Below are 72,089 nucleotides of genomic sequence, written 5' to 3'. Positions count from 1 at the left end.
ACTTAAACTTCAGAAGAAAAAGGTATCCACTGAAGTTTAATTCTGAATTTGTTTAACATATAAGTAAATTTCAAAAACATGTGTACTTTGTCAATTTATTTTACACAACTATTATTTAAAATATATATCATCCTCTGCGGAAAAAAACTATAACATTTACTAGTAGTGTAAAACATTATACCTTGTACTTCATTATTATTCAAAATAATTAAATAACTTTTAGTTAACCTAAATCAGTTTTAAACATACCAATCTTAAAAACCATTGTATATAATACAATTACATTACCTTTGTCCCACCACTTAGATTTCAGCTTAAAGTTAACTTACAAAAAGCTCTTTTAATAACAAATTTTTCGAAATTTTCTCTTAATTTGTTTATCAAATTAAAACTCAGTTATACATCTTCAATAGTCATTTTATGAATACTGTATATTTAAATAGTTTTTTTAATTTTTATAATAAAATTTTTCAGAATTAGGCGACTAGTTAGGGCGATTTTTTATCCAAATGCTAAATATATTTTTTTTGTAAATTTAGCAGACCAATTAGAAATGTCTTAATCATGATAAATATTATGAAACATCTATATAATATTATCTAATTTGCTTTGTACTAAAACAGGAAGCGGAAAAAGAGGAGAGGTTGAGGAAGAAAAAAGTGGAGGAGGAAGCGAGGAAGCAGAAGAAATTGGAGGAGGCAGAAAAGAGGAGGAGAAAGAAGGAAGAGGAAGACCTGAAGAGAAAACAGCTGAAAGAGAAGATTGAAAATGAGAAGAGGTTGAAACAAGAGTAAGTTTTTATTTCATAGATCAAAAAAAAATTATTAATAGTGAAAATATATAACATGGTTCATACGCATCAAGTTAAATCAGTTTTTATGGCTAAATGTCAGTTTTTATGAGTTTAAATTAATTTTTGAGTAACCAAATAAAATTTAGAATATCTTTGTTTAATAAAGAAAATTAATAATTTGTTAGTTTTTTAATAACGAATTAATCTTTGTAACTTTAATTTTACTAGTTATTGGCAAAATGTCAGGATCTTCTAGTACAAATACTAGAAGATTTCAGAATATCTAAAAGAAATTTGAGAATCAGTTTGTTTTATTTCGAATAAATTAATAAATTGTGAATTTATTTTTTCATTAGCATTTGGTTTTGTAGTCTTGCACTCTGTGAGCTAGCACTCTGAAAGTAGAATATTAAATTTGTTTATTACAGTTACATAGTTCAAGTTGTAGACTACAAAAAAGTACAAGTTGTATGAACCATGTTTAAACGGTGTAGATTTTTGCTGTTCCTTTTAGAAAGCTGCGGTATAATAAAAGTATTGTCGAAGTAATTTTTTAGCCGAAAGGATTTTGCACCATCCTGGATTTCTTTCATTTTCATGTACAATTGCAATATTACAAAAAATACTGGTATTACTAGTTCGTTGAAAAATTTGAACATAAAAAAATCTCTCTGGGTTTTCCTTTTTTTTAATTATTGCTAGACCAGTTTTTATTATCTGTAAAACTTTAAGATTTAAATAATTGAGTGACTAAATATAAAATTAAGGCTTTTAAAACATCAGCCTATTATAATAGATTACTTGAATACTTCCTTTTTTTAAAAGTATTTACACATTTTTCTGCTAAAGTAAAACAAAGTTTTTAATGAGGTTTATCAAAAAAAAAAGTTATAATTGATAAATGTGAGTTGTTTCAACTTAATAAAGTTCGCATGGTATCATAATTTTAGTTTAGAAATCATAATATTACTTGAAAGCATCCTAGATTTTAATATCTTTGTTTAATATCATATTATTCAATTATGAGTTTTTTTTAAAGATTTTTGTAATAGTGAAAAAAATTAAATTATACTTAAATGCTACTATAATATAATTTTAGTTGTTAAGTCTCTAGTTTTAAAGGTTTCTAAAGTTAAATTTAGTTTGTTTTAAATAAAAAATGTTTCTAAAATAACTTTATACTAACATTAAACTTTTTTTTTTTTTTTGTTTCTTGTAGCAATACAACCAACAGGGAGAGGGAGAAGGCGCGGAAGCTGGCGTTGGAGAAGAAGGAAAAAGAGAAGGAGGAGAAAGAGAAGCTGCGGAGGGAACAGGAGGAAGAGAAGCAGAGATTGCTGGAGGAGAAACAGCGAGCTATTGAGGCAGAGGTATATATAAAATAATAAAATTAGATTGCTGGAGGAAAAACTACGAGCAATTGAGGCAGAGGTTGAAGAATAACTCCTTGTCAATTTTATTTTAATAATTTATTAACAATGTAAAATCTGAAACGAAAACAAGTATAGATATAAACACTAAAAATGAGCTATAGTCTAATTGTTCTACATCCCCTCCAGCTCATTTAAGATAATAACAAGTTTAAGGCAATGACATAGCTCGTCAAGAGGGGATTTAAACAAGTAACAAAAATAGTTTACTAAGATGAAACTACATTTTATGCATTAACAAAGCTCAATTGACTTAAATAAAAAATCTTTAAACAAGGGATTTATTTGAAGAAAAACAAAACTGCAATAAAACGCACTAAATAAATCCAAAACAATACAAATTCATGCTATTCCACGCTGAATCCTTCCTGGCTCAGCAATCATCACTATCAGCATCAATTGAACACTCAGCACAAACTTTTGTATAAACAGGAACAAACAGACTTCACTTACGGTGATTTCTACTTTGGAGTATTCCACTCTCAAGCTTCCCTGGCGCATTGAAGTCTTTCAACTTACGCAAAGCAAGTGGAACCTTATTTTTTTAAGGAGCTATAGGAGCAGGAATGTACTCTTGATCAACCTCTTCATGATTCGCTTCAACCTCACTGGTTTTACCAGTATTGGCACTGTTGGAATCTTCTGTAACCTTTACCGAAGAATCAGGACGTTGATGATGATGTGTGCTTGGTAGATTACCGCTCAAACCATGGGAAGATTTTGCTTCAATGCTTGTTGAGCTGGGTTGTACATCCTTAAAAAATTTCTGTTCCTCTGAGTAAGTCTCCGTGAACCATCAACTCTGACTGCATACTGATCATGTGGAAGCACCTCCATTACCACTCCCTTCTGTCCCATTTACGTGGATGAGTGCCATTCTGGTTCTGTAGAAGACACCTACTGCCAACATAGAGAGGTCGCAAATCCCTGGCTCTCTGGTAAAGTACTTCGGAATTCTTAACAAATCTTGTACGGAGCGCTTCTTCTTTAAGCTTCCATGCTTTTCTCCACATGGGTCGCACATTAGGATTGGAGAATTTGTCAAGTTCGTTCAAAAATTAGAAACTATTTAGCAGCTGACGTCCACATATGATCTCGGCTGGAGACACTTGACAATCGCTATCAGGAGTATTTCTCAGATGGAGCATCGCACTTAAAAAGTTGTCATTGTCCAGACTTCCTGAAGCGTCAACATTTGATCTTAGCAATTTTTTTGCCTGTTTGACGGCTACTTCCGCTCTACCGTTTGATCTTGGATAATAAGCTGAAGATATTCGATGCGTAACATCCCAGGTTTTAAGGAATTCCTTTGTTGCACTGGACGTAAATTCCGGTCCACCATCACTTGATATATCCTCGGGTACTCCAAACCTGGAAAACAAATCTCGGAGGCACTTAATCAACCCACGCGAACCTGCCTGAGAGGTTCCGCTGGGTGTGGAAAATATTTCTGACCAACCCGACAACCTGTCACCAACTACCAAAAAATTGTTTCCGGCAAACTGGAAGAAATCCGCTAATATTTTTTCAAAAGGGTTTATAGGAGGATCAGATGCTTCTTGTGGCAATGATGGTTGAGAAGGTGAATTGCGGTTGCAGCTTTGACAATTGGCACGAATTGATTCAATGTCTTGTGTATTAACAGGCCAGAAGACAATTTGTTGGGCACGATTATGCATTGATGTGACTCCTTGGTGCGCCGAATGTAACTTGTTGAGGACCCGATATTGTAAACTGGCGGGGATTACTACTCTGTCCTTGTAAAGTATAACTCCACCACTTAAGTACAATGCATCATCGTATCTAAAATACGCTGACAAAGATTAATTATGTTTCAAGCTTCAACCTTCTTCAATACACCTGGATACTCTTGAAAGTACTTTGTCATTTAATGTCTCTTCTACAATTTCCTCCCAAGTGATTGCCATTGAATGGCATACTTCATTACTCAATGAAGCAATTAGAAGTGATTCGTCAGTCAAATCACTATCATGTGAATTCACTTCATTAATTAAGCTTGGATAACGCGATGCAGCATCTGCCGCTAGATTAATTTACCTGGCATGTAACGCACTTGAAAAAGCCATGGCAATGTACGTTGTTTGAGCCTAAAAATGCGTGTGTTGTGAATTTCGTTGAAGGTGCGATCACCAACAATCTTTACCAGTGGTTTATGATCAGTAACAACCACAAGTTCTTTGCAGCCCTTAGTGAAATACTTTGTCTGTTCTAATGACCAAGCAATAGCAAGCGACTCCCCTTCTATGGCAGCATAATTATTTTCTGCCCCATTCAGAAACCTTGAACCTGCAAGCGTCAATTTACAGCCGGTGGTGCAGCAATCTAGTAACCGGCTATTGCATTTGCAGTGTTTCTGCATAAGGAAGTAGCCCAATCCTTGCTTTGACCAGTCTAGTCTAAGACAAGTCAGTTTCCTAAGATCAAAAATTTGAACACCGCTCTTTATTGCGTCAATGATTATCTCTTTTGATTCATTAAATGATTAGTTTAATTTTTCTGTCCACATGAACTTTCATTTTGGACTGAGAAAATCTCTAAACGATGCCATGACTTTACGAAGTTTGGCATAATTTGCGACTTGATTTATCAGACCAAACCAGCTACGTATATTTGTGGCAGACTTTGGGGTTAAATTGCGAATGGAATCCAGATATTTAGGCAAAGGTTCTATACGTTCATCAAAAATTCTAAATCCAGCAAAATCAACGGACTTCTGACAAAACTGGAACTTCTTGGGATTTAGAATGATTTAGCATCGATAACTTTTGATAGAAAATCTATTGTTCGCCACCAGTGACACTCTAATTCTGAATCAAAAAATATGGTGTCATCAACACATCTCTCCTTTCTTTCAAAATCAGATAAAATAGCTGCAAATCATCGATTGTAACCATCACCAGATGATACAAAGCCTTGAGGTGCTCTAGTATATCGGAACCTGCCAAACGGAGTTATAAATGTAGTGAGGTGTTTATCACTTTCTCTCAGTGGAACTCCATGATACCCGTTCCATGCATCTGTTACAGTCTATAACGTTTCCTTTGGAATTCTGCGCGCTAGTTTAAACGGAGTATCTGTAGCGCATGTCTCCCTCTTGCAATACTTGTTAAGTGGTGAGAGATCTACTATCCTCCTAGGTGACCCATACTGTTTCCTGGTGACCACCATGCGGTGACACCAGCTTACAGGTTCACCAAATGGGACACATTCCAAGACACCCAACCTCACATCTCGAATGAGATCTGCTTCAACCTGTTTCTGCCAATGAATTGGCACGTGAGCTGGTGTATGACAATCACGTGGTTTAGCATCATTCTCCAAATGTATCTCAAGTGGAGGCCCACTTATTTGCTGAAGTAATTTATGTGGACATACAAACGTTGAAGCTGCGTAAGCCTTTGTAAGAGCCAATCACGCATTTTGCTCACGTTTGTATTTGTTGCCTCAAACGGAAGTTTGTTTGGTTGGTCTGGCACTCTACTCCTTGGCGGGCAATCACAGGTCACATCTTTATGCGAGTCCAGTCTATTCGGATCATTTTCATTCGAACTTACAGCAACTTCAGAATGTTGATGAGGCAGTTGAGATCCAATGGTAGGAAAATCCTTATTAATAATCAGGAGGTCAACCATGGTTTCATACGAGAGAAAGAATCCAGTCACTGAATCGCTTACATAAATAATTCCATCACATCTGATAACCTCCTTCTTTGGAGACATTCCGCTAAAAGTCGCATTGAAAACCCCTAGAATGTTAATAGGAATTTTATTGGCAGCCCGAATTGTGATGGATACAGGCATTAAATTCTTCTTACAAAAACCAGCCTCCTGAAAGTTTTTCCATCCCCAAAGGTTCGACTGTGCTCCAGTATCAGCTAAAGCACTCACCCATGCAAACTTGTTTGTCCCATGTCTAGCAATCTTGACTGATGCACGAGGATGATCAGCCGTTGCCTTGGCTTTACGCAAGGACTTCTTGCTGAATATGGTGTTATTCAACATGATTCTTTTACTTGCGTGTAGTGACATTATTTGGGTATCTTGTTGCATAAAATCAGAATGATCAGCTTGGATTTGAACAGCGTTAACCTTTTTTGATTGACTACGCCAACAAAATAGACAATATCTGAAAGGCTTTTTATTTCGGTTACCTTTTTCGTTGAAAGGATAGAAAAGCTTTTTACAGTTCTGGCAAGGAACATGTTGGGACTTATCTTCTATGTTGACACGTCCCTTCTTCTGACGTTGAAAGGAGGAGACTGCGGATATTGTCCGCGAATTCTCAGTTGCATGGCGTCCAATTTCTTTACTTTCAATAAAGGAAATTATATCAAATGAAGACCTGGATAAGATATCTTCAGTACTGAGAACTTCTCTTCTTATGTCATCGTCCCCAAGGCCAGCGAGCATCACGTCTTTTATTGCATCTTCTGTGTTGCTCGTCACATTGCTTTTCCCACAGCCACACTCACTGATTGTAATGCAATTGCAGGTTTCTGCTTTGCTTCGTACACGTGTGGCAAACGTTCTAAACTGTTCATCATGGTCCTGATGTAGGTTCAAAAGTTCTGCTCTCTTTACACCAATAGCAACTTTTATGACTGCAATCAACTCCATCAGTTTAGCAACGTAACTTTCTGATTTGGCCATTAGTCGAGGATCACTTGCTGACATAAGATCGCCAAGCTTGTCCTGCGCACACTGAAAAAGCTGTATGCTTGCATTTTGGTTGCTTATATTTGAACCAATCTTGAATGCCTCCCACCTCCGAATGAAAGCAAGCTATGTCTCTTGGCTGATCCCCCGGTCAACCCTTGGTCGAATCAATTGAGGTGCAATTGGCATTACTCCATTATTGGATAACCCAAATTCTTGCTGATGCTCCACTTTGTGGAGGTTGAGAAGGCTACTCACTACATCACCGGATAGATCTGGCGTCTGGAACTCGCATCCACGGATTGGGAACTTTACTACAACCATTTTATTTTTCTCAAATTGTTAATAAGATTTTACATGAAGAATAACTCCTTGTCAATTTAGTTTAATAATTTATTAACATTGTAAAATCTGAAACAGAAACAAGTAAAAATATAAACACTAAAAATGAGCAACAATTAATCTAAAAATAGACCCTAAAATGTGTAATTTTGAAAATTGAGGAAAAAAATTTAAAACCTAAAGAAAATTTGCTAAAAACATTTGGCTACCCTGTTATTTTGAACTTAAATTATACTTTTTTGAATACTTTTTTTATTTAAGGAAACAAACTTCTTTGTAGGCTAATGTTAATATTTTATAAATTAAATAAATGTAATATTGACCTTTTTATTTTTGTTTTGTTAAGCATTATTGTTATAGGAATTTTACTTTTTGTTTTATCTTTGATGCTGCATTAATATAATTTAGATTTTCTGGTTCACACAATTTATTTACTAACATTGATAAATTTATTATTTATCTCTAGTTTATTGATAAATTTATTATTTATTTAAAGGAAAAGAAAAAGCAAAAGGCTGCAAACCACTTCAAGAAATTCTTCACACCCAAAACGAAAGTGCAGACTAAGGTTTTTAAAACAAGTTTATTTTCTGCGTTAAATAATCATACTTAAATAACTTCATTAAATTTTTTTTTGATCTTTATTGTTTACTTTAAAAAAAATTACCACATCTAGTTAAATAAAATACTAACATTTCTGAGTTTCCCCTTGTTTTTTATTGTTTCTTTTACACTACCTACAACCTAATGTTTTTTTAGTAATTAGCTTAAGAAGAATGCCGTTAAGTTTTACATTGTAGTTAATCTTGTATAAACTTATTTCTTGAAATCTCAGTTTTAAAAAAATGCTATAGAGGTATTATTTATGCAGAAATTTGATGAAACACAGTTCATGATAAAGTAAATTGTATAAACTTGCTTTATTTTAAGATCATTTTAAAATATAATACCTTTTCAATATTAAAACTTCTTAATAATTTCCAGTCAAGGATAGCAAAGTTTGGTGCTTTTGATGCGTACTTTTTGAAAGACGGCTGTAGAATAGCTCCCGTCAACAGAAGAGTGCTGGAAGATGACGAGAAGAAAGCGTTTGATGAGTCTTATAAGATGCAGGTAATAAGTTAAAAGAATCACTACTGATCGAAACAGTATGTCTTGATTATTTTTTTCTAAACTTTAAAGTGAGCAGCTCATAATTTTTAATACTAAATTTTGTTCAGGTGAATGGATTTGAAAGTCTTAAAATTTTTACTGATCATTCGAAAAAAAGAACAAAAAAACAACCGAATGAGTCGAAAGAACGTAAATTGTAAGTTTATTGAAGTATTTATTTTTATTTGCAATTTGTTTAACATTTGTATTTGAATACTTAAATGGTGGTCACTAGAATATAAACAAACGTTTAATTCTTTATTTCAGATCGCAAACTGAAGGAAAGAAATTGAAACTTTTCATGTTCCATACAAATTACCGTCCTCCATACCATGGTACCTGGAGAAAAAACAGTTCTATTATTTCTCCTAAAAACCCATTTAAGAAGGATGAGGTATGAACAATATAATTACTTAATATTTGATAGTTGGAAGATTCCAAGTTTATTATGTATTACTTCTCATTGTAACCAGACTTTTTTTTAAAGATTTGTTGAATTACGAGTACTTTTATTTTTAACTATCACAATTGAGCATCTCTCACTTTATTGATAAAGAAATTTATATAACTTGAATTATTTTTAGATTATGAAAATATGATTCAAGTATTATAATTGAAACCAGCATTTTAATAATCAATATTTTTTAATACTTGATTGTCAATAATAACAAATAATAAAACAATAATTAAGATCATTAAATTATCATTCAAACTTTGTTATATTATATTCATTATAAAACCAGCATTTTTTTAGGACTTGTTGGATTATGAGTACGATTCAGACGACGATTGGGAGGAACCCGTAGAAGGTGAAGACATCGCAAATTCCGACGGTGTTAGTCTTAAAAATTTTTGTGTTAATAAATTGTATAATAAAATAAATTTTAAACGTTTGTCACTTTTGAAGTTGGTTTTATTATTTGTATATTAAAAGTTTTTAAGTAAGATCAAACCCTAAAACACATCAAAGAGTTGCTAATTCATGATCAAAATATTAATCAAGTTGTTCATAATTAATAGTACTGATTGAAAGTGTTGTAAGGTTAAAATTGGTGTTAGTTTTTATTTATTTAAAAAAACTATAAATAAAATAAGTGGAAACCTTAAAACACAATAAATGTTTATATATTTGTTTCATGATGATCAAAATACTAATTCCTCATTATTTTATCATGGTCAAAATGTTAATGAAGATGTTCCTCATTATTTTTTATTTTATGATGGTGTTACTCCTGATTCAGGAGGAAGAGGATGAGGAGAAAGGTAGTGATGAGGAAGAGGAGGACGGATTTTTTGTTCCTCACGGATATTTGTCCGACGATGAAGGCATCAGAGAGGAAGACGACGATGATGAGGTAATAATGTGTAAATATTGTTGTTATTTATGGTTATTTCAAGTTGATCCAATCTAAAGTGTAATCTCTGTTTTGATGAGGTTCATTTGAATTAACTACAAAAATTGTATATAGTTTGTTGTTAAATACACCTTGCTTTTAAAGTAATCTTATGCTTGATTTTTATTTAGTCAGGGGTCGGCAGGCTAACGGTCCTCGCGGGCAAAATGTTAAACTTCAAAATTTTTGCGGGCCACAGTTTTAGTTGTAGTTAGTTTTTTTTTACTTAATTTTAGTTTTAGTCACTTTTAGCTACACATATAAGGCCTATTTAGATTTTATATCACTTTTATAGGCTAAAATTTATACGTATAGTTTCATTATCTTTAGACTTTTTAAACAACTTTTTATCATAACTTAACTTTGTAAGGTTACTACTTAACTCTGTAAAAATAATAGTAAGCCTAAATAGGCTCTGATTTTTGTGTTTGAAAACAAAAAAATTAAAGAACAATGACAAACTCAGTGATGCAGCAAATAATTATATTAAAATAAAGTTTTCATTTCTTTTTCTTTCCTGTTCTAAACATTTGAAAATCTTGATGGTCAGAGAGGCCACTGGTTTTTAAGAAACTTCTTTTACGTAGTCTGATTAATTTGCAGGTATTTTGAAACACAAGTTAGTTTTTGTTTTTTAAAGATAAAATTTTAGAGAATAAAGTTGTAAAAAGTTACTGAAAAGATACTGTTAAGCCTTTTCTAAAGTTTTTGATATAGAAAATAGACATCTAAATAATATAGTTTTTGTGTTTAACAGTTATTTTTCTTATTTAATCTGGATTTTGTTAATTAAATGTAAGAACTATTCAAGAATCCAGGATTTCAGGTTAAAATCTTTGCTGAGCGTGTAGCAACCTTTGTCATTATTAATTTTGATCAACCACTAATACGAATACTAAAATGGTTTTTATAAAGTAGTGCTACTCAATGAGCAGATAGTTTAGTATTATAAATACAAGTAAAAAAATATATTTGAAGCATCAGTAAAAGTTATTATGTTTTGATCGAAAGTTTTTTTTTAACATTTGCCTTATAAAAAACAAAAGTTTACAAAGCAAATTTGCTTAACTCGGGTTGCCAAAGGCTTTTGATAAATTTCTTCCAGGTTTTCAAAAGTAGAAGATTTTGGTCTTCTTTTAGTATAACATTATGTTTAAGTTGGAAACTGTCTTAATTAGTACAAATATATTGAAAATGTATTGTAAATCTATTTTAGATATGTTTTTTAATACAGTTTTTAGTTGTAACGATAAACATTTATATATATGACATATTTTTTGTGTCAAATTGAAATTTCATGACTTTACATGTTAAAATTGTATAAATTTCAGGTTTTCTTTGAAATTTTTCAAGTTTCAGTTTTTTAGCCTAAGTTGTCAAATTCTAGGTTTTTCAAGGATTTAAGGTTTTTTGGCACCCTGCTAACAATAATCTTAAACAATAACTCTATACTTATGGTTTCTTTCTGTTTTATTATTACACCCTTTTTTAGGCTTGACAGTAACACAAAACTATTTAGGAATAAAATGTTTTTCAATTACAGTAGACTACCGCTTAAGTACGCGCTTTTTTTTGGTACGCACCCTGCCTTAAGTACGCACTTATCCAGAAAGAGAAAAAAAAATTCTGCGTTAGCCTGAGACTTTTATAACTTTTAAACTAGGGTGAGTAATCCTGAGTAGTCTTAAGTGGCCTGAGATTGTGACAGTCCTGTTATTAAATAGTAATAAACTAAATACTTATGTAGTGGTTGCAGAAAAGTAAAAAGAATAATGATATTTGAGCTGTAATGCTATAAAATAAATAAATCTAGATGACAAAGTTAAAAAAAACCTTTAAGTACAACATAGTTCAGTCATAATTTAATTTAAACGTACACACATTGATGTTATAAAAATGTTTGGTAAACACAATGTAGTTTGGTACTTTCCCTCTAACAAAACAAAATGTGAAAAAGGTTTGTCATTCTTTTTTATATTATTGACTGACATTGACTTTCTATATTAAATGTATGTAACATTTATGTAGAAACTTTTTATAGAAAAACAAATCATTTTAAAATCTATTAAAAAATTTTGCAGATAAGAATTATGTATTAATTGTTATTTAAAATAAAAAGACTCGTTTATTTGGCCCAATTATTTGGTGGCTAGTTGTAAGAAAGAAAACAAACAACTAAATTTCATATTAAACTATGTCGTCAAAAAGTTTGCACTACCCGTGCTAAGTACGCACTTTTTGGTCGGGTTCAATTTGCGTACTTAAGCGGTAGTCTACTTAAGTCATCGGACCAACTACACAGGAAAAGTTATTTTTTTACAAAAAAAAACTACAGAAAAAGTTGATAAGTTATAAAAAATAGATATTTAGTTATATCTATAAAAGAAACTAAAAGTAACATATTTTTTGGAATTTAAAAAATTTTTTCTATGTTTTTTATCTTAAATATTTTTTTCTATTTAGAAGTCATGACATATGCCATTGAATTTAACATTCTAAATCATGTTTTAATTTGAAAAGAAATATAATTTTTTTAAACGAAATTGTATTCCGAATAAAGGACTGTTTTACCTTATGTCTTATTCTTTTTTTTGTTTGAAATATTAATGTGCGCCCTTATTTATGATATATAGCGATAAATCATCTATATTAAACTTAACCTAAATTAAGTAAAAGTTAAAAGTCCTAAATTGAGCATCTATGCACATTTATGTGCATAGCAATTAATTTAATTTGCACAAAAAGTTTATTTAGATAAAATTAAAATGTTTGAAAACCAATAATTCAAATTTAAATAAAATGTTTTACCTTATGTTTTATTGATATGATGTTTTAAATGTTTCTGTGCACACTTAAATTTAATGTACATTAGTAAAACATCTCTTATAGTACTTTATTATAAAAGTAAACATTTAAAAATACATTATGATAGTATGATATTTTACTTAATTACTGTGCATTTCTGTCGTACACAATGGAATTGCATTTAATTAGTTATTTTAGTATCACAAAATTAGCTTACTGAACTCAAGTACTTTTAAATTCTTGTTTTGGATTAGTTATTGCTATTGTAAAAAGGAAGTTATTTTCTAAAAGAAGAAAAAAACTGCTAGAGTACCAATATGTCTTTTTACAGTTTTAAGTCTAAGCAGTAATGTTGTTTTAATGTCCAGGAATACTTTTGATTGGCGGGCCACAATCCATTCAAAAACTAACGCAAATTTATCCTTTGCGGGCCGCAATCTGCCGGCCCCTGAGTTAGATAGTAATATTTTTTTACTGTAACTGCTCTTTGGTATTTGGTATGCATATATTTTCATTGAAGTCTTGTTAATTAATTTTTTTTAAGAAATGTTTTTCAAATAGTATGTATGCTTAGTTATTTTAATCTATTAATAAATAGTTTTTATAATCCTTTTTAACTTTTAGAACGTGAACGATCAAGAAATATCTGATCAAAAAATGAAGGCGAAGCAGCTTGAGTTTGAGAGGAGGTTCAAGCAGAAGATAAAAGTTCTGACGCCGATTTCTATTGGCTGCGTGTACGACGACAGCAGCCCGCAATTGGTTGAACAACATCAGAAATTCCTCTCCAAACTCTCTGTTAGTTGTTTGAAAGATGTTTTAGTAAATTTATTAATGTATATTTAACGTAGTTTTAGTTAAGTGATTGCCTAGCTTTGCAGTTTTTAAAAGTAATGTCTGTTCACAAAGTAAATTTAAGGGTTAACTTGAAAAAATTGTTACTGTTTGAGAGTAATTTTTTTGAAACATGGTTATAAGTTGAAAAGCTAATTCAACTTCTCAAAAAAATTAAAGTTCAGTAAAGTTTTTTATTAATATTTTTTATGCTTTGTAATAAAGTTATCCAAGATGTAGTTTTTTTTATAAATATAAATAAAAAGTGATTGTATAGTTTCTATTCAAGTATTTTTTTTTTCAAGCACAACCTATGTAAATTTTCAGTGGGCATTTTTTGATGATTCGATAGTGACACCGTACAATCTGGAAAATGAGAAACCCGCCCCGAAACCGAAGGAAGAAAAGAAAGAGAAGCCGCCTAAAGTGATAGTTTCCAAAGATGTGCCTGAAGAAGGTATGTTACTGTTTGCTTAAATATCACAGTATGTAGTGTGCAGTTTACTTAAATTATAAATATAACTTTGTCGCATTGAAAATTTTGAATAACAATTTATTATTATTTATATATGTACAACATAACTCATTTTTCATGAAACTTTTTAATGAATATATATATATATATAAACATAACTATATTTCAAATTACCTACACTTACATTGTTACAGTACCCATGTTATTTTCAAAGTGATGTTATTTTTCTATTTTATCAAGCAACTATTTACTGTTAACTTAACAGCAATGCCGGACCTTGTGAGGTTGTGCCACTGCAATCCGCACGCAATGAGCAGGATCGCCACCGAATTTCAACATTACTGGGATCTAAAAATTAAAAATGAGCTTCCATCGGGTGCGGGTCCCGTCGACGAAGGAGGTTTATTATTACGTAAAAGTTTATAACATATTTTTATATAAAGATCACATTTATTTTTATTGATTGGTTTTTAACCATTGAAACTTTAAGAAATCTTGCATTCAGTTATGATAAACAGTTTTTACAAAGCAATATTTTAGAAAATTAGATATTAAAAAGTTTTACATGAAGGTTAATTAATATAGATATATATGATTTTTCTAGCTCTAACACTGCTTCTAACTACTTTTTTGATGGTTTTTGTATAATTCGCGTATAAAATCTTAAAAGATTGAAATACTACAGCTGTATATTTTTGTTTATAAAATAAGTAAATTTAAAACAGACCTAAACGACTGAAAGTTTTAATGAAAACAATTAAAATGTGTAAGCTCATGTATTTTTCTTACTAATTGTTCTATAATAGTTTCAGCGTTGCCACACACTTAAGCTAGTATGAATTTTTCGAGATTTTTGAAATCTCAGTTTGGTTATTTCAAAAACTCTAATTTTTGATTAAAGTAGAATGATATCGAGTCGAATTAGTTTTCGATTAATTAGCTGATTAAATGACAACTTGTACTTTACTGCTCAACTTAAATTTGTTGCTTTCAAACTTTTAATAAAATTTTCGTCTTACTGCTTGCTATAATAGCACGCTGTTTTTTTTCTGCCTTGAAGAACGGTAATCTTAAAGTTATTAACAAATCTAGTTGCTGTTAAGTATTTTTTATTAAAGTTTTTAAATGTTACAAAAATTTAAGGTATCAGTTTATTTAAATACTTTACACCAGTGGTCGTCAAGTTAAACAAACTTTGTGCATCCCGATGTACAGTTTTCTCATAAATGTCTACTGCATAATTTACCAAACTATTATTCATTATGCCCCCTTTATAAAAATTAAAAAGTTGTGGCCTATTATTTAAAACTACCATAAAAAGCACCTAAAACTTTTTTTTTTGCTCTTCATCTGCAACTCCAAAATATCTAGTGTAAGTTTCAATTTTTAGGATTATTTTTCACGCACACCAAAACAGATTTCGTGCACACTAAAGTAGTTTTCGTGAACACTAAAATAATTTTCCTGGCTACTAAAAGTTTTGTGCACACTAAAGTAGTTTTCGTGAACACTAGTGTGTATCAGTGCACTTTTGACGACCACTGCTCAACACAACTTTAGCTGTCAATGAAATTTAAACAATAAAAGCTTTAAACAACTTTGATACAACAATAATTGTCTTTAATTTTTTAAATATATATTTTATCCAGTCGAGTTGCACGTACCGAGCGAGCCAGAGGTCAACAAGTCGTCGGACAAGGCGACCGGAGTGATCGTGCAGAACACCGAGAACAAGAACTTCACAATATCCAAGGCGAAGATCAGGGAAAAAATCAGGAACATAGCAGTGAGTGGAAGCGGTCACAATTTGAATAAGCGATGCTGGTGAGATTTATATATTTTTGATATAGATAGTTTTATGGTTGTTGTATTGTATGAAGGATACTTGAAATATAAGTTTTAGATGTAAAACTATTAATTTCTCATCAATTATAGTGGTATTATTTTGAGTAGAGGATGTTAATAAGTGTTTAATTATTAGCTACAAACAGGTTCGCTAAAAAACCTGGAATCCTTTAAATAAGGGTTTGAAAATTTAGGTAAATTGTTTTTTAGAAAAACCTGGAACTTTGAACAAAAATCACTAAAAAGTCTGCTACTTTAAACAATTTTTACGTGTAAGTCATAAAATTTTGCATAGATAAAAAAAACTTATTAAAAACAATATTTTTTGTATTAGAATTTATATATTTAAAGCATACTTAAAATAGCATTAAAATAAATTTTAAATATTTTTATACTATTTTAAACAGTGTTTTACCTTAAGCTTAGTTTTATATTTAAAATGGACAAACAAAATTGTTCTTTCAAAAATCTGGAAGAAATTTTGAAGATCTATTTTTGAAAAATTTTGAAAAAGCGTTGGCAACCCTGTACAAAAAAAAAACACATTCATTTTAATTTGAATAAGCACAAAAAGAATTGTTATTGTTTGAGTTATATTCAAGTAACTTGAAGAGTACTGCTTCTAATTCTATAATTGATTTAAATTTTAAAAGTTTTTTGTACTTAAAGTTCCCTGTAAATGGTTAAAATGTTTTTCTGATGTTTATTGATTACATGATGGAAAATTAGCTTAATCTATATGCTAAGGCTTGAAAACCAATACTCACTAAAGTTTTTTTTTTTGTTTTCAAAAATAATTTATCAAACTTTTTTATCATATATTTTGTTATGTAAAATGTTGTATTAAAAAAAGCATGAACTGAATAATAAAGCTTTCCAGAATTTTTTTTTATTTAATAAAAATCAAAACTATACGACTTTAAATTTATCAAAATTACAGTGTAAAGTTCCTTAAAATTAAATTAATAATATTAAAATATTTAAAATTTAAAACATATTTAGATTTCTGAATAGATTTTTGCTTGTATTTTGGTTTGATGATTTAAAAAGTTTGACTAGTTAAAAGTAGTGAAAGTTAAGACTGCAAGCTTAAAAATACAATTTTTATGTACAAGTTGATACAATAACACACACATTTTGTAATGAGTCTTTTAGAATAGTAATACTCTACTTTACTGCTTGAAATATTTAATATTCTTATTTTCAGGTTTGCCACGGACGAGGCGTTGAAGAAGTACGGGGGTGAGAAGATACCGATACCTTACAGGTGGGGGTGGGTGACCTACGTACCCAACATACCTGTTGAAGTTATTCCTCCTACTAAACCTGAAACTAATAACAAGTTGGTTGATTTTTATTAAAAATTTATCTTTGTTTAGTTAATAATATTTCAGATTTTTTCTCTCTAAAAGTATAAATATGTGACACTTTTATTTAAAATAAGCCTTTAGACTACAACTCTTAAAAGTGCTAGTTTTTATAAAATTGCATCTATCAGTAATATATTGCTATTTCATTGTTGTTTAATGTTGAATTTTAAATGTTTGAATGTTGAATCTTATAAAATAAGCCAATAAGAATACATGTATAAAATCTGATGAAATTTTATTTGTGTTCATTGAAGCGTAAAATCAGCTAAAACACTTTTAGTTCAGTTTTAAGTTTTTGTGTAGTGAGATCATCCGACTGAGAGTAAAGACTTTTTTGTAAGAATTGTGTATTATTATATTAGTGTGTTTTATTGTGCAAATAAAAAGAGCTATTATTTAAACAAACTTAACTGTTTTAAGTCTTTTTGAGTTAGATTTAAATGTATTATAGTTTAACATTAGTTTAAGTTTTTGAAGTGTTTTCCACTTAAACTTAATTTATTAGTAAGTTTTAATTCTTTCCAAGTGATTTAATGAAAGTAATTTATGTTTTTGAAATATTTATTTTTAATATTTTGTAGTACTATTTTATAATAGATACATTTCTAAACTATGGTGCAGGGTTGCCACACGGTCAGGAAATCAGGAAAAACTAAAAAAAATGACAAAAGTCAGGATAAACAGGAGGTTATTTTAAAAAAGTCAGAAATAGTCAGGAAATTTGACTAAATTAAAAAAAGATCAGATTTTGTCAGATTAATTTACATAATTCCTTATTTTCCAAAGCCTTCAAAAAGTAAAAAATTGATTAAAGATCCTTTAAAGTCAGACTAAAATTGCAAGATTTTCCTAGAAATTTACAAAATTATTTTATCAATTAAATATTTATAATCGAGTTCATAAAATAAGAACATATCTTAATTTATAAGATTAAGACTTATATCTTCAAGATAAGATTGAGAATATAAGATCTTAGCTCAATATGTCAATCTGAGAAAAAAAAGTTTTCCAGCGTAACTTGATTCGAGCTGCTGTTATATGTAATACCTACAGTGTAGGTCCTACAGCGGCCGAAATTTTATCTAAAGGACTGCTGCTACTGTGTCTTGTTATATGGTATGTCCCTCACCCAATTTATTGTTAATACATATTAGTTACTTTTCTAATACGGTTTTCTTCTCTATCAGTATAGCTTTGGCTACTATTATTTTCACATCCGCAATCTTAAAATCTTCCACTTCTAATGAACTCTCATAAAGCTTCTTTTTATTTTTATGTGCGCTCTCTTGTATAGTGTACTAATTCTTACTACCCTTAGATACATGCTGCTTATAAATTTTCGAGCATTCGACATTGCCAACGATAGTGAGCTGTTTGAAATTCTTTAAGGGTTTGGCCAAGCACTGACTTAATAGACTTGTTTAAGTTCTTCACGAGGGGAGAACGTAACCTTTATGATTTTATTGAAGTTTTTATCATATTAATAAGAAATATTATGAAGTAATAAATACTACTGGTAATGAATACATGATAGTGTAAGTTAGGTTTGTTACAACTAATGTAATAAATTCATCAGAACTGCAACAAACGAACCTGAAGAGCCGGTTGTCATGGAAACCGAACCTGCCAACCCCAGCTTGCCTGAAAGTCCCAAAAATTTGATGAAAAAGTTTCTACAGAACGTAAGTTGAAATTACTTCTTTTAATCAAATAGAAACAAAACTTTTATGAAATTTGCGTAAAAAATGAAAAAGCTGTTGTGTTAATTAAGGCGATTGTTAATTATATTCTTAGATGTTTATTATGATTAAAACGTATTCAAGATTATGTTAACCATTTTGAAATCAATTTTGTCTAACATTAAAAAGATAGTAGTTTTTTATTATGATGTTTAAGTACAAATTATATTTATTTGTCATATTTAAAATTCTTTTAAATTAAAGTTAGATCCATGAATATATCACAGTTGTAGTTGGACAGATATATTTAGTTACAGCAACTTGTACAATACTTAGTTTCTATATTTTTTTAACCATACCTATAAACTGTGAATTTAATTAATCATCAAGAATGGTTCAAATTTGGCAAAATTTAAATAGGCACTTTGTAGTTGACTTTTTTATTTATAAAAAATTACACCAAAATACTTCGTCTTGCAACAAATTCAACTTCTACAACTGTTCATTAACTTGTTGCTGTAATAATAAACTTTTAACGTTTATTTTGTGTGGAATACATCTTTTGCTTTAAATAATTTTGTTGCTATTTTGAGATATATTTTTTTTACATTCTTAAATAACACCTGTTTTTTCAAGCTTCTTAATAAATAATGTTAAATGAGTAACTATTTTTAGTATTTTAGTGGTAAAATATTATATATTTATTTTATAGTAAGTTGAAGTTTCCTATAAACAAATACTGCAGACAAAGAATATTTTTGTACATTCATCAAACATTCAAGACTATTTTATAACTTTTTAATGTTTAACTCTTTTAGTTTTGCTGTAATTTGTTAAAAAAAGCAAAGGTTCATGTTATTATGAAAATTAAATAACCATTATTTCTACATGTAAACATTTCAATCAACGAAAGTCTTAATAATAAACAATGCAAATTTAAACTAGTTTTAATTAGTTTTTTGAGCAATCTTGTTGGAGGGGGCCGTTGCTTTTTTAATTTATGTTTAGGGGGCTGTTTGAAAAAAAGATTTGGAAACCATGTTCTAAATGAATTTACATGTATTGATAAAACACTTAGTTTTCAATTTTACAGTAACTAAATACTGAAAGTTAATCTTTACAAAAAAAAATCACATCAGACTGACGCGTTAGCCCTGCTGAAAAAGTCCAAAGAGAAGAGCGACAAGCTGAAGCGCAGAGTGGCGTTGGAACCGGTTCAGACTTCATCAGGGTCCCAGGACGCTGAGCTCCTGGAAAAGTTCCGGGTCGCCAACACCAAGGACCTGAAAACTTTCTTCAACATCAAGGACACTCCCGAGAAGAAGAAGCCGAATGGTGTCAACTCTGGAGAGAGCAGCGGTTCGCTGGTAAAGAATGGGAACGTGCCAATTACGTCCAATGGGATAAATCATATTAACGAAACTAAAAAAGTAAGTTTGATTACGAGATTTTGCATGCAAAAATCTTTATTTTATTTAAAAAACAACAACATTTAAAAATTTATGTTTAAAAATACTTAATTTTACGTTTTAAGCTATTAACAATTACATGGTTACGACTAACAGGTCATCAATATAACAAGATAGTATTTATAGATTTATTTAAAACTTATTCAATATATGAAGTATATTGTATATATATATATATAGCTTTAATTTTATTTTCAGAGTGAAAAAACGATCGACTTAACTGAAGACTGACAAGATTCACAACTACTTTTGTTTTAATTATGATTTAGGTCTGTGTTTTTTTATTGCATGCATATTTTTAGCCTGTAAGTTTTAAACTTGTTATGATTTTAGGAGTTCGTAAAAGAAATTCATGAAAGAAATCGCTAGCATTTCTGTTCAAAACTTCAAATTTTACAACTGCTTACTAATGATGTCAATAAATTATATCTAACAACAATTTTTTTTAATATAGGAGGCTTTTAAAGTCATAAAAACAGAAAAAAAAGTTTTTAGTAAACTTTCAAAATTCTACTTAAATACTCGTTTCCTGTTTCAATAAAAACGATTATAAAGTTCGAATTTGTTTCTTACATATATATTTAGTATAGATCCTCATTATTTTAACTAGGTGAACAAGAACATATCAATTTTGTTATAGCTATATTACGGATGGGTTATGCGGGTTAGATAATCTTTAACTTATTTTGTAGAAAATGGTTGTAAATAATTAAAATGAAAAAGTGCATACAAAAATGATATATGGACAGGTAATGCGGGTTGGATCCTGTTGAGTTTTAGGATAATTAAAGATATTCTAAAACCATGTGTTTACAAAAAGCAAAAGTTTGTTATGAAAACAACCAGTTATGTTAGTTAATAAGTACAGTAACCTCTCGCTTATTTACGCACATTGTGTCCCAAAAAAAAGTGCGTAAAGATATGAGAGATCGTAAAGAAACGAGAGGTACTAAATATACTCACTGTAATGGCTGTTTTTTAATATTGCTTCTAGCTAAAAGCAGACTGGGCACTTTCTCACTTTTAACTGATTATTTTATTCATTTATAAATATAAAAACAACAGATAAAACTATACATATATTAAAAAAAGGATTTGAACTTCTTTAAAATAATAATAATACGAGTAGAAATAGTTTTACTATTTTATTAATAAGTAGAAATTATCTTTATCTTTATTTATATGTGACATTTATATTCTTTTCTACTTAGCAAATTCAATTTATAATTAAGCATTTCTTTACAATTATAAAATGGTGTTTATTAATATATAGGGCAAGACTGCTGTATTATTTCTTTGTGTTTAAAACTCTCATTATTTCATTATACTTTCATTATTAAACACAGTCATGTTTATTTCAGAATTTTGATTTAATCTCTTATTGTTAACAAAATTTCTGATATACTGAGCTATAAATAAATGTTTATCAATTAGTCAAGGAACATAAATTTACAAAGTCTAAAGATACAAAGAGGTGTGTTAGCATTCAAAAACATATTTTAATTTAAAAATATACATTAAACCTAATTTCAGCAAAATTAAAAAAAATTAAAGTTTTTATTTTCTGAATTTTATAGAATTTTAAAATGCGTAACTAAACGAGAGTGCGTAACGTCACGAGTGCGTAAAGATCCGAGAGGTTACTGTATGTTACATTTGGCTTGCTGACTACAGAAATTACCAACCTTGTGCTAAATATTTGAAAAATTATAATTTAAAACTAAATCGACTTAATCGCATTTAAGCTTTTCCGAGTTTTTCAAGAAGTGCTGAGCGTGTTTTAAAGTTGGATTTTTTTGTACAAACCAAAAATAAGTTTTATTTTGCAAAATTATCTTCCCTCTAAAGTAGGGGTGGGCAACATTTTTCAATCAACGGACCGGATCCGGAAAATTAAGTCTTTTGCGGGCCGGAGTATTTCGAATATGTGATTTACCGGATCAAGTATCTTAATCCAGTCGAAACTTTTCAGATCCGATTGGATACTAATTTAAAATCAAGATCCGGATCCGGTCGGATTTTAATTTTTTTAAAGTTTTGGATCCAACCGCATTTTAATTTTATGGACAAAGTTGATCACTGTTTTGAATCCTTCAAATTCATAAACTTTCTCAAGTGTGACAACTTAAGATGTAGATTAAGACGTTTCAAATGTTTAAATTATGTCTATAAATAGAATTGACAAATATCGTACTAAAAAAACACTTTGCTTGGGCTAATTTAGCATAAAGATATACCAACTAAGTTATAACAACACAAAATATTAGGACAAAATAGTGTATTTATTAGTACACATTAATTTATAAAGTCTTTTTTAGCATATTTCAAAGTCAAATTCTCACAGTTTTGTTTTGTAAAAGTTTTATGAAAATTTTGTAATATTGACCCTTCGCAGGCCTGTAACTTTGCTCGCGGGCCGGTCATTTTCATTTGCGGGCCGGATCCCATTAAAGTTTAAAAATCGGTCGGGGCCGGCCATTTTCACTCTGCGGGCCGTACGTTGCCCACCCCTACTCTAAAGATACACTTGTGTATTTTATTTTGAATATAAAAGCTTAAGACAGCTTATTAAAAACTCTCTACAAGATTATTATGTTGTCTTTTAATAAAAGTTTTTGATTTTTCTCGAGAAGAAAGTAAATATGCTAAACATTATTTTAAAGTTTTAATTCTTTTTTAAGTTAAAAAACTATAATACTTGATAATTACTAAAATAAAAGACTGCTCAAGATGAAGCGTAAAGTTTTTTTTGTTTCATTATTTATTATCTTTTATAAAATTCAACTTTATGTGTTAGTGAGCGTAATAAATAAAAACAAACTCTGTATGATAACTAAATAAAAACATATTAAAAATATTACCTATAAATCTAAGCAAGCGTTCTTTATATAGTAAAATCTAGTGGATATTAGTTTTCTACCTTTAATTGTGTGCTATTCTTATCAATCACTGAATAATTGGGTTGCAAAAAAATTTGAAATCTTACAAAAATAACCTAAAAATTTTAAAATCTAGAATTTCGGACAAAATAACTTAGATTTAAAACTAAGTAATGAAATTTGTATTAGATACGGAAAATGTACGTTTTATAATAATGATTTTTTTTGGTACAGTTAAAAGTTCGTTTATTGATAACACTTACAAAGTCGCATTACAATATTTTTACCTCAAGTTTAACTCTATGCTAAAAATGGACAAAAAAAATTGTATTTTAAAAACCTGGAAGACATTTTTAATAACCTTTTGCAACCTGTAGTGATAGTTTTAACATATCTGGTTAAAATATATTTAATAATTTTAAAATTGTACTATTTGGAGAACTAAGTGCTGTTATGTGCTCATTAAAAAAAGTTGACAAATCTAAGTAAAATTGTTTCACGTCTTTATTAAGCATTTATAGAATAATATATTTAAATTGAAGTTATTACTAGACAAGTAATAAACTAGTATGGAAAGCAGTTATTATACAATAATGTCTTAAAGAGGCACTAACTATTCTTAATTACAAACAACGGGATGGACAACAAACATTATGTTGGTTGTTAATAATGAAGTTTTACAGAAGTCGTACCCGCAGGAACGATTTTAAGTATTGGATCGTACAAGGCGCTTTGAAAATTAAATTTTCTGGGGGTTACTATCGTCTCAGACGTTTTAGATCACAAAAAAAGGTTACAACCCATTGGCTGTTAAATATAAAATTTCACAGACAGTTTTTGATCGTAAAAGACGAATTGAAAATTTTGCAGTAAATATTTTTTATATATAAATTTTTTTTTTACATAAAAGTTCTATAAAAAAACTTTGGCTTTAGTTTATAACTATATATCTTCTCTCCATAAGACTAATTAAGTATGTTTTCTAACTTTTCAACTTGTAAAAAGAATTAATTGTTTCTAGCAGTGGTATTCAAGGTAATTAAAACCTTTGCACTAAAATAAATAAAATTGTGTACATCCTAAGCTCAGAACTCCCAAAAGTTGTTGTAAGTGTCTGTAATACCTAACGTAAGTATCATTGCATTCTTTATATATGCCACATAAATTTTGTTGCTTTTCATCATAATTTACAGTATATACAGTGTAAATTTAAAAAAAATCGGAATGTCTAATGTAAATTTCAAAACTCCTCTTAAATTTGCGTTAAATATTTTTTAAGGAAAATATTGAATATCTATTCAAATATTCAAAATTACAACTCCTACATGAGTTTTATGCACCCCAAAATAAATTTAGTGCACACCGTGAAGATCATTGATTTATAAGACTATCAAGAATTTTTTTATAGAAATAACGAAAAAGTATCTTCGTGATTATTTATTGCCCTCGTGCAATTTTGTACGCTCGTGCAAATTTGACAGCTACCCCGAAAAATCAGCTCTTAATAATTTTACAGGTAAAACTTTATTTTTTTGTTCTTACATGTAACCTTGGTAAAACTATGTCTATTTTTACTATTAAAAAAAATTAAGTTTATTTCAAAAGTAACATATTTGTACGTTTTGTTCACTAGTTTTTTAAACCTCAGGTTAATAAAAAATTATACCTAAATTAACTTTTCAACAAAAAACATCGGCGAAAGTCTGCAGAACAGAAGTCCGGACTTTCGTTTGCCGTGAGACAAGCTCAAATTTAACAAAAGGGTTGATCATGCCAATTCGATCATCAGACCACAAGTCCCGGTAGACTGATGATCGAATTGGCATGATCAACCCTTAAATTAACTTTTATTATTTTTTTTTTGTTTTTAACTTTTGTTTCACAATAATACCCTAAAAACTTTGAACTTTTATCTGAAAAAAAGCTACAATTGAAAAATATATTTTAGGAAACTTTAAGAACTTTATGAAAAGTATTAGCATTAAGTCTAAATAACTTGTTTTAAAAAAAGTTATAAATTTTTTTATTTATTGAATTATTAAATAGTTGTGTATAAGTGGCAACATTTGAGGAATATTGTTGCGAAAAAACAGAAACTATAATTAACAATTTTTGTATTCTTAACATAAACTTTAATATATATAAAAAGTTTAAGAGTTTTATTTGATCTGTACCCCCTATGTATTTTACTTATTTGTCTATTTATTTTGATAGTGTGTTTTATTTATTTTTTATTTTCAGCTTCTTAACTTTTTTAAGCTCGCTGTCTCTCTTGTAAATAGTAATGATTATATAACTGTTTCATTACAGTTTTACTAACTATTTTTTATTTGACTACTGTTTTTAACAATTTTATAAAACTATGCGGCCCGTTAAGTTTTTTTTTTTTTTTGCAAGTGCGGCCAGTAAATCATTTTTTATTGGAAATTTGACCCTTTGACAAGAAAAATTACCCCTAGTCTTAATTAAGGGTCAAAATACTTTTACAAGTCACAGGCTAGAATAACTACCGAAAAAAAAGATTCGAGCAGGATTTTTTTAAAAGTCTTCGCTTGCCGCACTATTTTGAAAGTAACACAAAAAATATCTTGTGTAAACACTTTTGATTAATTTACATTTGAAACTAGTAGTTTTAAAACATAATTAGCAATATTTGCTGATGAAAATCTTAATATTGCTAGTTTTGCACATATTATTTTCAACAACTTATTAATATATAATTCGTTACGGGGCGGAATTTTTCGACCTCTAACCTAAACCATTTACCAATTTATGGTTTTGACAAAAAGTTAAACATCTGGAAAGTAATAAAAGACTTAACAAAGTATATAAAGAAACAACAACCTTTTAAAGTACTTAATTAACTTAACTGTTAATATATCGCTTTCGCTAGTTAAATAGCACAATTATACCTAAATATACCGATATTTCTAAAAATAGTTTGTCTATTTTTTCAATACCATAACTAACCTCTATACTACTTTTACGTGTTAGTAAGTACATTCTAATGTTTTTTTTTTTATAAAAAATTGCTAATATTGACTAAAAATTAAGTTTATATACTAAACGATAACATTTTTTTATAAGTAGATACTTTTATACACCTTTTTTGATATACTTTGTTTCTAATTTTTTTGACTGACAATATTTATAAAGACTATCTTATAAATGTTCAAATTCAATATTTTTGTGTGCAGTTATACTACAGAGTTTTTAAAATCTTAACAAAAGCCAGGATTGTTGAAATTGCATACACTGGTTTTAACTTTCTGTATTTTTTTTGAATATGAGTAATTTTTACTTTGTTGAACTTAATCATACTGGCTTTAATTACTTATATTTGATAAGGTAACTAATAAGTTGTTTATAGTTTTCAAAAAAAGAAACATGTTATAAAACTACACTTTTTTTTAAATATAAGCCTTAACTAAAACAAAAAAAATCTTCATAACTCGTGATAAGTTTTCTCTACAGTGAAATAATTGGTCACAAAAAATGTCAGATAATTCTTCCAGGGAGTTTGTGAACATGTTGTCCAACTTTTCTTTTACCTTCTTCATTTCCGTTTGTACAACGCACCAGTTTCGAATGAAAAAGTAATGATAATATGTGTACGTTTTGCATTTGTTTTATAAATTTTTTAGAGTAAACTTTTAAAGTTAAAGTTGTTTTTTGTTTCAAAATTTATATGTTTTCAAACTCCTTTAAGTCATTGCATGTACAGTCAGTTGTTATTTTTTAATTTATTTCTATACTCCAAATCGAATATTTTTTAGTGTACTTTCCATCAATATAAACAGTTTATTTCTTGTAACTACGTTTATTTTTTTAATCAAATGTTTTTGCTGTTTAATGTTTAAACAATCAAAGGTCCAATTAAAATACATTAAGTAGCAACTTTTTAGAGCCAATTTTTCTACGTACGATTAACGACTATATAATTGTTTAAAGTTTTGTAAAATATGTATGAATAAATTCGTATGTTAAAAAATAACAAATTTTTCTAGTTAGTTATTTAACTTATTTTTTACAACTATAGTTTATTGGACGATAAAAAAACGCTCAAAATATTTAGTTCCAGGACCTGGTGCAAGAGTAACCTTTCGGTTATAAAGTCGCACACCACGGATACCTTTTAACATCTCGTCCAGGACAAGATAAACTTAATGACTAACAAGTTCTTGTTTTTTGAGGCTTGTTATCATATATTGAACTTCTTTTGGACTTAGAAGCTTCATAAAATACCTAAGATTGTCTCTAAATTTTGGGCTGTATGGTATATATCTAAAATCTCTAGGTTTCAGTTCTGTATCTTTTAGTTTTGATACTCTTCGTCTCTTACTTTGTTTGATGCTCAATCCTTTGTGATTTGATTTTTTAGACACTTGATGTGTAGATTTCTTCAAAGATATCATAGATGATCGAGGGCTGTTATTATTTGTAGTACAACTTGTTGATACTTTTTTTTTTACTAACTTAAGATGAAGGTGACTTTCTAGACATATTTAGTTTAATCAACTATATATAATACTGACTGATAAAGCTTATTCAAATACAAGACAAGAGTTGGCAACCTTTTATAAGTAAATGACTTAAATGATTTACTATTAAAAGTCATTTCGGACAGACAAATGTTAGAAAAACGATTTAAAATCTATCTTACGAAGGAAATTGTAATAAAAATTTCTTAAATAATAGCAACTATTTACTGCATATCTAATATGTAACACTTTTATAAATATTTGATGGAAAATTACTAAATTTGATACTGATTTTTAATCTTAAATACTCATGCGGGTCAGTTATTTTGTTTGGTAACCTTAATCTGTTTGCCGACCTTTACAAAGGAATGTTTAGAATGTTTAAAATGTCGAATCTTTTTTGTGTACGTTGCTTTATAAAAAAATTATAATTTTAATAATAGAGTTTAATATACTATAAAATAGTAATGTAAAGTTTTAAAGTGACGAGTAAAGTCATATTAAGAATTTGAAAAACTAATATGTAGTTTAAAAAGTTTAAACTTGAGTTTCAACAATAATTTTGATGCAATTTTTTTGAAATGAAGTTATTAGATTCTCATTCAAATTTGTAATCTACCTCAAAAACTAACTATGTAATACAGTAGGACTTCATAAAACAAGTGGTTTAAATAAAAATAGTTTTACGATCTAAGCAGTTTAATTCATAATTTACTTTACAATGTTAATATACACTAACAGTTAAAAAATTTAATTTACAGTAACATTTAGACTTTTTTTTTAATACTAACGTTTATCAATTTTTCTACAATTTGATTGTTTATACATTTGTATGTTAGCTTTAATTAGGTATTTTAATGCTGAAATGCCATAATATTTTATCAAATTATATGAAAATATATATATACATAAAGATATATTTTAAGATTTTTATTTGTTATACCTTAAATGCAAAATATTTCGGGTTCATTAGCTGACCAACTAAACGATATATTTTAGAGTAATAAAATAAAAGCAGTAAAATTTTATATTTTTAAATTTTTATGCAAAAAGCTTTTAGCAACAGTTGTTTAATTAAAAATCATTTAAAAACAAATAAATTAGTTATATTTAAAACCATGACGTTTTTTTTTTGAAACTTTCTAGAAAAAAATGTACCGTAATCTAAGTGTTACTTTAAAATTGGATGTTGTTTTTAATATTTCCCATACAAGCTTTAAGTAATCAAAAAGCTAAATCACATTAAAATCCTACAAAGTATTAGTTGGTAATAAAATTATCTATACGCAATTAATTTATTTTATTTTCCAATACAATTAAAATATATACTATGCAGCATTGCAGCTGCCTTATAAAGATATTAATTAGTCACACGCACTAATAATTGAATAAAATTAAATTGTTATATTTTTATTTTAAACTTTGAATTATTACAAATTGTGCTAGAATCATATTTAAAGAGAAACGTTGAACACAGCATACATTTACTTTCGAAAAGATTCACTTTAAATAGCAATTGTTATAGAATAAAGATTTGTAAGCTTAAATGCAGTTCAAGTCAAAAAATTTATTAAACATAAAATTTTTGCAAGCAGGTTACAATGAGTTTTGAGAAAAACTTGTAAAACTTAAATATTGAAGTTTTACAGTCATTTTAAATATAAACATTACATATTAATATATTTGGAAATTGTTTTCAGAGAAAAAATAAGCAATATAAATAAATATTTGCTTATAAGGTTTTTTATATGAAGATACAGCTTATAATTTCAAACTTTACTTTGATTAAAATAAAAAAATAAAAATCGGAAAAAAAAAACTTTTTATCATTTATACACAAAAATTTTTTGATAAAGATACTAAAAATAACTCAAGTATATTGTATGTTTTTTTTTTTGAGTTACAGGTTTAATAAAAAAGCTTTAAACAAAATAAAAATATTCTACTTTTAATATAGTGTAGAAACTTAAAAGGATGCTTTGATTTAGATTGAGTAGTAGCTAGATTGTTGTAAGAATATGTACTTATGATTTATATTGCATTTTGATACTAAAGAATATAGCAAATAGTAGTTACGTTGCTTCACCGTAGGTAAATCTAGTTTCATGATTGATTCTAAATGTCACTGCATTGTAGAATCTTTCACCTGTTATAGCGACGGTTTACATATTTTAATTATCTCTAGAGAATACTATTCTTTTTCGTTTATCACATGATGCAATAGAAAACATAATACACTATTTATATAGTAGATTAGTCATAAGCTATATGGATGTTTCAGAATTTGTTTGTTTTATTTATATGATAGATATTTTTTATTAGTTTTTTATATATTTTTTTGCATGAAAGTCTACAAACTGTTATTTTATAAATTTTAAAATGAGTAGTTTTGACGAAAACTTAATCTAATTATACATTTCTGTTAGTAGAAAGATGTTTGTCAGCTTTATATATAAATATTTTTTTGTGATTAAAAATGAAAAAAATAGTATGCTGTTAAGCGTTAACTAATTGTTTTTTTTTCATTAATTAAAAAACTAGTTTAAACTTTTAAAATGCGTCAATAACAGTTCTGTATACCTATGTGTCGATAAAATCTGTAGTTTTATAAAACTTTAATTAAGTTTTATTCAAAATTTAATTATATACAGCTGTTAATTGTTTTACAGTTCTACAAAAGAAACTAAAAGTTTAAATTTATATTCGAGTGCGAAGTTACGCAGCAGATGAATAAATACTTAGCTTCATGAGTAGATATTTAAGTTATAGAAATAAAACGAATGTTCTAAATAAAAAAATCTTAAAAATAATATTTTCTTCAGTGTACTAAAATAATAACTTTATAACGATACCAAAAAAACAAATCATACAGTACAGTAGGGTTTTAATAAGTTAAAATATCTAAAACGATTAAAATAACCATATTTTGAAAAAAAAATAGATTATATATTTTTAAATAATTAAAACAAAATAAACAAGTGCATGGTGTTATGATAAAAATACTTTTCAAAAGTTCAAGTAACTCCAAAATAAAATACAACAGACCGTGGATCAAAAATAAGTATGTATTAGCTATTATATGGTTCGAAAAGAATAAGAATAACTTAAGTTACGCCTTTCACGTTACTTACTTCTATTTGCCTATATTTATTTGATATTTTGATAAGGTGCGTACTTTATCAATGTCCCAACTTTGTCCGTATTTATCAAACTTAACTGTTTTTTTTTTCAATAAAAGTTATTAAGCAAATAAAGGGCATTAGTAGTAAATAAGGTAGTTAATATTTTAATCGTAAAAAATATATGATAAATGTTTGCAGCTATAAGTTAAAAAAAAAATATTTCAGAGTAAGTTAGATTAGTTTATATAACCTCTAAAATATCTTATTATATTTAATATTCGTATCTAGGATGATTTTCTATTTAAAGTTTATCATAATTTGCAGTTTAAACATCTACTTTAAGTTTATAGCAATGTCAAGTAGAGGCTGCAACACGATTCACAAGTACAGATCACGTGACCTACCAGCTGTACCGCTACCTGCGAAGTCTGTGACACTGAACAGATGCAAGAAGCCGGCAATGAGGAACCTCAACTTTGATACCATCGCCGAGAAACCCTCACATCTGAATTTGAACTTCAGGAAAGATTTTCGAGGGAGAACCTTTTCTTGCTCATACGAACGACCGAATGATGCTATTAGAGGTAGTATATAGGGATATAGTTTGTAGATCTTTTATATGTTAAAATTTTTAAATTGTTACAAGTCTGTTATTAACAATACTAAAACCTACATAGTTTTTTAATTGTTAAATTTTTTTTTTTAATTTAGAATTACCAAACAATTTTGCTTTACTGCTAGTTCATTTTAAAATATTTACCTTTAATTTACCTTTAAAGTTTTTAATTAATGCAGATCAAAAAATCTCACCAGATGTAAGCAACTACGAAGAACTTAATGACCAATCTTTTCAGGTATACATAAATATTAGGTTTAGAAATTTCGTGACTACTTTAGTTATTGTTTGTTATTGATTTTTTCTAAACTTTTAAATATTTAAATAGTAATTTTGTTGTTAATGGATTGTAGTATTTTTTTTATTCATAAAAGCTACTTGTATTTTGTTCAAGTCTCGCTTTTGACATAAACTATGCTAAAACTAACTTAAAATTAGAAAAAATTAAATTGAACTAATTAAAAATATATTTTAAAACTAAAAACTTTATAATCAAATACTTCTGTACACATAAGAAAAAAAACATATGTAAAAACATACCAGATCCACCGTTTTATAAACACTGTGTTACAAAAGATATTAAATTAGGAACTTAAACTAAAAAATAAAAGTTGTTTAAAATTTAGGTATATTTATGTCTTTGATAAACTTTTCTCAAAAATTACTAAATTGTTAAATTGCACAAGTACCAGATAGAATAATGTTTTAATTAATTAATTTTGCCTTTTCAAAAAATAAAAACATTAAGTATTTAAAAATAAAACTACATCACTAACACTTTATAGTTTTTTCATAATTAAGTTGAATAAATTGTATTTAAAGTCTTTATTAACTTCAATAAAGATTTTTTAAACACCGAAGGTACCTTTTTTTAATTTTATTGTTTTATAAAGAAGAACATTAATCTAATAAGTTAGAGTATCATAACAATCAAATTAAAAAACAGTAAAAATTAGTTAGGAAACTTTCTAATTATTTAATTAAAGATTGTTTTTAGTTCTTTTAAAACAGTAGTAAAACTATAAATTATTCATAGTAAAAAAGTCACTATATTTAAAAATTTTATTGTTTTTACTCTACGTGTCTATCGTTTAACAAAGAATAAAGTTCTTTTTTAAGTTTAAATCTAATATAACATTATAACTTTATCACTTTTTATAAAAGCAATTTTGAAAACTTTTAAAGTTTCCAAATGAAAATTATTTATTAATTAAGATTAAAGATGGTATATAATATCAAACATTATAAAGAAATTGTTTACAAAATATATTTTCAGATATGTAATTTAATTTGTTTTTTAATCAATTTAATACAAAAAGCAAATTGTTTTCCATATTTAACAATTTTTTGTAGATTGTAGTAAGCTCAAACCTGGTTTTGATCAGAACGACTTATGTTTATATTATTGTTTTATTTTTTTCCCGTTTTTATACTTATGCTTGCAAAAATGATTCTAGAAGCTTCCAGAATTACTACAGTAATTATCTAAAAATATTTTGTATTAATATATTTCTATTTTTCTGTCGAAAAATCAAATACTGATCGAAATAAATAAACTAAAAGAAATACTTAAAGCAAATGTAGAGAAAAAAATTCATTTAGAAGGTTGTAAAGTTAGTATAAGTACTTTACAAACTTGGTAACATTACTAGTGACTAATATTGACTGATATAAATATTAAAAGTTATATTAGCTACAGTTGACGAAATAGTTTGTTTAAGACAAAAGTTGTAGCAATATAATTGTAATAATAGTTGAAATGTAAAGAATTTACTTACTCTATTTAATTATAACTGTTCAATTTAAGTTGATAAGTAAGGCAAAAATTATTATACTTATAAGCAAAAAAAGTATATTATGTGTTTCTTAAATAATTATACCTTTTGGTTTTAAGAAAACAAATAACGAGATCTCAACTACAGGAGGAGAAATAATGAATTTATTCTTTCAAGTGTTAAAAATATTTCAAACGAAGCTTTTTATAACTATCAAAACTTTTTTATAGTTCTTGTACATTCTGTTATACTTTAACCAGTTACAATTACAGAATCAAAAAGAAAGAGTCCGTATAAATCGTACTCATCAAGCAAGTTTCAATATTAACTCAAGTAACGAGTCACTGATACAAAGTAGTTATGAACCAATGAGAAGTGTGGAAAATACACCAGTGAAACAAAAAACTAGAGCTGATACAATGTAAGCAAATTTGGTTGTATATATTGCAAGTTAAGTGATAGAAAAACTAAAATTATAATCTTTTTTTGTTGTCAACTATAACTTAAAACTTTTTATCAAATTTTTTAAAACGCTTTAGACTTGAGAGTATTTTTAAACTCTGTAGATATTAAATACTAAATTTAAAACTATAAAGATCGTAAATAATTCGAATGAAAGTTTAAATTAAAGTTTAAAAAAAAAAAAAATTAAGTAGATAACCTTAAGCTTAAAAATAAACTAAACATCCATTGTTTTACATATACATATATTTTGTTGTATAAAACATTACATATACTACATTCTACAAAATTTTACTTTAACTTTAGAAAGCAAAAGAACCCATTATACACGGGATTTATTCCATCTTCAGCAAACATGACTTCACCAACATCTACTGAGTTTTCAGAAACTGCTACTGCCATCTATAGTCGTAACTTCGCACTTATGAGCAAAAAACACAGAGTTAAAATGTTTATAGTTTCTGCTGCTGTCTTAATTACAATTATTATTTTGATAGCTATTACAGTAACAACATTATTCGCAATGGGTGTGTTCGATAACAAACAGGGTAAGTTGATAAATTGTAATTAAATTAGTTCAAAATATATAAAAATGTTACAAGTAATTCGTTTGTTTTTTCGTGCCAAAAAGGTTTGCATTATGCTTACAAGCAAACTAAAACCATACACAAAACATTTCGTACACTTAGAAAAATGCTGTACGCGAATTAAGTACAGGTCTTGATCAAAAGTTTTATTTTTAAAAACCACTTAAATTTTGTATGATACCTTAAAATACACGTTACAGTTGATAAGTATATCAATTAGAAAAAATATATAAACTGTTGTTGCTACTTCAATTTTTAATGATACATAAACTTTAAATATTTGTAATTTTTTACAGTAGTTTTTTAAAGTTTTATAAGATGCACACAGCAAAACACTAATAGAAAAAATCTAAAAATTTAGATTATTCTAACACTTTCTGACTTTAAAACAATTTCTATAGTTTAGCTGGACTTTTTAATCTACATTACATTAGAACACCTTAAAATGCATACAAAATAATACTTTTGCAAATTTTGAACAATACGCTTTTAAACCCTTAACAAAGTTCATATTTCGTAAAAGTTTTGTTCATAGTAGAATAACTTTGCACAAATGATTGCTTTGAGAAACACTTTTTTTTATTCAGTAAATAATTGTAACTAAACTTATCTGCTTATAACATGAATGTTTCTAATTAAGTACTTTGTATATAGTATGAACGTTTTTCTTATTTTTGATGCCTTCTTTTATCTAAATTTCAGACTTATTGATTTTGTTCTTATACTTTAAAAAAAGTTCTTGCAAAATTTTTTAAGATATTTTTTTAAGTTAAACTAATGTATATACGTAAATAGAATTTTCGAACAATACTGAACTGAAAGAAAATATCAAGCAACTTCAAAATAAAACTGGAAATTTGTCGAAGGAAATTAAAGGGAAATTTGAACATGTAGATAAGCTTATTATTAACCAAAACAAAACGGTGAGTTTTACATAGTTCCGATCTACTTAAACTTTTTATACAAATACTGTACTTAACAGTGTAAGTGATATAATTTTAAAAGTTAAAACACTTTAAGATAACTTGATCTTTAAAGGTATTTAAATTTCAAAAACAATAGATAATCGATTGTTTTTTAACATAGTAAATTTTAAATGGTTTAAAGTAACATCAAAATTATAATTGAAAACTTTAATAAAAACTTTTATCTTTTTTTTCTTCTAACCAATATATTTTACTAAGTATTAAAAATCTATTGTAAACTTTCAGCAACCAATTTTTTTTCTAGGTTGCTACACATTAAACATTAGCTAGTATATATTAAAAAAAGTTCTTAACAACTTATTATAAGTTTTGTTAGAAAAATTAGTTAGAAACAGTTTTATTTTAGTTTTTGAAATAAAATATATGTGGCGTTACGGTCTCCGATAAAATATTTGCTTGAAATGAAGTTAATTAATCACAAATACATTTTAAAATTTTTCTAGGTTGACAACATAATAGTTACTTTAAAAAATATCTCAAAATCCGCCATTGATAAGTATTCAGACAGTAGAAAAAACACAAACAGAACAAATAACAAAAAAACATTCGATAACTACAAAAAGCTGATTGAAAACTACGAAAAGCTTGTAAAAGGACTAAAAGGTAGTTAATCATTTTGAAAAAAGTACTATTTTAGAATAAATTTAACAAACAAACTTTTAGAGAAAACAAACAACTGTAAGCACGAAACTTATTCCATTGGAAGCTCGAAATTCCAGCATTTAACGGAAAGCGGAGAGTATTATGCTGAAAACGTTTGTTTTTTTTTTTTTCAAAGACATTTAAAAACATTATGTTAAAATACTTTAATGTTTTATAATTTTTAAGGCATGAAATGAATTTTAAAGGGTATACAGGTTTAAGATTTAACATAGATAAACAATTTTTCATCTTCTAGAAATTTAAAGTATGTATTCAGGAGATGAATACTAAACTACTTTAACAAAAACTTGCAGGGTTATGTAATAACTGGAGTGACGTGTTCAAGTACTTCTGGATACACTTCCACGTTGAAAAGCCGGTACGATCAGAACAAAACTAAATACAGGTGCGAGTGCAGAAAGAATGAGGACGTTGTCTTCTCCAACAGAATCGACTGCAGAATCCACTACTGGCAATGTCCTATCTGAATTTCGCTTCTGTTACATTTTTTCGAAGATTATTCTTTTAATCTTGTCTATAAGCCATTGTAATGTTGTCTAAATCTGAAATGTTAATGTTTGTGAGACTTATTTTAAGCATACTTATCCCAAAAGCTTTTAAACTCATCAGATTTTTTGTTCCAGGATTTACTTTAAATGAACTAATTTTATAAAATTAAACTTTTTTTAATGTATATATGAAAACAAGGCTTTATCTTATATTAGTGATTTTTACGAGGTGTGCTTTTGTTTCCTGTAAATCTTGTTTTTATATAAATGTTAATCTTATTTTAATCAAGAATTCACAACTCATTTTATTAAACTTTTTATGTTGTACTTTTATCTAAGATTAGTATTAAAATTATTATTATATTATTATTATGTTATACTTTTTTTTTTAATTGTAAATTTTAAGAACAACACCAGACTAGAAAAGTATTGATTTGTTTTAAATAGTTTTATTAGAAAATTTTTTAACAAAGGCTAAATGTTTCTCCTTTTTTTAAACATAGAACTATCATTTTTTTATAAACTTAAGGGTAAAAATTCAACACATTCATAGCAAAAATTAAGTGTAGAAAAAATTAAAATTCTTATATGAATTCCAAACAAAAAATCATTAGGAATAATTTGAGTATGAATTGCTTTAAAATTTTAAAAATCTGTATTTTAGAACTAATTACTTTATAACAGAATTTAATGAATATAAGTGTCACAAAAATTCTTTTTTTTTTTTTAGTTTTCAGTAAGTTTTGAATATAGTGTCATAAAATAAATGTTTTTTTTAATAAACTTTGTAAAATAACTTCTACAAAATTAAGTTGAATGCTTTTTTTTTACAAAAAATTCTTATCAGTACAAGATATAGATGTATTGCACGAAATAACACTTTTTTGATCGTTTTTTTTTACACACTATACTTAACAAACAAAATTTAGACAAAAATAGAGAACAAATTATACAAGTTTGTAAGGTACATTGAAAAGTAGAGTACTGCTGTACATTTCAGGAGAACAGACATCTAAATTGAAACTATTTAATCTTAAAACACTCTTAGTTGTTTCTAAAACTTACATTTTATAAGACTTTTACAAATCTTTTGTCTCTTATATTAATTTTTTTTTTAAAGGCAACAGTTGAACTTTACATTTTAATTTCTTATGTGTCTTTCTTGGTATACTAATAGTATAATTAAAACAAGTACTTGTTTGCTAAATAACACATTTCTAGTAACTTCTGAAAAATAAACTCAACAAACGGATTTTTAATACGAACAATATTAAGTTGTGGACTTTGATTAAAAAATTTACTTTTAAAATTTCGTGTTAGACAACTACTTTATTTTTCATTTGTGCATACTTTGATTGAACTTTTATGTTATTGTTTTACTTATTTTTGAAAATAGTAAACATTTGTGTATTTTACTGTAAACTTACATTTTATTTTAAACTAGTAAAAACTTATATATATTTTGAAAACTCTGTACTGAGTACTCATTTTTATTGAGTTTTTGTTATTGCATGATTGCAATTTATAGAAGAAAACATTTACTATTAAATACTTATTAAAGTTTTTTTACAAGGTATTTGAGATATTTTCTAATATATTAAATTTAAAAACTAAACCCATTTTATATTGTTATTACAACTAAACTTTATAATCTAACTTTCTATAAAATAGTTAAGTACTCCGAAAGATATTTAACTTTTATACGCAAGAAAAAAAAACAACCCAAAATGCATATTTTTTACGTAGAAAAAAAACATGATTAAATATTTCCACATTATCCTACAAAATGAGCAATAATGTACTTTTACAAACAAGTATTAGTTTTTATATGGAGTCCCCTTGAGCGTAATAAAATAGCCAACAAATTCTACTTCTGCTTTAGTTCTGTTAAATAGCCCGATTCACATAAGAAGCAAAGAGTTTTATAATCAGAGCGTTTACTACTTATTTTATTTTTATCTACCACTACTGAAAAAGTAGTGTAGCTTGAATAGATTTTATTCAAAAATAAAAACTACATTTACAATTTACTTCAAACCTGATATTGTTAAAACTCGTTAATGCCTGAAAATAAAAACTAAAATGACATAACGAGTTAGATTTTTAGTTCTACTAACTACAAAAACAAAGATTAAAAACGCAATTACTTCTGCGAAATCTTTTTAATTTCATAATTTATACAAATTAAGCATTCTATGTCTATCAAAATTTGAATGTTTAATTGTTTTAACTTTTTGTAAGCTTAAGACTGTATAAATATACTTTAATCATCATCTTTATCAATACTCAACTTTTTTTTAAATCTGTTGCATGAACGTTTAATAAATTTAGACTATTATAATTTTTTTTTGTTGAAATCTACAAATATATATTATCGTGAATACAAAGTTATAACTCAACTTTGGTTTTATTCCTTAAGCATTTGATATGTTGTCTAAAAATAATAAACCCTATTGTACTTAAGATAACCGTCATTGTGTTTTACAAAACTTATAAGTTATATTTATACGATGATTTTTAAACATTGTACTTTTGTAGTTTAAGCTTGAGCTGTAAAGAGAGTTTGTAAGTTTATATAAGACTATGAGAAAATTTTCTATTATCGCTTTCTACTGACTGCTTCATACGTTAGATTTCGCTTAAATAATTTCTTTGCAGTTTTACATGTTAAAATTTTTTTAAGCGTTTAGTTTGAAAATTTTGACTTGCTTTTACATATTAGTAAGTAATAATATTCTATTTTTTTAGTTTTCAAATTGTCCTGGTATGTCAACCGTTCTTTGTGTTTTTTATTTGAATAAAAGCTTTGTTATTTTTGGTGTATAACTCTTTATTTATTAAGTAAGTATTAATAAACAGATAATTACACTTTAACAACTGAAGTTATAATGTCTACAGAAGCTATAAAAGCTTACTTTGCGTTTATTAACATAGAAAAAGTGTTAAACAAACATAGGCAATTTCTAAAATGCTAAAAATAATTTATAGTTAAATTTGGTATGTGTTCACTTTCTGTTACTTTTTCTGAAACTTTTAGCACATTCAAGTTATAACAAGCTTTTAGCTTATTATGATGTAACAATTTCTTAACTTGGTATAAAGATGAACTTTTACAGACAAATTTTTTTAAAATATGTTGGATTTACTCATAATTTTCAGTGAAGATTCTTTAAAAGTTTTGAAAAAAGTTGAACATTGAAATAATAACTACTTAAAGTTTAAGGAAAAAATTGAAAAAAAACATTTAGAGAATTCCATAAACTTCGACAGTAACAATAATGAATAAAAGGAATAAATGTAGAAAAATTTTGCTGATTTTTTTCTTAATTTTTACTCTAAGACTAATTTATAGTGCTTTATCAGAAATAAGCGATCTAATAATTCTTTTAAATAGAGATTATAAACACTGTTATACCAATTATAGTTATGATATTGATATAAAAACTATACCGTCTCAACAACTCACAATGAAAAATATCAATTTTTCTTACCAAAATAGAATAGAAAACAAAAAATCAAACGAAGTAATTCATATAGCTCTAGTTAGTGTAGGAGCCGAAAACTTTCGTGATCTTAAAATATCAGTAAAAACCTTATTAATGAAAACTAAATCTTTCATTACATTTCACTTAATAGGTGATATTGAAAACTACAACTATATGAAGGATCTATTAGCACAATGTTCAAAACATAATGTAAAGTTATACGATTGGAAAAAGTACAAGTATCTTATAGATTTCATACCAACTACGCATTACTCAGGAACTTTTGCTTTGCTAAAACTTTTGATACCAGAAATTTTGCCTCTTACAGTTGAGAGAGTTGTTGTCATCGACACGGACATGATTTTCAACAGAGATATCAAACTACTCTGGAGTTTTTTTCATGAATTTGATAAGCGACAGTTGATCGGAATAGTCGGAGAACAATCGACTTCTTACACGTCGTTGAGTGATAAATGGCTCGCTGTAAACCACGGCTACAACAGCGGATTGATGTTAATGGATTTGAAAAAGCTCCGAGAGCTTCATTGGTACATGTTTTGGACGGCCGAAGTTTCACCCAACTTATTAACGTACCACATTCTGGATCTCGCAGATCAAGACGTCGTCAACTCGGTGGCTTACGAGTATCCCGACATGTTTTACGAAATTCCTTGCCACTGGAACAGGCAATGGAAGCCGAATGGAAATATTTGCGAGGAAAGTGCTTTTTCCGAAAACGAAGTCAGTGTTTTGCATTTCAACGGGCAATATAAAGACATATACAGATCAAGCTTGCCAAAATACATTTGGGACTTGTTAAAAAAGACTTTGGATGACAATTTCGTTATTGTAAACTAATTATTGTTCTTTAGCAAATTTAATAAAAAACAATTTATTTCTTAAAATACTTTGAAGAGCTTTTTTAATAAAGTTTTGTTTATTTAATATGTAGCATATTTTTTACAAGGTTTTGCTATAAAATTAAATATTACAATTACTTATAGTTTTTTAACATGATAACTAAGCACACTTAATTATTTGTAACATCAGTTAAGGCAAAAGGGTTTCACCTTTTTTTTTAGAAAGTGTTTCTAAGTCTAACTTTTAGATGGATTGAGAAAATTATTAGCTCGAGAATGAAGTTGGTCCTTTTAAAATGGTGCAAACTAAAAAAGCAACTTGTTATTTTATTTATTTCCTATTACAGTTTTACCAACGTTTTTTTTTTAATTTAAGTGTCTTTTTTGAACTAGTACTTTTATTTTATAATATTTTTTTTTTCTTCAAGGAGCTAATTTAGAAATTCTCTTTTTATTATAAGTCAAATACTGTATACGCAAGTTAAAGTTCTCGAACTGTTCAAGCATTAAATCCTAAAAATTTTAAGTTTTAACTTAAAACAATATAAAAGAAGTTAGCATTATTTTTCGGAAAATACTGATGTTGATCTAATTGCTGGTTATATTTTTTTAGAACAACTTACAAAACTGTCTTTAAAGTTTAAAAAAAAAACGAAAGTCGTATTTTTAATCTATTACAAAACTAGTAGTAATTTTTTTTTTTTACTTTTTCAATAACCCATAGCCTTAATAATCGCTAAAATTATTTGTTAAAAAATAACACTAGTCTATAAAAATTGAAAGCTGAATAGAAATGTTAACTGTTTATCATTTTGTAAATAAAACTACTACTCGCAAGTGAAACTTTTCAAAAACTCATAAATAATAATCTGTTTGAGTTATAAGATATTTTAAAACTTAAATTAACCATTGAGTAGCTAAATGCAATTTAATTTAAAAGTATAAATTTAATAGTACCATTGAAAACTTAAAACTGTTGACCTTAGAATATAACTTTTGAGAAAATGAACATTATTTTATTCCAAACAAGGAGTTAGGTTTCAATGTCTACATTATTCAAGTTTTACCACGTTTTTAACAACATATACTTCATCTGCCATAAAAGTATCATTTTTCTTAAGGAAAAGTAGTTGTATTTAAATAGCTAGCTTGGATGTTTTTAATGCTTTGCTCAGACTACCGTCTTGGCCAAAAATGTTAATTAAGTTTTAACATTTTTTGTAAAATTAATTTTTACAGCCCGTTTTGTATAGCTAATAAATTTTTTAAAAAAGCTTTTTCTACATGGAGAAATAGTAGCGTCAGTTTGGTTAAGTATTCTTTATCGTTAGTTTATTACAGAACCTAAAAAAACGCTCAAAATATTTGTTCCTAAGACATGGTGCACGAAGAACCTTTCGATTATAGAGTTGCACACCACGGATACCTTCCAATGTCTTATCCAGGTTTTTATTTAAAAAGAATAGAGGGGTCACCTTGTTTCTTCTAAGTTAATCTTATTCTGTATAGTTTTAACTTGCTTTACATAAATCAAAGTTACTTTTGAGAACGAAGCGATCAAAGTTGGTAAACTCAATAGGTTCTTGATGGAAAGTGCGAACCAAAACCGCAAAAAAAAAAACTATTTCACAAAATCTATCTTCTCCTTCATTTTTGATTAATCTTCTTCAAATTTTCTTTAAGCCTATCACTTTACTAATTAATGATATCTAAATATTTTTGATGCAAGAAATTTTTAATTATAATAATTTTGTTTTGGATATAAAAATATTTTTTATTAGTTTATTTTTTTGATTAAAAACTATTTTTTTGCTCTTTTATTTATAACTCATATTTTTCAATAACTTTAACACTATTTAAAGTCTTGTAAACTGTATAAGGAATTTTTTCTAAAAAATTTTGATCTCTAGATTAAAAATAAAGGAAAAGATAGACTTTTACTAAACTCCTAAAACATAAAGAAAATTGACAATGAAAAAATTGCGGTCCATACTTTTGCATTGGAAATTTTTTTCTAAAAATATCTTTTCATTCTAAAAACGTGACGTATACTTAAGATTTGATATAAGAAACATATTAAATTTAGCAAAAGAAAAGTTCTAAACTCCTACTAATCTGGTTGAAAATTTTATTTTACTAGAATATTTATTTAAACAATGATGAATTTACGTAGTATATTGAGTTAGTTAAACGAGCAGCTAATTGAATAAATATTTTATAATCTACAAGTCGGTTTCTACTAAAATTTCCGAAAGTCGTCATTGAGCTAAAAAAAAAACCAAAGAACACGTACAGTTTTATAAATAAACAGGGTTGCCACTCGTTTTATCAAATTTTTTTCCAGGTTTTTAAAAGTACACATTTTTGGGTCTATTTTTAATTTTAAGTTATTTTCTATTTAAGAAACTGTCTTAAATAGTATAAAAATATTGAAAAGATACCGTAAAGTTACTTTAAATGTGTTTTTTAATAAAAAAAAAATTGATGATGACAAAAAATCTTAATTATATGATAGATTTTTTGTGTCAAATCAAAATTTTACAACTGAAAATGTTAAAACTTTTAAAAATTCCAGGTTTTACCAGCTTTTTTGATCAAAATTCCAGGTTTTTTTCAAAATTTCTCAGATTCCAGGTTATTTTAGCCTAAAATGTCAAATTCCAGGTTTTTCCAGGTAAAATGGCAACCCTGAATTAATCAGCAAATATCACAATCTTCTAGATAATTCACTTTGTATAACCTAGAACAAATTTCAGCAAAAATGTTCGTTAGACCTCAAATTAATCAGATGAATAAGTTATTGCAATAGCTAAAAACCTGGAAAACTTTATTCTAAAAAACCTATTTTGTTTAATTATTTTATTGATAAAGTTTCTTATAATTAATAATAAAATAATTACGAAAAAATATAAAACTTTGCCTGAAAAAAAATTTATTAAAAAAGCAATATTTTATTCATTAAACAATATTAAACGAAACAAACTCGTAATTTAATTACAAACCAAGATTTTTGTATGCTGTTATCACTAATAAAAAATGCGAATTTTAATCATAGTTGCCAGACTTAAACCAGTTTGAAGCCAAAAAAATAAATCAAACTGTAAATAAATCAAATGAGCATTTTGGCAACTCTGCTTTAATTTTGTAGTTTTACTAGTTTTATATATTATAATTGTATGAATTAGAGTGGCTATATTCTATGATTTTACAACTTATACTAAAACTTTTTTTTTTCATAAATTCCAATAATGAAAATTTTTAAAAACTATACTATCAATAAAAACCATGGAATTCCCAAAGCAGCTTATAATTTTTTTCATATTGACATTTTGTTTATTAATATCTTTAAAATAAAATAACTTGTTATATCAAATGTTTGAAGGAAGCCAAACTTTAATTTTAAAATAATTTACACACATGATTATTGGAATTCCGAAACAACTTTCTCATTTAAGGTGTTTCCAAATGTAACCACTTAACACGTAACAATTCTCCAACGCAATCCCACGCTTCAGTGAGCACACCGAATTCTATTATTAGTACCAACAACCAAGCTCTCTATCGCTCCTAGTGTTGGGCAAACAGAAAACTACTTGATTGTTAGATATATTTTTCTTCTCTTTTTTTCTATGCTTTCGCCAGTACAAAACTGACGACTTAAAACTAATTTTGTGGCTTTTGACAAAAAAAAAATTGTAAATAAACCTGTGTTGATAAATGTATTCTTAAACTTACATAGTTTATGTACTTTTTATTAGGTAGAAAGTATAAAAACTGAAAACCGCAAAGAAGAAATATACTTGATGACTTAACTGAATACGTCAAACTAATTATATTTCGTTAAAACAATACAAAAAAATCATTGTATACTTGATAGTAGATTTTTCAATTTTATAAAACTGAAATATAACTTGACAAGATTTTTCATCACTGTAAATTTCATGTGACTTAACGTATTGCCAATTAAGTTAGATCAATACCTCTATATTAAGACGTTAATTTCAGCTGTAAAAGTAAAAACTTAGTCAGTAGATAAATATTCTAAAGCAACGGTTCAGTAAAAGACTTCATTTTAATAGCCAAGCTAAAAAAGTAAAACTATTGATTAGTCTTCGACCCTGTAAATGTACTGCTTTTTTTATTTATCTGTTTTCTATTTTTCAATGAACAACAGTATAGTTTGTAGAAACCCTGTAATTCAAACTCAGAACTAAGAACTATTTCTCACTTTTTTAGATAAAATAGTTTAAACTAATGCTCAAAATAAGGTGTTTTTTAGATAAAAACTAAAAATATTTTAAAAAGACATCATAAATACTAATACTGTAAAATTTATTAAATTGTAAAAAAGAGACCAAAACATCTGAACTTTATAGAACAAATTTCTAATTAGACTTTTAAACTTTCTTTGTTTGAGCAAAAAGTATAGTCACACTTAAATTCTTGCTCATTAATATAAAAATAAAACAACTTTTTAGGTTTACCAAGTTGAAATTTCGATTAAAAAAGAAACAGCTGAAATGTGCATCAAATAAATTATAAGTTCTTGAAATATTAGCAACTATTTTAATGTTTCATTAATCAATTTTAATTTCCAAATAAAAATGTTAACTGATGCGCTTTAAAACATTTTTGTGAAAATCTAAAAAATAAAACTACACAAAGGCAAAATAGAATACACCTTTTAGTATGAAAAACTATAAATATACTTTGTAAAACTGGGGTAAAAGCAAAAATAAACCATAAATGTTCAAGAATTTTCAACTATGCAGAACTGAAACAAAACTGAAAGTAAAAAACATAGTTTTCCACACAACATGGTATGTTAATATTTAGAGGTGTTAAATTTCACCAAGAAGACAGAAGAAATTTGTAAAAAAAAAAAACTTAAAGAGTTACCTGAACAACTTGAAAACCGTCACAATATTCAAAAAAAAACACTTTTTTACTATTTTGGTTTGTATTTAAAAAAAAACAGGCTTCAGCAGAGACTTGAAAAAGTTGTTCACAAACCCGAATAATAGGAAAGTTTTTTGTTGCTGTGGGGACTCGTGACCGAATGAAGACCCTCGCGCACTGGTTTGAGAATTGTTGGGAATTTTGTTTGTAATTTAAAGAATGGAACACTTCTTCTTCTTGGGGTAGCTGGGAGGCTCTAATGCGGCGAGGATCGCTTCATCGAACACGTTCTTCAGTCCTTTCTGTATAAAAAAATAGTTTGAGTTTCATTTGTTTTATTGAATGTTTTAACACTGCTTTTGAACAGGGCTTTCGGTTTTTGAAACATTCAGATTTTAAGAATAAATTCAGACAAGTTTCAGTCTACTTATATACTAATATATTCAAACTGCAGAGTTTTAATGTTGAAAGAATAATTTTGTAATAAAGTAATTGTGTTTACTTTTTAAACACAACTAATCATTCTGTGATAAAAAAAAATAATATCTGTTGACTTTGTGCCTTGGTATTGGTCTTTAAACGTGGTGTTAGTTTGTTTAGATAATTAGGTAAAGTTTTGTCTAGAAAAAATCCATAAAAAATTAGTTAGATTTAATCAACTTAAGGTTGTAATCGAACATCACATAAATTTGTAGATAAATCTCAAGTATGAAAATAAATATTGTATATAAATAATTAATTAATAAAGCTGATAAATATCTTCATAATATATTTAGTAACTTTAAAATTTTTTTAATTATACATACAAAATACTTTAGAATTAATTTTTTTTAAATGCATACTATTATGTTGCAGCATAACAAAACTAAATCAAATAAGTATTTAAATATTCTAATGAAAAACGATTTCTATAAGTAAACACCTATTAAAACATTATAGGTGTTTATCAAATATTACTTTTTATTAATAAAATACAATTATTTTTAAAATAAACGGCATTCAGTTTAAAGTATTACTTAAGCTATATTATTTAACTTACATCCTGAAAATTTTCACTAAAAAAAACAATGTTTCAATCCCAAACGAATATATACTTTAGTAGACATTTTAATTCTCATGGGTAATAAAATTCTTTGCTTATGCTTGAAATGATACTCAAATTATTTTAAGTATTTAGTAATAATTATAAACACTTAGTTTTTGTAATAATTGCTCAAATTTTCATTATTGATTTTTTGAGTTGTTAACTCATTGTTAATTACTTTCAAGTAAAAAGCAACAACTAAACAAGTAACAAACGTGTATACCTTGTTAAAAGAACTTGTTATGTAAAAGTTTAATATACTCTTTGCTTCTTTAAGTAAACATAAAAAAAATTGCTTTATAATAGTTTGTTTACTAAAATAAAAGCGATGCAACGACCATTATTTGTTTAATCTGCATTATCAGTTTTGACAGATAAAATTTGCCAACTGAACAAACAATATGTATGACATAAATTTCAACTGATAAAAAATATAAGTTTTTGCTTAAAACAACATTATTATAATCAACTCATTAGTCATTATTAGCAACTTATGAATAATCACTATCTCAGCATGCAATTGACAAATTTTAAATGTTAACAAAGTAAGTTTTGTTCAGTTTATTTTAATTTTTCAACAACCAAATAGCTGCATGCATTGCTCAAGCAGATCGGCAGAAGATTTTCATTTTCAAGTATTCGTATTTTATGTATTTTCAAAGTAAATGTAGCATTGAAATAATAAGCTGCATATTGGGGATGCACACCAACTTTTTACAGCAAGCTGCACCCTCTCTTATGCTTTTCAACCGGTGGTTCCAGCGCAGCAAGTATCGCCTCGTCGAACACATTTTTTAAGCCACGCTGACACATTAAAAGTTGTTAGTTGCAAAATTGTTTACATTGACACATTGTATATTGTTAGTTGAACACAATTATTAATAAAAAATCACCTTTAGTTGAAGTATTTATGAGGAGTTAAATAAAAAGTGTAAAAAACGTAATTGCACCAGATTGAAATAAAACCTTTATTACTTGTGTGAATCAAGAATTTCACTGCATTTATGAGTTTTGTAACTATAGCAAGTAATACTTATTATTTATTTGGTATTGAAACTAGCTACAAGGTTAAGGAACTGATAAATTATTTGGTTGTGCTTTATAAAACTTTATAACTATAAATAGAGTAAATATCAATACTTTAAATTTAAGAAGCTAATTTCAATGCTATATATTTAAGCGCAAATGCATAAGTTGTAGTTAATGTTGTATACCCTAACTGTACACAATTATATTGTGTCAAAATTTTTTTTTAATTACATTAAAATAATTAGAAAAAAAAACCTTTAAAATTTGACCTAAAAATACTTTAAAGGGTATACTTAAATTTTATATTGTTTTTGATTATTTACTTTTTGTTTCTGATTGTGAAAACTTTTAAAATCTTTTTGTTATTTTCGTTTGGAGCTGCTTTTTATAAAACAACATCTGCAACAAACAAATTTTAAAACTTTGGTGAAAGGAAAACTGGAGATTAAAAATGTATTTCAAATACTATTCTATTATTTATGAACTTAACTGCTTCTTGCTGTGTAAAAACAAGCTTTTGAATAACTACTATTATAAAATCTTATACTTGCTTTACTTAAAGCTGTGAAAAAAGAAACTTAATAATCTTTATTTTCCATTTAATGTAAAGTTCTTAATAAATATTTAATGTAATTGTCATGTTGTGGCTTTTAGTACCTTTTTATTGCAAAACAAATTGCTTGAAATGTCTTGTAAATTTTTGTTTACACAACCCATATTTATTAAAATAATTATTTAATTAGTAATTAAATACTTTTCAAATTGCCAACTTTGCTCGTTACTAAGAAAAATATAATCACATTTTTACTACAAATACAATAGTAAACCAAGGAAAATTTAAAATACAATTTCATATACATTAATGTGATCTCTAAAAAAATACATTTTAAACTTCGTACTTATAAAATTTTAAAAACTCGGAGTTTTACTTTTTCTTTAAGTTTGACACGTATAATTAATTTCAATGAAGTTAAAATAATTTTTTACCACTTATAACTCGGTTTAATATTATCAATAATCATTAACTAAATCAAAATATTCTATCGAGCTTACTAATAAAAAAATAAGTGAAACTAATAATATATAATCTATACTAATATACACAACATAATTAAAATAAATGAATAAAGTTAAATAAATTTAATTGTGCACAATATTGTTTTAAAAGTATTAAATGTTAACCACATAGTTATTGCCTAATTTAATAACTAGTTTTAAAGCCTTTTCAATCAAAACTTGTATCTTAAAAGACTATCAAGGTATATTACTTTTTTTTAAACATATAAACTCTAAATAATTAAGAACAAATTCATAAATCTACATAAAAATATTCTAACCAGTATTTTAATATACAGGTATTATTTTTTTACGAATTTTTTCAAATGACTACTACACAATACACCGACAATATGTACACACTTAAGAAAAACAAACCATTGCATATGTATATTTTAAAACCACAGACTGTGTGTATATTTAGTAACAAAATAAACTATTCATAGTACAAACTGTGTATTCCAAAAAACTGGCTAGTTATTTGCGCTACCTAAAACGCAGTTTAAAACACTTTACAAACAATCTAAATTTTGAAAGTGTATTGATAAAGTTTATACAACAAACAATAAATAACAATACACAAACAATATATATGATTTTTCATATTATATAACAATAATAATATATATATATATAATAATATATAATATAATTATATATGATTTTTTATATGCCCAACAAACCAATCAAATCATGTGTTAACAAACTTTATACAGCACAACAATATACATTACAACACTAAAAAAAATTATGTTAAATATCTAAGTTATAAAAGTGTATTAATAAAGTTTAAATTCACAACAATAAATATGAAAACCTTATAATCAATCAAATCGAACTATTAAGCGAACCTTTAAATTAACCTTTAAATTGTAAATATAAACCCTTAAATTATAAATAATAATATAAAACTTTACGCTAATAAAATTATATTAAATTTTTATAAATAACAATATAAAAACTTTACAATCAACATACCTGGGTGAGGGCGGAGCACTCAACGTACTTGACAGCTTTGAGGTCCCTGGCCAGCTTCTCGCCCGCCTCCACGCCCACCGGCTTCTGCTTGTTCTTGGAGAGTTTCTCGATGGTGGACGCGTCGTCGCGCAAATCGACCTGCGTGCCCACCAGCAGAAACGGAGTCTTGGGGCAGTGGTGCGTGATTTCAGGCACCCACTGTATGTGTTGTATAAAAATATTATGAGTACAATGCTTGTGAAAAAATTGGTTTTAGATAACTGTTATGCAATAACTTGTTAAGTTATTTTATATTTATAAGTATTTTTAATGCGAATTATTATATAAGAAATGTGATTTCAGGCACCCACTACAACTTAGAAATGTGTTTTGGAAAAATAATTGAAAATTAATAATTGTTAAACAATCACTTGTAGAGTTATAAGTCCAACATGTTATATATAAAAAAAATGGTTGAAACTAAAGTTATAACAACAATTTTATTGTCATAATTATTATAAGTTTCATAAAACTATATTTTAATATTGTAAAAGTAATATTTACTTTGCATAATCACTACGTTTTAACTAATACTCGAGAAAACATATAAAACAGGGTTTCCTAAAATGTGCTAAGTAGTCCCCTTTGGGTCATAATTTAAATTTAAACTAGATATTCTGGAGTTGCTGATGAAGAGCAAATAAAGAAAAGGTCTTAAGCGTTTTCAATGGCAGTTTTTTGAGTAACCTTGTTGGAGGGGCCATAGCTTTTTTAATTTCTTTAAAAGGGGTCTTTTGAAAAAAAGATTGGGAAAAATATAATATAAACAAATGAAACTGCTTAAAGAATTATAATGTTTTTAGAAATGTTATTCATTCTGCTAAAACTTTACATTTATCATATTTAAGTTAAAAGACTAGGTGGACAACAAATCTGTATTGAACTTATTTATCATAGAAAATAAAATCTTACACAATGCTTTTTTATAATTATAGTCAATGTTTATATTAAAAAATATTTTTTCTTCTTAATTACACACTCTGACTTTATACTTAAACTATCTTGATATTAAACATGTAAAAACGCCATTAATTAACTAAGAAAAATTTTGTAAATTTCAGACTGTTATAATATTTATGAACTATTCAAGTTAAAGAACACTATACAAATAGAAGTAACTGCATAGTTTTTAATAACTTGGGACAAGAAAAACTATTATAAAATATCAGTAATTTCAACATTTTTACATAACTGCTTAAGCTTTATCGTGATAAACTAAACAAAATTTCAAGCGTAATCAACTTCCGCCACGAATGCAGCTAATAAAATGTGATGAAAAGTTTACATCAAGTCAACTTTTGGAAAATTTATTGCAACAAGAATATTACAAATTAAGTTGCCAAAAAGTACATAAACTTTTTTGATCACAGTTTAATAGGAGAAAATATTTCATTCTTTTAAATATGAAGTTTTAATCATTATTTTTTAATTAATTTTCTTTTTATGAGAAAAATGTAATATTAATACTCAACTTACTTATGACTTAGCTTTTTTATATTCGGGCACTACTTTTACTCAAAATAATTTAAAAATTGGTTTTATTGAACTTTAATCCATATAAAACATAACATTTTAAAAATTACTAGTAATAAATGTATACCTTGATGCTGTAATATTTTTTGTTAAATACTTGCCAGTTTATTTTTCCTGCCAATTTTAAAATTTATTTTACAAACTACTATCATGTAATATGAAAACCTACACCTTTTAACTTTCAAAAGTTAAATGAGTTCTATGTTGTTGAAACTATTTATCATTAATTTATAAACAACTTTGATTTAAAAAAGTATTTTTTATTGTTAAAGTATTTGAAACAAAAATACTAAAATAGTAATAAAATAATTTCAGCAGTTACGTAAAACTTGAAAAATAGCTTTAAAAGGCACAAAAAATAATTAATACTATTTTTGTAAAAATCTTAAACTGTTTATTCATTATTAATTGAAACTTCAAGTTAACTTGTACTTAAAGTTATAAGACTGAATCAAGACTTTATATTAAAAACTTATAAGTCTTAAAGTTAAAAACATTCCTAGTAGAGTTATACAAAAAATCATAATTGAATTTAAAGTACTATTTTTTATTTATAATTATAGTTCAAAAAAGCATTTTCAAACTAAATACCCATTTTTTATTTTTTTAAACAAGCAGCTTTCACAAAAACTCTAATTAAAAAATGATAATACCTTTTCTTTGATGTTTTCAAATGATGATGGCGATACTACAGAGAAACAAACCAAAAAGACATCAGTTTGTGGATAACTTAAAGGTCTTAATCTGTCGTAATCCTCTTGGCCTGTAAATGTTTGTATTTATTTAATATAAAGTTTGATCATTGTTATTCGACTTTCGCCAATGTTCTTGTTGACTTTTTTTAATATACATACAATTTAATAAGAAGTTAATAGTATTAGCTGTAGTTACAAATAATAAAATTTTATAATTGGAAGAAAATTATAAATTGTCATGAAGTTTAGTAGTGCTAAAACACTTTGAAATTATATTGATTACACATTTAAATTTTTAAACTATTGTTTATAAAAGCTTACAGAGTTAGAAAAACAAGTAAAAAGACTATAAAAAGCAATGGATATTCTTAATAAAGTAAAAAGATTAAGAAAATATTTATAAACACTTTTAATTACTGTTTGTGTATATACTAATTACTTGACATAAACAGCTGTATTCTTACAACAACTAGTTTATTTGCATAAACGAAAAAACATAACTGATCTAATTTTTAATTATTTCGGCTCCTGTCTGAAATCTTTTACAGAATTGTTTTGATAATTTATTATTTATACTATTATAATAACTGAAGTATTTGACAAAATTTAAGGCTTTTTTTACAAAAATTCACTTTGGTTTTTATATGAAAACTAGAAGCCAGTTTTTGTAGATTTTAAAAATATCATTCAACTTTTGAAGATATTTTATTTTTGGGGGTAATATTTAGGAGTCAATTTTCTTGGAAATTTAAAAATTACTAAAAATCTATCTCTTCCTCATTTTTCAAGCAATCTTCTTCAAATTTTCAGTAAATGTTCCTAATATTAAAAGAAAAAACATTACTTATGAATTTTAATAACTAAAAACAATAAAAATTTTATGACAATAATTAGAAAATAAAGTCTTTTTTTAGAAAAAAATCATTTTTACTTTAAACATTTTTAAGTCCAAAGTAACATTTTTTTGTTATTGTACAAAGATTATACTGTGAAAGTTTGAAGAAGATTGCTTGAAAAATGTAGGAAATAGATTTTAAATAAAATAGTTTTTTTTTTTGCTGTTTTAGTTTTCCCTTCCTTAGGGGAGCCTGTTATGTGGCCTGACTTTGACTGGTCATATTATAAAAATTAATTCAAATTTTTTAAAGCAATAATAAACATCTTAAAGCTTAGAAAAAACTCTATTAAATAGATCAACTTGTAAAAAACATAGCTTACCCTCTTATGGCCTTAATATATATTTAAAGACAACTTATTTATTCATTTTAAAATCATTTAGTTTGTTTTCTATTTCATAATTAAATTTGTAACATAAAAATTGCCAAGACAAGAAAAAACTGACGGACACAGATTATGCATATCATTCACTTGAAAAAATTTTATTTAGCTATAATCTATATTAAATAAAAGTTTTACAAAAAATATCTGTATAAATAGATATAATTTAGTGAATGTCTAAATTTAAAAGAAAAATGACAACTAAGTCATTGTTGTAAGTTTTTGCTATAATTGTATTTTTGCAAATAATTGAATTCATTATGTTTTGTTTTATTTAAGACTCTATCAATCTTGTAGTTTGTTTATAAGTAAAAGTTAACCAGTTCTAGTTAGTAACTGCAGTAGTAGAAACCATTTACCTATCATTTCATATATGTTTTCAATTTTCAAAAAAATATCAATAAAAAATGTTATACTCTGTATTATATAAAAGTAACTTAAAGATTTCTTATAAGAATCAATGTTAACTTTAATGAAACTTTTGAGCCCCATATGGCTTTTAGTACTGTTTATTTAAACATTAATGATGTTATATCTTAGAGTATAATTTTAATTCAATCGGGGTTGCCTTTCTTTGATTTAAAATACTGTTCTTAAATATAGGTGACCTTAAACTGTATTAAGTCATCCTGAGTTTTTCCAAATCCTTAAAAAAATAAAAACTTATTAAAACCAATAAAAATCAAATCCTTCAACAAATTGGTTATAAAATTATAAAATATTGAAACTTAATCAACTAAATCACATTTAAAAGTTAGAGAAAAACTGGTCTGAGATTATCGAAAATCCTTAAACTATCCTGAGTTATTATTAAAAAACAAAACTATCTTAAGTCAGCCTGAGTTTAAAAATCAAGTTTAAAAATACTGAGTTATACTGAGTCATCTTGAGATTTTCAAAACATCTTGAGTTGTCCTCTGTGTGTGGCAAACAATAATTTTTAGTATAATATACTTTTTAGCTAAATTAGCTGAGCTTTTTGATATGATAAAAACAATCACTAATGTATGTTAAACTAATAATCTAGTATAACATTGATAAGGTAATCAAAACAGTAAAAATGATCAACAACATTTCAATTGGGTTAATAACTGAAAAAAAATATTATTTATGCCAAAATAACTTAAAATAAAAAACTAAACTATTATTATTTACTTTAATAAACCAAACAAAAACATTACCAGCAGTATCAAAAAGCCCAAGCGTGTAGGGTTCGCCACCAATCATAACAGTAACTGCATAGTTATCAAACACAGTTGGAACATATTCTTGTGGGAATTTATTAGTTGTGTAAGAGATGAGAAGACAGGTTTTACCCACAGCACCATCTCCTACTACTACACACTTGATTGTTTGCATTTTAAAGTTAATTTATATACCCTGCAATTTGTATTAGTTTCATAAAAAATTGGTTTATAATTTGATTAAATACTTATAAACTGCAACAGTTTTAATTCAAAATACATCTATACCATTCTATCATATATACTATAAACATTACAAACAGTAAGTTAAAACTTTATTATTTCTAATTACTATTTAACTTATATACTGATAAATATAAGTTAACTTTTTTACCAATAAACTTTATTACTCATTTATACGTATTAGTCAATAAAATACACAAAACAAATCTATAGTTATTCTAATAGCTTGTTTTACTTTTGAAAATGAAAATTTTTTTAAATTAACTCTGGTTAAAAACATAATTGTTTTAGGTTTTTGTCCTTTTTTTATAAATAGTAAGTATTTCTCTTATTATTTAAGATGACTTTTGACCAATAAAACACCTAAAATGATAATAAACTAAACTATTTTTTTAATTCAATTAATAGCACTATAATTTCAAAACAATAAGAAAGGAAAAAAGTACAGTATATTGAGTAGTTAGTTTCCTGACAAAAACAATTATATAAAACTTTGAGCTTGGTATGTAATCATTTTTTTAAGTAAATAAATCATTCCATATGATCAAGTACACTTAGTTTAATATTATGGCTCAATAAATTTTAACTTTAACAATCTTTATAGTCCTATATAAGAAATACATTACAATTATATATTCAAATACAAAACACTTTTTACATATTTTAATTGACTGCTAACTACAAGTTTTTAATAACATCTTAATAAAATTAGGTTTTTACAACTAACATTTTTGTAATTATAACTGTAAAGTTTTTTAGACACTTCCAAATTTATTTTAAGCTTTTAAATTTTTTGATTTTATAATAAAACATTACAATCAGCATAGAAATAATTTATTGTTAACATTTTAAAACAATTACTTTAAAACAGAAGTTCTTACAGTGAATAATTTATAAATGTCATTATTTTAGTTTTTCTTGTAATAAGAATAACAAAATAACCTTTTTTATACAAATTTGTAACTTTTATAATCTGGTTGGCACATAGTTTATTTTTCATAAACTTACTGTACACATATTTTATGTGCTTGAGACCTATTGTGCTTTAATTTTTTTATGATACTCATGACATTAACACAATGACCTTAGATTATAAATCACATTCAAACACTTAAACAAATACTTTTAATAAAAACATTAATATAACAAATTTAAACAGCACTATTTCTTCATTAAATCAACACATGTTTCTGTGATGTTAACATACTTCAACGGAGCTATGAAAGTTGAAGAAAAAAATCTTATAGCTAAACTTTGAATAGTTACTTTTAATAATTGTCATTAAGTCCTTATTATTTTTTTACAAATGTGTCTTCTTATGTAATTAATTAATTTAGCTACAAGATTATACTAATTTTAGAATACCATAAATTTTATGATAAAAGGAATCAAGGTTTGGGAATTTTACAGATTTAGTATGGAAAGTGCAAACCAAAAAAGACTATATTATATAGATATTATCTTATATGATTTTTAACAAATCTTACTTTTATTTAGTTTACACTTTTAAAAAATAAAGTAACTTTTGTAACTAAAAAAAAAAGTTGGAAATTTATTGAAATATTTGATTCTATTTGTACTTTTCCAAAATTTTCTATTTTCAAAAGTTAAGTTTTCAGCTTGTAAAATAAAAAAAAACTTTAGATCACTTTATAATAGAATTAACAATTAAAAAACCAGGTATATTAAAAAAACTGTTTTGAAGTTAGTTTTTAATTAAATTTCAAGTAACTTATAGTTCATATTTTTTTTAAAGCATTTTTTTAATGAAAATAAAACTTTTTTTTAACCTTCTTCAAAACTAAATATAAGGTTTTTTATAAAACCATACTACACAGCTTTAAATGTTTTTTAATAAATAATACTCTGCATTACTTACTTTTTCAAAATGTGTATAATACCTATTTCTTATTTAACCTTAAGTTAAATACTTTCCATGTAAAAATTATTAAAATTCCAGAGGTTTTTAAAAAGTACAAAATTTCAGATAGAATTTTTAAATTACAACTTGTGTACAGGATGTACTTTATTCTTATATTATATGCAATCATTTTTATTTTTGTACTTTAAGTAGTTAAAATAAAATAATTTCAAAATGAGCCTCTAATATAGTAAGACTCAATACAGTCAACACTAGTAGTTTTGTAAGTTTCAACTTTAAACAACCATTAAAAACATATAAATTTGTTTTGAACTTAAAAAATTGGCTGTAAACTTGGAAGGTTGCCAGCAATAAGATTGCAAGCAGCGTAAATATAGAATAATATAGTTAAATAACCAAAAATTTTAATACAAACTTTGCTTTCAAGTATTAATGACAACATTGAAATGTGTAGCAATTGTAAAATCAAAAATTATTCATATTAATACTTGGCAAAAACAACAATATTTTTGTGTATGTGTTGTCCACTGCAATTTCCAACTTAGAAAGTCTTAAAATTAAATATAAGGTTAGTTAAAATTAAAACCAACTAGTGTCAACATAAAAAAAATAACCATAAAGCAAGTAAAAATTAATGATTTAAACTTAAAGAACAAGAACAATAATTAAATTTTTATTTTTCCCTTTATATACTGAAACCACTACTTAGAGCTTCTTACCCATTTAATTCAACATAAAAATCATTAAAAAATATTGTTACCTTAAGTACTCATAACATTTATCGCTTATTATTATTGTTTTTTATATCAATACTGTGAAATCTTTAAGGCAACACTAAAAAAGCTTTTATTTGAAAGGAAACAAATGTGAACACTCACAACTATGGCCAATGGATTGATGTAAAGAAAGGCCACAAGGTCATCTAGATGCATACCATTTGCTTTGAGCCTATTAAATTTGGCTCAGTCACCAAAAAAATTGGTTAGTGATACAAGCTAAATCATATACAATTTAAATAATTTATATCAATGCTATTTAAAATACAAGAATGTATTATAAAATAAATATGATTCAAAAATTCTAAGTTGTATAACATTTTGTTATTAGGAGTTTTTAAGAGGCTTAGACGAAAATGGCTTTTTTTTTTCTTTAAAAAACATTACTTGAAGTTAAAAACTTCTAAATATTACACAAATTATCAATTTAAAATACAAATTTGGTTGTAACTTCGTTAATAATTTGAATTTTTTATTTTCAATTTCTTCTAAAAAATTGTGAATAAGTACTAGTTTGTTCTTTTTTTTGACAAAGTCAATGAGTTTATATAATTAAAAACTCGGTTTTTTTATAGGCTAAAGCTAAAACCATTTGAAAGGTAAAAACTTGTAAGTGTAGATTATACATTTGACTTTTAAAATTGTTATTGTTCGGCATTTAATTTTTATAAATTTTTAATGGAAATCAACGAAATCAAGTCCTTACTTTTTTTAATTAAGAACTAAAGGTATAAAGTAGGTGCTTACACGACTTTTAAATTACAACAATTCTTTATATGTTAACTTTCAAGTAACTATAGTTCTGAAAAAATATTTTTTTAAATATTAAATGCTGTAAGTCTAACTAATAAAAATTATATATATACTAATCAAAAAGTTTCATTTTATATTAATCTAAATTCTGAACTTTAGTAAGACGAAATTTTTTTTATATGAAAAACAAATAAAAGTGTCACTAGAAACCTCTTAAATCAGTGTTTAATAACTACTTAAGACAAAAAATTTTAAAGCTAAACATAAGATAGTTTTAGTTCAGAGTATTTACAATTATTTTTTATATCTAGCAATCTAAACACTTATAACTTTTAACACTATTTATTTTAATGAATGTTAAAAATTAATTGTTCAAACCACTAGACTTAAAAAAGCCTCTATAGTTGACATTACTTGTAAAACCTATTTGTAAAAAAGCTGATTGTTAAATTTAAGAACGAAAGAAAGCAAAAGCTATTATGATATAATAAAATAATTTATTATGAATAACAAAAAAACGAAGCTAAACTGTTAAATGCTAATTTTTTAATTAAAAAAAAAATTGTATAAAGCAAACAAGTTAATAAACACAAACTTGATTTTTTTTGCCCATTGTACATATTTTATATTAGTAAGTAGGTAGCATTAATTACTTTAATCAAACAAGTGTATGATAATTAAAATTAAAACTTTAAGCTCTTTTAAACTAGATATGCTTATCTAATTTTAAGAGATTAAAACAAATTAATATTTTTTTGTGTTAGATTTAATACATGTATATATAGTAGTTATCATACTTTAATAAAGGTTTCTTTTTTAACATTTTTTAAGTTAAAATTCTACTACTCTAGTTTTACTACTAATAGAATTAAAAACAAATTGGTGATTTCAAAACTCTACAAAAAAAGACATGCAAAAAATAACATTGAGTAGTTTAAGCATTTAAAATACGGTTATTTTTTGATTTTGTTTTGAATTTAAGAAATATTGTTATTTCTTTTTTTTTACGTTTTAAAAGCAAAATTTAAATCTTGATATCATTTTAATAGAAAAGGTTTAGAACTATCAAAACTTAATGTTTGTTAGTATTTTAAAATTAGTATAAAAATTCAAAATGTATTTAACATAGCTTAATTTAATTAAAATTCAACACATTCAAACTTATTTCTACGTTATATTTGTTATATATTTTTTTAATGAATTATATTTGTTTAAACTTCTATGAATAAATTAAAACTAAGATGACATGAAAACAAATATAAAAAATTATTAACTAAATGTAACAAATGTGTTTTCAAACAGTAAACTATTAGTAAAATATCAAGCAAACTACTTTTTAAGACTTTCAAAACAAAGCTAATTTATCACTTTTTTTATTTTGGGAATATTTCACTCAATACTTGTAAATATTTTAAACTGCTTTCAATTGACGCTGTGTATAAATGACTAATAGCCATGTTAAAAGTGTGTGCACTCAAGCGTGATATAAATGAGAAAGTATTTCATCATGGGCGAGGCAATGGATTAGGATTGCAATGTAAACTTTAGGGCAAAACCACGGTCGAAAAATTCAAAAAGTTTTACTTTTATTGGTTTTAGTTGTAACTTGATTCAGTTTTAAAAAGTTATCAAAAATTTTCAAAAAGCACAACGTACAAAAACTATACTGTTTGAACTAAAAAACTTTTATTTTTTTCTTTTTCTTTAAACAACAATTAATTGTATATAAGCTCAAGATATATTATAATATTTTTTTTCAACTATCTATTATTTTGTATAATTATAAAACTAAGCTTACAAGATATATTTTCTGTTTTTATTTATGTTAAATAATATTCATTTTATTCTTATATTGTACTCGATAATAAGTACTTGAAAACTTTGTTTAAATGTTTTCTATTACATAACTAAATACTTTTAAATTCATATCATTGACAAAATTAGGACTTTAAAAAGTTGAAATTTTTAAAAGAGTTATTGGAATTTTTCTTTAAAACTATTTTTATTAAATTTTGTATAATACTTTTGAACCCTTTGTTTTTTATTTATTAAATAAGTTATTTTTAAACCAGTTTTTGTGACAACGTTAACATAAATTTATAAAATTTTTATTGATAAGTAAAATTTTGATTGAGAAATAAAAATGTTTTAAATTTATAAAAATCTAAAATATTAACAATTAAATGTTTTTATGTGTATTTAGTTTTAAAAATGTGTTTTTTATGTAGTTAATCAGAACTATATACTTAAGTTGGCAGTGTTTTAATTTAAAAATGATATAATCTTTATTACTTTAATTTTGTATTAAAGCTATATTTATTATTAAAAATATTCTACTTCATTGCTTAAAAAACAGATGAACATTAAAAAACTCAAAATTAACATTTTCAATAAAATAGACGTACAAGTTATTAAGTATGAATTGTATGATAATTTGTAATTTGTACAAATATTAAATCAAGTTATTTAAGTATTTTAAATAAATTAAAAAAATTATTTTGTATACTTTTTGACTAACTTTATTATTTATGTTCTTTAAACAAATGATAAAAATTATAAACTTCTAATGCTTACTCGACCTATTGTTTTCTTACATTTACTTAACACAACTACTCTTTTCACTTGTAATAACCATATTGAGTTTTTAAACATCTTTACATATTGACTTGGTTTACTTTAACACGCATCGACTATAAATTTCTAATAATAAAACTTATAGCTATAAAATTCCGTTTTTCTAAAATGTGAATGATACCAAAGCGAAAAAGTTGTTTCTTTATTTAAATTGTCAGGTTCAGAAATGATCGGCTCCGATTTATTATGAATATAATGTGAGATTTTCGCGCCATCAACAATAAACAATGAATTTCACAATTCGACCACCAACAACATCATCCGAGACAGCCCACGACCGATTTCGACCAAATCAGGACTCATCATTTGGAGATTTATTAAAAACTTTAAAACATTAAAAATTGAAAAAAAACTTTTATTTTAGTGAATGAGAAACTCGTAGTCAATATACTCAATATACTCTTTAGTTTAGGCTGATTGTATAATTTTTATATCAAAGTAATTTTTTGATTTTTTATTTTGCAAGTTAATTTAAAAAGTTGTTGTAGTGTATTATTTTAATGTGTAATTTTAAGACTCTCAGACAATAACACAATTATCTATATACGCAGAATAATACTTTTATTAACAGACAAAAAATACTTCTGCTTGTATAAGTTTATTTGTAAAATATAAAGTGTATAAAACCATTTAGTTTTGTTCTTTAAAAAAGTCATATCAGACAAATAATTATTGAAAACTTTGTTTTATTAAGCAAGCTACAAGTTTTAATATATTCAAAAGTTATTTAAATTGTAAAGTGTAAAATTAAATGTTGTAAAAATTAAATTTTATCTACGATAGTAAAATACGAAATCACCTAAGCCCGGGGTGATTTATAAAGTAGGTAGTAAGTTACTAAACTGGGACCTGCGAGTTAAATATACAGTTTATTTTTGTCGTTCAATAAACAACAACACCACGGACACCTCTTAACGTCTTGTCCAGGACAGGAAATTTGGTCTGCAATGCAAAAATATGCGGCCCACTATGTAGTTTTTAGCTAAAAACATTATATTTTTGATGAAAAGTTTTATGTAGCAAAAGCTTGCAACCGAATTCTTAGTTTATTAGTTAATAAATCTTTATAACTGTATACTCTATCACATAGTTATTAAATATTATTTTAAATGACTGCTTCTACTATTTTAAACAACTACTACCCGCAAATAACTTTACTAGGAAAATTAACCCCATCATTTTAAAAGGCTGCCGACAGGACTTGGTAAAAAGCTTTGTGTTTTGTGTTAAAAGTCCAAGGCAGTAGGACTAAAGTTAATTAGAATAACAACAAGAATCCTACTGCCGGGAAGTTTCAAACATTAAACACTGCTTTTTACCAAATCTGCTTCCGACCCTGAACTAAGGAAACTTAGCTTCTATATTATTTTACTTAGCTTCGATATTTGTTTACTACAAGTTAGTCATCAATGTGTATGACAACCGAAAAGCAATATTCGTTTTTACAAAAAAGCCTCTGTCCTTTTCATGTTTTCTTTGGCCTCTGTCTTATTGCTTGAACAAAGTTTTGGATGTTTTTAAAATTAAGAAAATGTGAAAAAAAATCAGTAAAAAATAACCTTAACTCAAAAGTGTTTAATTTCGTTTTAAAGACTTTGAAAAAAAAAATCAAAAATTTTAGTTATTATGTTAATGGAACTTTAGACTTTTTTAAACCAAAAAATAAATGAATGTGTAAATGTACTTTGTGCATTTATTTAGTCTTTTGCGTGCTAAAATTTTTAAGATTGAGAAAAATCGGAAATTGTGTACATCGAAATAAATTCTAATTATTGTAGATCATTACAAAATAAACAGACATGAATCATCAATTAACATATTTTTTATTTTCAACATTTTTTCCGTTATAGTTTTAGCCAATGTTACAGCATAAAAATTCATTAATTTTATCTATATAAAACATTCAGTAAAACATGTTATTTTTGAAAAAAGGCTTTATACATTAAATCTACTAAACATCTATATCAAAAAAATAATATTAGAATTAAAAATTCAATTTCCTTCATTTTCAAGTTTAAAATTAGCCTTTTTTTGTAAGAAAAAACGCATATTGCAAAAATTTTTTGCAAAGCCGCTACTTTAAGCTGAATAACTTTGTTCTAAAATTTTACTTATTTAGTTTTAGTAAACTAATTAGTATAGTTTTTGTAAGTTAATTTATTTTATAAATATCAATTTCACAAAAGTCTTTTTTCCAAAATTCTAGTTCATCAAGAAGTCCACTATTTGTTTAGTATAATAAATTTATTAAGTTAAAATGAACTAAAATGTTCAAATACAAGTCAATTAATTTCTACAAATTAATCAAACAATTCGTACAAGTCTGCATGATATGTTAGGTTTGTGTTGAATCAAAAATATAATTTTTATGATACAGTAAAACACCGAATTTTTCTTATCAAACTCATGTTCATTATTCATATACAATTGTTAAACTGTAAATCAATACTTGTTTGTTAGATTTTCACTACATATGAACATTTTTAATGACATAAGATAGGTACAAAACAAAATTTATATATTGGTTCATTTTACTTCAATAGCTTTCCTAAATTCATTACTAATAGAAAGATAATTCATTCTAAAACAGATTTTAAAATGTAATAACTAAAAAATGCAGTTTAAAAAAAAGGCATACTTTTTTGCATAATTAAGTTTCAAGTACCATCATCAATAGCTATATGATATTTTTTTTATCTAACATGATACTTTTTCAAAAGAAAAACGAACTGGCTAAACAAAATTAAAAACAATTTTTGATATTAAATATTAATCATATTCAACTTAATGTGTTTTAACCAAGGTATAAAAAAAAATTCAACTGCTTACTAATGCAAATGGCAGTGCTTAACATTTACACATGTACTAGATAAAGGTATCAAAGTAAATAAAATAATTTTGATGATCTTAATAATATAACATTGTAATTACAGTAAAATAATAACTATTATAATTTTACAGCAGACGTCTATTTATCACGTCACATTATGGAGGTCAGATTGCAGATTAATTTCACCATAGTTGCTAAGAGGGCTGATGGATCTGATTACGTAATTGAAAGAAGTCGTTCAGTCCACACTAAGTCTGATCAGCAAAGATGGGAGAATTTGAAAAACAAATTAGTGGGTGAAGAATGCAGAAGAATTTTGAAACAAATCATCAAAAAGTCTGAATCTAAATACAAAAATTATTCCAGGATAATGACTGCAAACGGATACACACATCACTGCATGGAAATGGGAGGTGGTTTTGTTCAACTCAAAGATAAAACTTTGCGCGGATCTTTGAGCGATTTTGTCAACATGTTCTCCGCTGCTTGTCCGAAAGAAAAGGTGGCGAATGTTTTTGTCACATTGATATTCGATCCTTCTGAGATTCCTTCATCAACTGACAATGTTTCACCAACTGTCAATATGTCACCAACTGTCAATATGTCATAAATTGTTAATGTGTCATTGTCACTTGCCAATATGTCATCGATGTACTCAAAAATTAATTAATTCCTATTGTTTTTGTGATACAACTTGAGTTATTTAATAATTTTTGATCTTTTAGTTTTTTTTTTTTTTGAAAGTTTGAGTTGTATGTTAAATATTATCTAATACGTTTATATGCTAATAAACACTTTATCAACTCTCAATTATTCATCAACTATCAATCTGTCACCAATTGTCAATGTTTCATCGATGACCTCATTTAACTGTTTTGAGTTATGTTTTATTGAAAGTTTTAGTTGTACGATAAATGTTTTTTGTTTTGTTGGAATGCTAATAAACATACAAGTTAACTTATTAGTTATGATATTATTTCATTATTCTAACTTAAATCATACTTTCAGTTCTTAAAATGAATAAATGTCACTTGACACAAGTGTAGAGCTCTCTTAAAATTCTTTTCAAGATAACTTTTTCCATAAGATAAAAAAACTAACTACCTTAAAAGTCATTTGTGTGATTGCAAATTTTAACATTCATAAAATAAATACAGCTTGTTTTTAATATTATTACTTTTGCTTTTGAAAAATTTTATATTTTAATTTTTTAACAAATTTTTTATATAGCTTAATAAATTCAAAGTTGGTAAATAATTTTAGTAAATATTTTAAACACATTGTAATTAAATATGAATTAGATACTTTGAATTTCTACTAAAAGATAACTTTTCAACTTGCAGTTTATTTTTAACATAAGAAATACTAGTTTAAGAAATTGACTTTGCAGTATAGTTGACATAATAGCTCAAAGCATAGAGCCAAGTAAATTTTGTTAGTTATTATTATAGTTGTACATGTAATAACTTAAAATTAACGGCACACCTGCTTTGCAGAATAATTGCCTTATATAGTGTGAACAAATTATAATCGTTTAAAATTATACTTCGTACTCTAAATACGTCAAATTAGAGACTTTTTAATAAAGTTGTAATAGTTTATTGAAAGATACAGAAAACATACTCAAAAAATTGGCCCAAAGACCTTGTGTAAGAAAAACTTACTGGTAACCAGTCGTACGACACTACTAGTATACAGTTAAAGGTCTTTATTATATAGTTATAGTTACAATATTGTAGATAAAGTTATATACATAGTGACAAGTGCAGTTTAAGTATAGTTACAATATTATAAATTGAATTATTTATATTTAATTGAAGCTGCATTATAAGTTACAGTTACAATCAAACCTAACTGTAAATAAAGATTTCTCGTACTTAAAAAGTTTTATTAACCTCGCTAAATGTTTTCAAACCGTTTTTTAAGGCTATGTTTTTATAAAAGAAAAAAAGTTTATAAAACACCATAAAAAGTCGAATAATCAAAACTTTAGTCAAAAGACCCAGTGAATAGAAATACCTTTCTTTTATCAAGCAACGCTTCCAAAAGAACATTGTAGATTTAATAGTAAACTCTCTATCTTTCTAGTAAAAGCTAGCTTATAAACCAACTTAAAAATTATTCTTAATAATAATTTTTATTTTAATAATCTAATTCACTAGTTTATTATTTTGTACACGTGGTTTAAAAATTTCAACTAAATAAACCAAAGGTTACTTTATTAGACTAAGTTTTATTCAAAGTATAATGATAAACTGTATAGCATCACTTTAAAAGCACATTCTTTAAAAAAAATTTCGAGTTTTGTTACAAAATAAGTGTCAGAATTAGAACTACATTCTTATGTAAGTCAACTTATTTTAGAAAATTTGGTATTTATAAAGACATTATGATCAGAATCTGAATCGAGCGTTTTTTCACTTATATCCTATTTTTTTTTTGGATCCGGTAGATCACTTACTCTGGCATATGTTATGTAAAAATAGATCCGGATCCAGTCATTTTAAACGAGCAATAGTTTTTTTGTTGTTGATAGTATTTATATATCTAAAGATAAATTTGACTAAAATTAAAACATAACGTTCCCTTAAAAACTACAATTAAACTATAAAGTATAAACTAATTTACAGTATCAGTACTTTTAGAAATTGTAATTAATGTGTGTTTTAAGTTTACAAATATTTACCCGTATTTTATTGTTTAGAAAGTACAAAAATAACTGATGAAAAAACAAAGGTATTTTTTCTAACTGATCTTTATTGAAATATATGTACCTTAATATCTTAATGGTATCAATAAAAGTATGTTGATTGATAGTAATTTTGCTTTCTTCGTTTATGACAAATCACTACTTTTTATATTCAATAGGTTTTTTATTTTGATATTAATCTATACTTGTATGTTTTTTCAATGTTGTATATCAGAGTTAGGCAACTTATTAAGTACGTGGACTTGATATGGCAGCGTTTTGTACATAATAGGCCAGATATGTCACACTTATTTTTTGTGTGGCGCTTTACTTTTGCTAATAGTTCTAAAAGTTATCTATGACCAGAGACTTGGTCATAGTAGACCAAGTAAAAGCCTTCACGCGACGTACTTTTTAGCTCTAAAACAACTAACAACTTTTTATCTGATATATAAGAAATCAATCGTTAATTATATTGGTTTTAATTATGAACTTAACTTAAAGTATTAATTGTCAACTCAAATAAAATTCTGACTTTCTCAAGTGCAGAAACACTTAAATCTCTACTATCATTTGAAATGCAAATTAATATGTTTTAAGACATCTATTGATCTATCACCTATAGTTTTTAAAATAAAGGAATTTAGGTTTAAAAACAATGCCATATATCAATTAAAGGTCTCTTTACCCATGTAAACTATCATAGTTTATAGAAAATTCAAGACAAGCTTTGAAACAGTATTTTGTCTTAAAAACTTCTACATAAATAAGTTGACCTAAAAAACAAAATAATCTGAACAAGTTTTTAATTAATAACTTAAAAACTTAATACTTTTTACTAAAATATTACAACAATCATTTTAATCGGTTTGTTTATTATATATCACAATTAATTAAATCATACGATTAGTGAAATTAAAAATTTGTTTCACCTAGTGTTTAAGTTTGTTGCTCTCCGTAACTACTATTTGGTGAAAAAAGATGAATGTTTATCTGAAAATTTCAAAATTTTTATTAGAATTTTTTATTAGACAGTTTTAATATACTTGTAAAATTTTAGTATTTCAATCAACCATTTTTAAAACACTTGTAAAATACTACAAGTATTATTAATTTAATTTTTACTATTTAATTTGTTTACTAAAAACAATTTAACATACTTTAAACAAAATAGATTTCATAATTGATTTATAAAGAAAAATTTTTTGAAAAAAAAACTTAACAGCATATAAATTACGTTAACATACTATCAGATATTTCAACAATAGTTTTAGTACATAATTATAGCTTATTGGGATGACAATAACTAACATTTAAGCCAAAGTAAAAGTCGCAAATATATTGTTTGGATTAAATAATTTTTAATAAAACTCCATGTAAAATTATAAAAAGCTAAACACTACTAGACAGAAAGACACTTTAAAACTAATGTCATTAAAAATACATCTAAAATATCAAAGTAAAAACTGTACGTGTTATAGGAGTTGTAATAAAAAATTTCTTTTATATGCTGTATTTTGTACAATGTATATATATTTCATACTAAATTCATCATTAAAAATTCTATATGCTATATTTGTTCTTACTTATTAGCGATAATAATTTTAAGATAAAGTGTATATGTGATTTTTTGTGGTGTAAGTTAGCAATTATAATACAGTAAACCATGAAAATATTTTGATTAAAACTTACAAAATTTTGACAGATTATTTTGTAGTGTATTAAGTTGAATCAAAATAACTTAATAATTTATATCTATTTACATACATACCTTAAGTAATATTAATTAAACGCAAAACCAACTTTAGTTAGAAACAAGGTTGTAACTGGTTTTTGGCAAACTTTTCCTAGATTTTTAACATTTTCTGCATGTTTTTAAAAGTATACGTTTTTACGTTAATTTTTAGTTTAAAATTAAGTTAATAATGAAAAGCTGTGTGATAACAGTATAACAAAATTGAAAAGATACTGTTTTATAAAATAAAGACCAAAAAAAAAAGAAGAAAAAAATAAATTATAATAAAAAAGTTATGCTTGTAAAAGTACTACTAAATGACTTAAATAATAAATTGTTAAGATTTCGAACCTCAATAATGATCAAAAATGACTCACACCCTAGTTTTGTTTTGTTAGAAAAAATGAAGTTGACCTAAAAACTGATCTAATAACTAATCTAATAACATCTATGTTTTTACCTGTTTAAAAAGAAACCAATAGTTTTTTCTGGATTCTTTAAAAGTTTATACATTGTGATGGAATTATTTTAAATAGAAAAAAAGAAATAATTACTTTAATAAATAAAAATATTAATGTTTTAGCTCAAGAGCTAATATTTCAAAAATAATTTACATCAATATGTAACTTTTAAGATTTATCCTTGGAAAAGTTTTAGGCTTTTAGATAGCTGGCCCTAACTCATTAATAAAAGATGACAAGTTTTGAATGTCTAACAATGTTCACTTAACCGTAACGATTAAAAATAATAGTTTTTTATAAGCATAGTTAAAGCATAAATACTAATGTTTGTAGGAGTATATTAACAAGGAATTTATTAAAGTTTAGTTCTTGTAAATAATTTACAAAATTTATAATTGAATGGTCAAGTAATAAATATCAAAACAGAATTAAATTCACTTAAAATATTTTGTGATCAAAGGAATTATTGTCTACTAAGCCTGGACTATTGTCACTTGTGCTGTGAAACAAGCTCAAAGTTCAAACAAAGGTTTGATCATTTAATTAACACAAGCCTACCAAAATCCAGCCTACCAAAGGCTTGTAGTCTGATGTTAGAATTGCTTAAATTTGTTTGTAGTATAATTGTATGAAATTCCTGGAGCATCCTGTGTACTCCAATGGTAGATTAGCATCCAATACTCTGACAGACTTGTTTTCTTGTTTTCAACAGTTTACTGATCTATTAATAATTTTGGTATACATTAAGACTTTAAAGTATTTGCTTCTTGAACATCTTACTGAATTGTCCAGATGCTATTCTAATATACTTAGCTTTTAAGAAGCTTGTAAAATATTTTACTACCTTTTTTAAAAGTTCTGTTATTGGATTTTATACACCAGGTGTTAATAGTGGTATAAAAATAATAAATAACTCTTAGTTTTGCTGATTAGTAAGAATTGCTGATTAACTGATCAATGAAATTTTCAAAAGTTTTTGAATTCTTAATGTTTATTGGTAAAGTTAAAGTTATACTTTAATTTATTTACTTTTTTGCAATGAGTTGTATATTAACACATCCTGGTTTTTAAACCTGGAGTTTAGAAATTAAGACAAAAAAAAAGGATTTAAATATTTTATAAATAAGGTTTACATTTATATTAAATTTTAATATTTTAATTTTAATATAAAAATTTTATTTACAAAAGGACACATTTAAAGTTTTTTTTTTTTGAAAATTTATTCTATTAAAAATCTTTTTTTTACCTTAAATTCAATTTCATACTACAAGTCCGGGGTCTGCAGCCTTGTATAAGTAGCGGGACAATTTATTTTACTAAATTTTGCTTGCGGGGGGTACTATACAGAAAAAATCTTTGTGGGCCTCAGTTTTAAGAAAATTTTTTAATAATTAATACAAAAATATTATTAAAAACCAACAAATGTGACAAAACAAGCTATGAAACAACACTAGTAAATTAAACCCTAGTTGCAAGTTTTTACCACACAAACTTTTTTTTCTATTGTTTTAAAAAAGTATGATATTAGCTGAAATGTGCCACAGATTTTGTCTTTGAGGGCCAACCCCTGCTACAATTGGACAAGAAAACTTGTAATTTAAGAAAGTTCAGAAGAAAATCAGAATATTGTATATCTTTTATAAAGATAATTTTTTGTCATTATCAAAAATATTTTTAATTAAACACAGACTACAGAAGCTTTAAGATGTTTTTTCAATGTCCTTATACTATTTAACACAGTTTTTAATAAATTTAACTTCAAACTATAAATAGACATTAAAGAGAGCAGTTTTTAAAACCTGGAAAAATTTTGCCTAAACATTGCTGTGTTCAATTTTGAGCTTTTCACAGAAACTTTATAGTTGAAACTATTTTTCTTTCATACAACACTTTTTTTTTGTTTGTCATTATTGATGTCTATTTAACTGTAGCTATTAAAAGGGCTGACAAAAAACCTAGAATCTTGAAAAAACCTGGAGTTTGAGAAATTTAGAAAAAAAAAACTTGAATTCAAAACAATTTTTACATGTTAAGAAGTGGTAAAATTTTAATTTGACAGGAAAAATCTACCATATAGATAAACCTTAGTTTTTGTCATCATTCAAAAAACACATTTAAAGTAGCTTTACAGTATCTTTTTGATGTTGTTGACTACTTAGCACAGTTTTCAACCTTTAAGTTAGCTTTAACTAGAAATGGACCCAAAAATGTGTAATTTTAAAAGCCTGAAAGATATTCCAAAAACCTGGAAGAAATTTCTCAAAAATTTTTTGCAGCTCTGTATTAATGTCATTTTAATTTTTGTTTAGTTTTAAACTTTATACTAATATAAAAATACAACTTTTTCAAAACTGGTGTAAAATGGCTTTACCTCTAATTTAAGTTTTAAACTTTTTAATTAAAGATTATAGTAAATATACTATTTTTTAAAACTAATTTTGAGTGGCAGCATTAGAATACTTTTTAACTCAGAAACTAAGAACAATATATTACTATTTAAAAGTGGTTTAAACGTTGCACCTCTAATAATTTTTTTAAAAAGTTGAAATGTCATTGTAGCACTTAAATAGACATCATTAATTACAAACAAAATTAAACTTCCTTTTTAGCACTGGTATAAAAGTTTCTGTGAAATTTCAAAGTTTTGTTGAATTGCTGCTGTTTAAAGTTTTATATTTATAACAACCAGATAAAGGAACATTTACAAAATATTACAGAAAACTTCTGTAAAACATTTAAAAATAAAATAGTTCTACAAGAGTATTGAATGCTATGAAACAATCTGCCATTGCAGAACAACAAATAAACAGTATGAATATTCAAATAAATATAGTTTTTACATATATGACAAAGATTTAAAATTCATGTAGCATTTATTATTTGATTATTTAGAAACATCCTTTAAGATTAAGTAGTATTTTATTAAGAAAACTTAACCTAAGTAAAAAAGTCTTTGATTAAAATATTATTTGTTTTCATAAATAAGTTTATAAATTTTAATCTATGTATTTATTTTTGTACAAGTAATTTAGATGTATTTTTGTTTCCCTGTAAGTTATCTATTTTTATAACTTCTATTTTGTTTGTTATTGATATTTACTAAATAATTTTGCCTTCAATTGAGTTTCATTGATTATATAAGATTTTTTAAACCTCATCTGCAAACAACTGGGGAGATAACACAAAAAATATATTTTTAATCTTAAATTTGAGTGCATTTTACCTATTAAACAATTTTTAAACAATTGAATAATGAATTTGTTTGCATTTGTATACATTTTCTAAATAGACCAGAAATTTGTTGAAGTTTTTGACAAAAAAATATTTAAACTAACACTGTAAAATAAGTCATATAAACCATTATGCAAGGTCTAGTTTGCCATTACTCTATAGTATTTAACTATCCTTAAGTATTAAAAGATGTATAATGATTATAATTTTTTTTTAATTTTTGGTCTATAAAAGTAAAAGTTTCATTGAAAAAAAGAAGAAAAGAAAAATGTGAGCACTCACAAACAACTATGGATTGGTGTGAAGAAAAAACTTTTGGTCATCAAGTTACACACTATTTGCATTGCAAACATTGTTTTGACCAATTGTTTTTATAGTTTTTATAAAAATCTAAGAATCAAAAAATTATCAA

The 72,089-nt window shown here is 26.0% G+C and overlaps 3 protein-coding genes across 4 annotated transcripts in view; 2 read left to right on the top strand and 1 right to left on the bottom strand.

Moving 5' to 3' along the window:
* LOC145842351 (uncharacterized) overlaps positions 1-20,737 on the top strand; it is a 27,097-nt gene extending 6,360 nt beyond the window's left edge. Inside the window, exons 6-22 of the mRNA XM_082949776.1 lie at positions 1-22; positions 624-790; positions 2,028-2,163; positions 7,738-7,809; positions 8,226-8,354; positions 8,462-8,550; positions 8,661-8,787; positions 9,148-9,228; positions 9,635-9,748; positions 13,217-13,390; positions 13,754-13,883; positions 14,167-14,301; positions 15,551-15,725; positions 16,954-17,088; positions 18,693-18,798; positions 19,935-20,225; positions 20,463-20,737. The exon at positions 1-22 is cut by the window's left edge and continues 56 nt beyond it. Coding sequence (XP_082805902.1) covers positions 1-22; positions 624-790; positions 2,028-2,163; positions 7,738-7,809; positions 8,226-8,354; positions 8,462-8,550; positions 8,661-8,787; positions 9,148-9,228; positions 9,635-9,748; positions 13,217-13,390; positions 13,754-13,883; positions 14,167-14,301; positions 15,551-15,725; positions 16,954-17,088; positions 18,693-18,798; positions 19,935-20,225; positions 20,463-20,495 — 2,116 coding nt within the window. The 3' untranslated portion in view covers positions 20,496-20,737. The remainder of the gene's footprint in view (positions 23-623; positions 791-2,027; positions 2,164-7,737; positions 7,810-8,225; positions 8,355-8,461; positions 8,551-8,660; positions 8,788-9,147; positions 9,229-9,634; positions 9,749-13,216; positions 13,391-13,753; positions 13,884-14,166; positions 14,302-15,550; positions 15,726-16,953; positions 17,089-18,692; positions 18,799-19,934; positions 20,226-20,462) is intronic.
* A 19,245-nt stretch (positions 20,738-39,982) lies between these two features.
* On the top strand, positions 39,983-40,666 carry LOC145842386 (xylosyl- and glucuronyltransferase LARGE2-like). The gene has a single exon (XM_082949811.1). The coding sequence runs from the start codon at positions 39,983-39,985 to the stop codon at positions 40,664-40,666; it is 684 nt and encodes a 227-aa protein (XP_082805937.1).
* A 4,317-nt stretch (positions 40,667-44,983) lies between these two features.
* On the bottom strand, positions 44,984-54,635 carry LOC145843332 (cell division control protein 42 homolog). 2 transcript variants are annotated; one of them, XM_082950795.1, is made up of 5 exons: positions 54,441-54,635; positions 51,940-52,049; positions 49,715-49,912; positions 47,363-47,455; positions 44,984-45,869 (listed from the first exon to the last, which is right to left on the bottom strand). In XM_082950795.1, exons 1-4 carry the CDS (start codon positions 54,616-54,618, stop codon positions 47,366-47,368), a joined length of 576 nt encoding a protein of 191 aa, XP_082806921.1. In that variant the 5' UTR covers positions 54,619-54,635; the 3' UTR covers positions 44,984-45,869; positions 47,363-47,365. The 2 variants fall into 2 exon arrangements, with proteins under 2 accessions (XP_082806921.1, XP_082806920.1); XM_082950794.1 differs by lacking the exon at positions 47,363-47,455.
* Positions 54,636-72,089: the final 17,454 nt, after the last annotated feature.

This window comes from Thalia democratica, chromosome 8, assembly GCF_965202585.1.
Source record: "Thalia democratica chromosome 8, ktThaDemo2.hap1.1, whole genome shotgun sequence".
NCBI classification, from domain to species: domain Eukaryota; kingdom Metazoa; phylum Chordata; class Thaliacea; order Salpida; family Salpidae; genus Thalia; species Thalia democratica.
This window is presented reverse-complemented; position numbering and strand designations above follow the sequence as displayed.

What these genes read in the sequence shown, in the direction of transcription:
- LOC145842386 (XM_082949811.1), top strand. Translation starts at nt 39,983, where the DNA reads ATGAAGGATCTATTAGCACAATGTTCAAAACATAATGTAAAGTTATAC.
- LOC145843332 (XM_082950795.1), bottom strand. Translation starts at nt 54,618, where the DNA reads ATGCAAACAATCAAGTGTGTAGTAGTAGGAGATGGTGCTGTGGGTAAA. An exon ending in TGGGCTTTTTGATACTGCTG is followed by an intron (nt 52,050 to 54,440) that starts GTAATGTTTTTG and finishes AAACATTTACAG; the next exon opens with GCCAAGAGGATTACGACAGA. An exon ending in AGTGCTCCGCCCTCACCCAG is followed by an intron (nt 47,456 to 49,714) that starts GTATGTTGATTG and finishes TTAATGTGTCAG; the next exon opens with CGTGGCTTAAAAAATGTGTT.